The 71367-nt window shown below is 37.3% G+C and overlaps 6 protein-coding genes across 9 annotated transcripts in view; 4 read left to right on the top strand and 2 right to left on the bottom strand.

Moving 5' to 3' along the window:
- rab39ba (RAB39B, member RAS oncogene family a) overlaps window positions 1-1556 on the top strand; it is a 4415-nt gene extending 2859 nt beyond the window's left edge. Inside the window, exon 3 of the mRNA XM_079898739.1 lies at window positions 1-1556. This exon is cut by the window's left edge and continues 412 nt beyond it. Coding sequence (XP_079754865.1) covers window positions 1-15 — 15 coding nt within the window. The 3' untranslated portion in view covers window positions 16-1556.
- Window positions 1557-2801: 1245 nt separating this feature from the next.
- On the bottom strand, window positions 2802-18282 carry slc7a3a (solute carrier family 7 member 3a). Its single transcript, XM_079898737.1, has 12 exons — window positions 18185-18282; window positions 9631-10075; window positions 9395-9556; window positions 8624-8795; window positions 8356-8474; window positions 7996-8218; window positions 7767-7906; window positions 7290-7392; window positions 6126-6352; window positions 5017-5183; window positions 3985-4093; window positions 2802-3901 (listed from the first exon to the last, which is right to left on the bottom strand). Exons 2-12 carry the CDS (start codon window positions 9995-9997, stop codon window positions 3756-3758), a joined length of 1935 nt encoding a protein of 644 aa, XP_079754863.1. The 5' UTR covers window positions 9998-10075; window positions 18185-18282; the 3' UTR covers window positions 2802-3755.
- A 5024-nt stretch (window positions 18283-23306) lies between these two features.
- Window positions 23307-29038, bottom strand: snx12 (sorting nexin 12). Of its 3 annotated transcripts, none has more exons than XM_079847842.1 (5): window positions 28643-29038; window positions 28022-28117; window positions 26446-26570; window positions 26168-26266; window positions 23307-24236 (listed from the first exon to the last, which is right to left on the bottom strand). In XM_079847842.1, the coding sequence occupies exons 1-5, from the start codon at window positions 28805-28807 to the stop codon at window positions 24227-24229; spliced, it is 495 nt and encodes a 164-aa protein (XP_079703968.1). In that variant the 5' UTR covers window positions 28808-29038; the 3' UTR covers window positions 23307-24226. The 3 variants fall into 3 exon arrangements, with proteins under 3 accessions (XP_079703968.1, XP_079703967.1, XP_079703969.1); XM_079847841.1 differs by having other exon boundaries at window positions 26176-26266; XM_079847843.1 differs by lacking the exon at window positions 23307-24236 and adding an exon at window positions 24840-24852 and having other exon boundaries at window positions 26176-26266.
- Window positions 29039-30236: 1198 nt separating this feature from the next.
- Window positions 30237-53578, top strand: afap1l1b (actin filament associated protein 1-like 1b). Of its 2 annotated transcripts, none has more exons than XM_079898735.1 (19): window positions 30237-30622; window positions 40812-40937; window positions 41222-41305; window positions 41519-41607; window positions 42411-42522; window positions 42603-42701; window positions 42777-42988; window positions 43074-43253; window positions 46902-46994; window positions 47125-47203; window positions 47904-48059; window positions 48154-48365; window positions 48445-48590; window positions 48703-48775; window positions 51078-51180; window positions 51327-51494; window positions 52471-52646; window positions 52735-52863; window positions 52987-53578. In XM_079898735.1, the coding sequence occupies exons 1-19, from the start codon at window positions 30601-30603 to the stop codon at window positions 53011-53013; spliced, it is 2286 nt and encodes a 761-aa protein (XP_079754861.1). In that variant the 5' UTR covers window positions 30237-30600; the 3' UTR covers window positions 53014-53578. The 2 variants fall into 2 exon arrangements, with proteins under 2 accessions (XP_079754861.1, XP_079754862.1); XM_079898736.1 differs by having other exon boundaries at window positions 30258-30622; window positions 51081-51180; window positions 52987-53570.
- A 711-nt stretch (window positions 53579-54289) lies between these two features.
- On the top strand, window positions 54290-59178 carry grpel2 (GrpE-like 2, mitochondrial). Its single transcript, XM_079898738.1, has 4 exons — window positions 54290-54433; window positions 56110-56269; window positions 57445-57526; window positions 57611-59178. Exons 1-4 carry the CDS (start codon window positions 54357-54359, stop codon window positions 57943-57945), a joined length of 654 nt encoding a protein of 217 aa, XP_079754864.1. The 5' UTR covers window positions 54290-54356; the 3' UTR covers window positions 57946-59178.
- Window positions 59179-59235: 57 nt separating this feature from the next.
- nhp2 (NHP2 ribonucleoprotein homolog (yeast)) lies at window positions 59236-60201 on the top strand. Its single transcript, XM_079898742.1, has 4 exons — window positions 59236-59494; window positions 59661-59730; window positions 59830-59935; window positions 60026-60201. Exons 1-4 carry the CDS (start codon window positions 59344-59346, stop codon window positions 60149-60151), a joined length of 453 nt encoding a protein of 150 aa, XP_079754868.1. The 5' UTR covers window positions 59236-59343; the 3' UTR covers window positions 60152-60201.
- The last annotated feature ends 11166 nt before the right edge of the window (window positions 60202-71367 follow it).

Raw genomic sequence — 71367 nt, 5'->3', positions numbered from 1 at the left:
CGCTGCCTCTGTTGATCAAGAGACTCCTGTCGGCGTATCACGCAAAAAACCAGTGCTGTCGATCTCCCTCAGCTTGACATTCCCACTACTGCAGCCCCACAAATACTCTCATCCCCTCAATCAATGTTTTCTGCTTTCATAGTTACTTCGAATAAAGTTCTTATTCTCCTAAAAGTCCAAATAATGACTTAAAGATAAGCAAATGTGAATTAACTGGAGCTTTGGCGAGTCTACTCGGTCGGAGAACTTGGAGAACTGAGTTGTGAGAACTGTTTAAGTAAAAGATTGCAGAAACACACTGAACCTTTGGAGCAAAGAAAGACCCAATATTTACACCAAAAGTTTATCCAGTAATGATGGATCATGTGAGAGCATGTACAGGAGGACCACACCAATCCAAATGTCCCATTGGACTAAATAGCCCCTAATGTGTTCAATGAAGATACTCATGAATAATAATTTCCTGTAATTCCTTCTTTTCTTTTTTTTTTTAAAGAGAAATGAATAATGTTATTCATCGATGATGCATTAAATTGATCAAAGGTTAAAATATTTCTATTTCAAATAAATCCTGTTTTTTGAACCTTCTATTCATCAAAGAATCCTGAAAAACTGCATCATGGTTTCCACAAAAACATTAAGCAGCACAACTATTTCAACAATGATAATAATAAGAAATGTTTCTTGTGCAGCAAATCAGCATATTATAGTGATTTCTGAAGGATCATGTGACCCTGAAGACTGGATTAATGATGCTGAAAATTCAGCTTTGCATCACAGGAATAAGTTCAAATAGAAAACAGTTATTTTAAATTGTAATGGTATTTCACAATTACCGATTTTAATGTATTTTTGATCAATGAAATGCAGCCTTGGTGAGCATGAGACTTATTTCTGCCCCCAAACTATTAAATGGTAGTGTATATTGGCTGTTTATTTGGGACATTTAATTTCAAGAATGGAACAGTAGGGGGAGAAATTCTGTTCCTTATGGTCAAACACATTGCCTGACAAGAAGAAGGTGACAGATTTCGCCTGCAGAGGTCATAACAGTCACAGGGAATGTGACACGTTCTTCTTTCCTTCAGGATGCACCCTCGTGATTTTTTAAGTTGTTAAATGATTCAATACGTAAATTTAATGACTAAATCAAAGTAAAGCATTTTAAATGGCTACATTCAAATCTCGGATATCAGCTATAAACCTTCCAAAAAACATGCAATTATAGAGAGCCACATTTAAGTTTCCCGCCTTTTTCTCATTTAAAGTGCGTCATGGTATCCCTAGACACTTTACCAACATACTTAGCACTATTTGTAAAGCACTGATAAATCATGTCCCTATTTTTTTTCTGGTCAGGTTCTTCCTAAATAAGTTCACTCTTTCATAACTGTTGCCTGTCACTTGAGGTTAGTAGCTGCTGAGAAAATGTACAATTTTTGACTTACAGACTAATAATGTCATTTAGCCGACTGAAATGACTATCAACTGTGTATTTACTGATCTTGTTGGAGAGATGAGATGAACTATCAATAAAATGTGTGACAGAAACTGTCTAAAAATGGTTTTATTTTTGCTTTAAAGCCACAACGAACAGCCTCATTTGTTTTGTGAAACATTTTATTTAAAAAAAGAGAAAAAAACATGAAGAGAATCTTTATAATACAGCTCATTTTCTTTGTACATGGCATGAATATTTACAGTTTAAAAAAAACCAAGGACAAACACAATATATATATTCATATACTGATAAACAAACACATGTAAAACTGCAAGTGTAGCTCAAAGGCAAATGACTTGGTCTATGTTGATATCTACCAACCATCTTTGAGATACATGTGTAACTTCAGGCACTGATCTACAGGAGACATACATCTCCAAATCTGAATCCAAACTAATGCCTGGGATCAGACACCAATGCGTTTACATGCTAAACTTTACATGTCTGATACATGTAAACAAAACCATTTTCAGCTGATTGTGAAACACAAATATAATAGTAAAGCTATACAAAAATATGCTTCTAATCAAGTCAGAATGTTAATATATTAAAGACAAAAAAATGGGTTTACAAATAGTGGTTTTAAACAACTTCTATTCTATTATTCTGTCCTGTAGTGGACAAACCATTGCTATCTGAATACAATTAGGTTACACAAAATATGCTTTTGCACAACCAACCAAAAACGTCTGAAAAAGGTGCTGAATTTCAGCATCCTGGATGGATAAAATATTCATACTATAATATATCAAAAAGGTATGATGAGAGCATAAGATAATTGACAAGTTTGATTGAGCAACCGTAAACTAGTATTCCACTACATTACAAATTCTCTACAATAAAGAACAAAAGTAGATAAAGGTACATGAGCTCAACAGCCAAGCTGCCAAGAACAAGTTTCAATGGAAACTAAAACAAAAACAAAACAAATCTGGTGAAAAATACTCCTCAAGTATCTAGACCTTTAGATAGGAAAGAAAGGCTTGTTTCTTTAGTCTTCAGGCAAGTTTAGGTTTAACCCTTGACCTGTGAGTTGGTTATTAACAAAGTTAGCACAGTAACCATAGTTTCTTCTCAAACATTACAGCTAATACTGTTCAAAATAAATATCATTATGGGATGACCTTCAAACAATATAAGTAGCTTTCAGAATCCTTCAAGTCGTGGCGGTTTCTATCAAAGTACTGGTTGGTAAGGATAACCGTAGATACACTAATGTCCAAAAGTTTTCGAAAAGAAAGAAGTCTCTCATGCTCACAAAGGCTGTCACTTTTGATTAATTTGATGCATGTTCTTTAAAAAAAAAAATTAAAAAAAATTCATAAGGACCCCAAACTTTTGAACGGTAGTGCAAGTAGTTTTGGCAGAAACAGCAGTTATCAAGGACATTTTTATAAGCATTGTCTGGAAATACAATAACTATTATATAGTTTGCTTAAGTAAAATCATCAAGTTTAAGGAAGTCGTATGGATAGGTAAACTATACGTTCATATAAAAACTCCCCCCCCCCCAAAAAAAATAATTTAGTATTTTGTAAAACTGAACATTTTCTGGCGCAACCTCATATGGTCCATTCAAAACTCTCACACTTTAAAAAACTATCATTTTATACCACAACACGCAATATCATTATCCCAACATACAGCAGGGCTAATAACACACTGTCTTTCTTAGGAAATGGAAAACGTTTTTTTCTATCCATGCACTCGATTTTGGCCATGCCAATAATGTTTTTTCAGTTTCAATTCTTCAATCTGACAGTAACCAATGACCACCGATACTCTCTTGCCATTTTCACATTCTGCACGGTGAACACTAGGGGTCCCTATTGTAATTCAGGACCTCATGCTGTAAAACCAGGAGGCAGAAGGAGACCATTTTGGATTCAGAATCCAAACGCTTTAGAGCACAAACAATGTGCTTGGAGCTCGATCACGAAAAACAAAATACCCTTTACACGGTCAGCTCATTTTCCTCCAGACAATATGGCCATAACAGTACTAGTGATTACAGCAGCAGCCACAGGGACATTTAAACCAGCATCTACAGTACTGAAACGCCAAAGCGGCACGACGACCTCTAACGGAAAACTCTTAGGGATTTTCAAAGATAATTTTGAGAGGATGAGAAATCCTTTGTTTTCAATTGAGTTGTTTGGGGCAGTCTCTTCAATAAATGAGGCATGATTTTCACATCAAATCTAGACTTAAACGAACATTTGTAGGACGATATGCCCGTCGTTCTCTCTCCTCATCAAGGGGAAATGCCCTCCACTTCACTCTCTTCAACGCCTAGGTATATGGGGCTTTTGTTCTGAAGGGCTGGCTCGTATTTTCGGAGGGAGCTGTTCATGGCCTCTGTGCTGTTCCGGATACCATAGCCGAAGTAGATTATGAAACCTGGGAACGGACACGAGAGAAGAAATGGGAGGTTTGGAATGAAGGAAACAAACATGGCGCTATCACACAACAGATGTACTCACCGATGCCCATCCACACGGTGAAGCGGCACCAGGTGGCCATGTCCAGCTGCATCATGAGATAGATGTTGACAAAGATACTGAAGAGAGGCAGCCAAGGTAACAGAGGCACCTGCACACAGAAAGATATACACTTAAAGGGATAGTTCACCCAAAAATTTAAATTCTGTCATTATTTACTCACCCTCATGTCGTTCCAAACCCGAACACAAATGAAGATTTTTTTAATGAAATCTGAAGATTTCTGTCCCTCCATTGACAGTCTACGCAACTACCACTTTGACCCTTCAAAAAGTTCATAAAGAGATTGTAAGACTAATCTATATGAATCGAGCAGTTTAGTCCAAATTTTATTAAGAGTCGCTTTATATGATGAACAGATTTAATTTAGGCTTTTATTCATTTATAAACATTGATCAGCCAACATGCATAGAGCATTGCAAGTGATTGTGTCTCTATAGAAGACTTTAAACCACTAGATTCACATGGATCTATTTTACGATCTCTTTATGAACTGCCAGATTTTTGGGTGAATAGACATTTAATGGAGGTACAGAAAGCTCTCAGATTTCATTAAAAATATCTTCAGCTGTGTTTTGAAGATGAACAAAATTCTTATGGGTCTGGAACAACATGAGAGTGAGAAAATTCATCATTTTTTGGATGAAATAACCCTTTGAGCCTGAACAAATTTTAAAACACTAGGCATCATACAACGGAGTCTGTGACTTTTGCCAATTAGCGTCAACTCATCCAGGCTGTAAATATGGGCAAAAGTCATGTACTGTATTCCAGCCTTTGATAGAGTGTAAGTATTTGGTGTTCAGCTGAAGAAAGAGAGTTATACAGGTGAACATCAGGGTGAACAAATGCTAAAAAAAAAACTCGTTTTTGAGTGAACTCTCCCTTTCAGTCTGAGTATTTGTGTTCTAATAGCGCATTTCCTTTTACGCAAGTTCAGTGCTTACGTTCAAGCCCGGGCAAAGATTTATGGCATAATAAAAATGCAAATTCAATAACGAGGACATCTGGTACCTTGAAGGTGAGAGCTTCATTGCTCTCAGGCTGCCTCCAGATCACAATGACACACAGGATGCACAGCAGGACCAGAATGACACACGTCATCACCCACACAATCTCGAGATTCACGATGGCTTCCAGACGCTGAGCCAAAACCACACACAGCACGGTGATCAGCGCAGCTACGCAGACAAGAGGATATTGGAATTAGTCCATAATCAGCTCATTATCTACATCACTGAATCAGATAAATACAAATAACACAGATACGAATGTAGAACCGGGTAGAGTGTAAATACACTACCATTCAAAAGTTTGGGTATTTTATCATGTTCTTGAAACAAGTATTTTTTGCTCACCAAGGCTGCATTTATTTGATGAAAGAATAAAACGGAAATATTGCAAACATTTTTACAATTTAAAATAACAGTTTTCAGTTTTAATATATTTCCTATGATGGCAAAGCTGAATTTTCATCAGAAATCATTGTAATATGCATATTTGGTGCTCAAGACAAAAATGTATTAGCAATGTTGAAAACAGTATTTTTGTGGAAACCATGATACGTTTTTCTTTCAGAATTCTTTGATGAATAGAAAGTTCAAAAGAACAGCATTGATTTAAAATAGAAATCTTTGTAACATTAAATATCTTTACTGTGACTTCAATTATTTAATGTGTCCATGCTGAATAAAATATTAATTTCTTTAAAAAAAAAAAAAAAAATCTTTCTGACCACAAACTTTTGAACGGTAGTGTTTATTTCTAGCACAAATTCACACACCAGAAATTCACAATACTTCTCTACCGTATCAGTTTTTTTTTGCATGCTCAATTCATGCATTTTTACATTTAGATTTTGTTTTCAGTCATTTAACGCTCACTCAAGTTAAAAACACTAATAATATAATAACACTTAAATGTAATCTTAAGCAAATTCTGTACATTATAATGTTGTGATGCTTCAATCCACTTGTACCATATAAAAGTTTTTAGTGTTTTATGTTTTTATTTATTTAGACTAACTCACACTTTTATAGTGCATTTTTTTGAGGGGGTGGGTCAACTATACCTTTAATAGTAGCTAGATTTATCAAGAAGTGACAAGCAGAATCTTCACTCACAGATCACAGCAGTTGTGCCGTAGACGATAGTTCCCGACATTTCGGTTGGCAAGTCCTTGGAGGGAACCAGGAGGAGTTTCAGGGAGAATTTCTCTTTGCGGGGATTGTCATCCAGCTCTGTGCCATATTCATCTCCACTGTCTCCACATACGGCCACTTTCTCGCCACCGACCAGTTCCACCAGTTTCTCAGTCTGACTGGACGAGCTCAGGTTGCCTGGCTGATATCTAGAGTCAAAAAGTTTGGCGGTGAGTCAAACTATATACAGCAAACCCACAACATGCAGCACTGTTAATCATTTTACATACAGTAACATTCAAAAGTTTGGAGTCAGCAAGATTTTTTTAAATTTTTGTTCAGCAAGAATGCATTCAACTGATCAAGTGACAGTAAAGACATTTATAATGTTCCAAAAGATTTCTATTCCAAATAAATGCTGTTCTTCTCAACTTTCTATTCATCACAGAATCCTGAAAAACAGTTTCCACCAAAAAATATTAAGCAGCACAGCTGTTTTCAACATTGAAAATAATAATTAAAGTTGGAGCACCAAATCAGCATACAATGATTTTTTTTCTTCTGAAATAAATTGCAATTTAAAACAGACAACAGTTAAGACCCTTGCACACTGAGTCCGAAATTTTCGCACGTTAAAAAATAAATACGACTTCACGTTATGTCAATCTGCCTCCGAAACTTTCGTCCGTCAAAAAAAAATTCGAATCAGGTTCGATTTTCTGCGTTTTCAGCAAGCATTTTGAATGGTATTTTGACAAGTCAGAGCCACCGAATCACGAATGCGAAAAAACGCATGCGATAATTTCGGACTCGGTGTGCAAGGGCCTTTATACTGTTTTTACTGCAAAATTAAAATAAATCCTGCCTTGGTGAGCATAAGTGACTTCTCCGACCCCAAACTTTTGAACAATAATGTACGAAAAAATGAGCCAAACATAAGAGGCAATTTACATATAGGAGTCTTAAAGGAACAGTAGCAAAAACATTTTTTTTTTAGACTGGAAAATAATATAATGACAGTTCTTGGATTTAACATTATATATTCACAGAGAAACATTATTTTACAACATGACCTCTCTAAAAACTTTATGCGGTATATAATAGTAGACCCATTGTTAAGTATTTGTGGTGCAGGTTTTACCGTACCTGAGAATGAGGACACACACGGCCACCAGAGAGTATGCAAGCAATGTTCCTATGGACATGAGGTCAACCAATGCAGCCAAATCAAACAGAAATGCCATGAGAGCTAAAAGAAGACAAAACAAACAAGTTTCAAATCTTATCCAGCCATAACATTTCAAATCTTACATAACACCATCCACCACCTTTAAGAGATCAAATGCCACATCCTAACCAGATAAAAGCTATTGCTACCATGTATGTTTTTATTCAGTAGCACCCATGACAACACACTCTTCTCACATATTTCTGCAGCGTTGCACTGGGTGGCCCCGCCTACAGTGAAATCTCATAGGTCCAAAATCCACATAACTGTGTATTATGTTCTGATTGGCTGTGGTTGTGCCGCATCTCTAACAAAAATTATGAGACGCCTGTAATTTGTGCAAATTTAGGACATGCTGGAACACAAACCAATAAATAACAAAGAACGTCACTCACATGCAACTATTCCAGACACAGCAGTCGCCAGCAGTGGAGTTCTGGTTCTCTTGTTCATCCTGGAAAGGGAACGGAAGAGCAGCCCGTCCTCTGCCATAGCGTAGATCACTCGAGGCATGGGGAACATGGAGCCCAACAAACTATGATAAAATAAATAAAAACAGATTCAGATAAATGGAAAATGTTGAACGAAAACATTACAAGACAATCAGAATAGTCCTTGAGTTACCTTGTTGAGAGGGCACAGAGTGAACCCACAGCTACAATATAGCGTGCCGGTGCCCAGCCCACGTAACTGAAGGCCTCGGGCAGGGGACTCTGGGTGTTGAGTTTGTAATAGGGCATCATGAGAGTAAGAGCAGCTGACACACCAAAGTATGCAAAGAAGCAAATGAGCAGAGAGGCCACAATGCCCACAGGAATGGAACGCATTGGGTTCTTGGCTTCCTCACCTACCGGAAAAAAATAAGGTTAAATCGAACCACGTACATATATGACTCATTCCGCAGATGGCTTTAGAACAAACAAAAACAAAATGTTCAGCAATCAGTATTCGTGCTCTAATAACTGCAACATTTATGAGACGTACTTGTTGTAGCAATGCAATCAAAGCCAACAAAGGCGTAGAAACAGGTGGCTGCGCCAGATAAGACGCCGCTGAAGCCGAACGGAGCGAAACCTCCACTTCCAAATATGCTTTCTACCTTTCTGTGAGAACAGAATAGATTTGTCAAATCTTGTGCAAGAAAATCACATTATCCACCTCTCACAACTGGGAGGGATCCTCATTTGCTCCACTTTGAAAGCAGCAGCTTGTGGCTGAAACATCGAGCTGGATTTTTTCATGTCAAACTCACTCTGGTTCTGTGATATTTGTATCATTGACAAAGTCTTGATATGTGAGGTTCCAGTTTGCTGTGTCGCCCTTGACAAAGCCAGAGATGATGACAAAGCCCAGCACAATCAGGTTGATCCCAGTGAAGATCTTGTTCACCAGAGCAGACTCGCTCACACCAAAAGCAAGCAGTCCTGAGGAGGAAATTGCACATAAAAATTTAGAAATGTCTTATTTAATAATAGACATTTTAGTTTGTTTTTTACTCACATGTATACAGATAGACAGGTATAAAAGACACTAATTAAACTGTAAACTTTTATTTGTTAAATATCAAAGATTATTAAAATGCACATTTCCATTTTTTTCCCATCATCTAATGCTCACTTAAAGTTAGTATTTAACACTTAAATTTAATCATCTTTAATTTTATAATAACAATGTTAAATGTAATCTTTAGCCAATCTCTAAATGAAATATCCATATTGTTGTGAAGTCTGAATTTTCTTGTAGCATTTAAAACAATTGATTATTTTTTTATTTTTTTTCACACAAAATAGTATAGAATTTTAATCAATAACTTATTGGTGATTGGCTATAAAATATTATTTTTGGCTTTTAGGTTTTAGCCAGAATTTTAATACCGGTGGATCCCTAATCATAACTAGTTTTTGGTTGTACTGTTTATCTCTGTTTTTCTAGTAGTTAAAAAAAGATGAGCAGTTAATGATGAAAATCCTTACTTGTTCAAATACCTCATTTAAATGATGATTTCTGTTTTGAAATTTCTCACCAGTCAGTAGCAGGATGAGAATGAGGGCAAATAGGTCCGGATATTCCGCAAGAACCTTCCCAGGAACCTTCATGGCCATGGAAGCCCTGAAGAAGTTCGAGATCTTCTGCTCGATTAAGTTATCGAACGTAGAGCTCCAAGCTCGCGCCACACTAGCTGTGCCTGAAAGCAAGAACAAGCTTTTCAGTTACAGTGAATTTCTTTAAGATGATCATCAACTAGTACAGTACACATACCTATAACGTAAGAGAGGATGAGGTTCCAACCAGTGATGAAGGCCCAGATTTCTCCCACTGTTACATAACTGTACAAGTAAGCAGACCCCGTCTTAGGGACTCGTGCACCGAATTCTGCATAGCACAGTCCAGCAAGCATAGAGGAAAGTGCGGCCACAAGGAAGCATAAGACGATAGCAGGACCAGCCTTCTCTCTCGCGACCTCTCCAGCCAGCACATACACTCCAGCGCCAAGTGTGGAGCCCACCCCGAGTGCCACCAGATCAAGAGTGGACAGACACCGAGCGAACCGCGTTTCCTCCCCAGAGCAGTTCAGAGCACGACGGCGCAGCAGCGCATGTCCAAAAGAGGCGATTTTGTCCACCATGGTTAACGCGGAATGAGGAGTCAAATCTGGTGAGGTTCTTTGTTGTGCTGGTTCCAAGGAGCTCTCTTTCACTTATGTCTGAAAGAGCACATAAAACGGGAAGGAAGAGTTAGAAACATTTGGGTGTGTGTCTGTTTGAGAGTCATTGCCCAAGGCAATTTGTATGGCTAGGTTTGATCTAACCAGTCTAGTCAGGACACAGCCTAGTCAAAAAGAAATTCCTATTGAAGTGAACTTTAATCAGTTTTCATCACATCTCATTGCCAAATGTCATTCTCCGAATTCCTACCGCATAAGGAACTATAAAGCTGCCCGTAATTCTCAGAGGAAGAGTTCCTTGTACCAACTCTCCAGATTTCTGCCCTTTAATTAAATAGTTGGTTATGGCCAGATATAAAAGTGGAATCTATTACATCCAGTAAAGAAGTATTCTTTGAGGAAAGGTCAGGCAACAAACTTTATGACATGAATGCGGAAATTTTGTCCACAACCAAGACTGTATCTGAACAAAAGTAAAAAATAATGACAAAGACAACATCAAGCAACGGATGACAAAAAGTGTCAAATTTACATACTTTTTTTTTTTATATATATAAATAACACTCTACCGTAACATTGTAAAATATTATTACATTCAGATACATTTCTTATTATCATCAATGTTGAAAGTGTTTGTGGAAACAGTCATACATTTTTTCAAGATTCTTTGAAGAAAGTTCAAAAGCGCAGCATTTATTTAAAATGAGAATAATTTGTAATATTATAATAGTATCTTCACTCACTGTTACTTTCAAATCAGTTTATTGCATACTTGCTGAATAACCATTATCGTTATCGGCTTGATAAGAAAATCTGGCCGATATATTAAAGCCAACAAATAATGAATTATTTCCTTTAACTGAGACACTTCAGATGCACACTGTTCACCATGATGGTTTTGAATTGCTTGAAATATGATTGAAATGACTTCAAAAAGGAAAATACAGTTAAGTGCAACGCAATTATATCATGAGAACATTATAATTGTATGTTTGGGAGGGACATGGCTTTTAATGGTGAGACTTTTGTTTTTGTAATCATGCTCTCAAAAATGATATAGGCCTAACAACTTGGATTTAGATTTATCAGCTTTCAAATATAAAGAATTATCCCTAGAGGTTTTAAGCAATGATATAAGTTCTGTACAAGCCTAAAATATATTTAAAACACACACAAAATCATATTTAAAGTGAAGACCTACACTGCTCACAATCCTGAAATGCCTTCGATCTCCCAATCAGATGTTACCATAGAATAAAAGAACCATGACAAAAGAGCTCAGCAGTGAACTCGCTTTCTCGTGAAAAACTGCACAAAAGTAATGCTGTGATCCAAAGCTCAGAACTCTTTATTAAGAATATCCCTATGGAGATAGACACATCTGCAACCAAGACTGCTGTAAAAGCGTGCAGTCAATCCGTACAAACTCAAAGTCAGCTTTACAGTTACATGCACTTTAAAGGTGCGGTCAACATTTACTGTTGATCTGCAAATTATAGCGCCCAAAATCCAGTCATTTCAATAGGAATCCACACGATTGAGAATTTTGCGCAATATTTACCTGAGATTTTGCAACTGGTTCAAGTTGGTCATGTGGATTTCTTGCATTGACCAACAGAAAGCTGCTTGGTTTGGAAGTGACTTCTCCGTGAGCAGTGCTTTATTCATTACTAGATTCGCTACACTACTGACAATAGACAACGGACCTTTGATGGACCCTGAAATTGATTCATTCTTAAATGATTAAAGTCTCATTGTATTCTTTAGACTTCAGCTCGACTACACAAAAACCTGCTGTAGCTCAATTATAACTACATGTAAACTGACTGTTGCACTCAACCAACAAGATCCGCAATGTTCTGTGTGAACCCGTATCATATTGACCCTTATCAGAGCTGTCTGATTCCAAAGCACTCCTGCTAGCTCATCAGGTTACATGGTCATGTTTATGTCTGAGCCAGCAGTAGTACTGTAGTACACTGTTGACGTTCCTTGCAGTTCTTTACCCGATGACGTTTACAGTGATGTCTAACAGAAATGATTTGGAAACACAAGCACGAACAAGGTCACAACTAAATCTTGAGTTGTAGCAACAGCTATCAAACCAATCACTGATGCAATGACAGTGAAGAAAGTTGGAACATGAAGTGCTCTGTTGATTCAGTCTTACATTTCACACACACTGCCATGACGATTCGACTTCCTGTCCCACGACGGAGATCAATTACTTAACAATTATAAAAAAAACTTGTCACAAAAACAGCAAAACTAGAACAATGAAATCGCTAAAAATGGCTATATGAAAGTTGTGGAAATGCTAGCAAAGACTCCTGTGTCCTGGATCAAAGACAGGTTTGACAAAGAGGACGGAGTAGGAGGGGGGAAACAAAAACATCCCTGAAATTCACTGTACAATAGAGGGGCTGAAATAGACTCTTTTTATCTGTAAGGTGGTTTGTTTCACTTGGCACAGCAGCTGGCAAGATTCTTAGCGGGTTGAATCGAGCTCAGTCCGGGCAACAGCTCAGAACTTTAAGCCACTGTTATGGTCTTACACAACTCACACAATGGCTGCTTTCTTTCACTACTCACTGCTTTTTGTTATCATGAAATTAATATACGCATACAGCATAGTAATGTGGCAATGATGTATCTAGCAGTTGAGAAAGTCTGGAGTTATGTCTTCCTTTGTACCAGGTTGGAGCGCTGACCAGTTGTAGAGGTTATAGTGTGCTTCGATATCAGTTCCCTTGAAAATGTTCCCTACCAGGAGATACTTTTTGGGCCGTAGAGTGCACACACATCTATGATAGGCAACAGCGAGGGCGGCAGTGCTAATCTCTTTCTTGTGGTCTCCACGAGGTAAGGGTGACACGTAGGCGAAATTAAATCTGTAAGGCTTTTGATCTGGCCATGAGAAATTCATGAATGCCATGACGTCTGTTCTGCTGAGGAAACTGGCACACCAACAAGACCTACACTTGACGTGGGTGAATGAAATATACCACTCTTTCCATAATCTAGTTCAAAACGCACATGTGGCAAGTTCTTAAAAATGTACTCTTGTGTATGCAGGTTTTGCAAAACCATTTTCAAGAAACATTGAAACTTAAATGGCATGTTGTGTAGTGATCAAAAAGAAATTAATACATTTACCTAACCAGTATTATTTTAGTATTGCTTATGATTATGATTATAGTATTTATGAACATTTCGAAATGAGTTAAACTTCCAAGTTGATTGTACTTAAAAATTGAAGGCAGCAACTTTGTGACAAATTAATACCTGGGACCAAAAAAAAAAACTGCATAATGTCATTGACCCACTTTAGTTTGAAGTTGAACACTAGGAGTGCAAGCTAGTAATGCTGATCAATGAATGCACAGACTTATTCATGAGTAAACAACAGCGCTCATCATGTCTATTGGGTTTATGTAACCCATTGATGAGTGAGTTGTTAAGTGTTTTGAAGTGACTCACTGGGCTTTTCTCAAAATAAATACCTCAATGGATTCTAAGAGGCTTACTTAAAGACCCGCCAACTGGTTAACCGTCTTAACAGGAAAGTACGGACTTCTATTGGTTTACATTAGATGTTGTTTGTTTTGGTTCTCTTTTCCGCAGACCGGATTTTGTACACCTGCAACTCAGTAAATGTATTTGGCTTGCCCAACATCTGAACTTTCAAAACAAACCCCACTAACCCCCTATTCAAGGTTTAATCAGTACAGTTTCCCTAAAAAAAAAATGAAACTGGCCAGTTACATACTCTAAACCATTTGTGACATGATTGATGATACGTTTGGCCTATTCAGTCTTATTACTGTTACTCCTCATGTGTAACAATCATTCCCAGGCTCAGGTTCTTACTTAAACAGAGTCAGTATTACTTCTTGATCAATCTAATAACATTGTATTTGATTAATTTAGCAGACTGATAAGACCTATAAGCATGAAATGATATCTGTGGGTAAATGGACATTTTATAGTCTGCATGCAGTGCATATAAACACAGAACGGGAATATATATCTTCTCACGCCAAACAACAAGATATGCCGCTGAGGAAGGAGATACTACGAAACTGTTAAAAGATCCACAGGATTTACTGGACACTGGTGCCATATTACAAGCAGAAACCAGCATGAGAGCTTCATTCTTCGAGAGAACTAACTGTTCATGGTTATGAAACGGACTTATTCAGGCACATGCCGCTGTGAACGAACCTGGGAACCTCTCAAATAGCTGGATTAATGCCATCACACAGCCCCCTTTAACAAGGCTCCACAGATTGTGCAAAATACCAGCCAGAGATGCTTCATCATACTGAACAAGCTTGAGGTTTTCACTATTATGAACATACTCGTTAACTGACAATTACCAATTTGTAAAAAAAAAAAATAAAAATACAAAAAAATACTAACGTGTTTCAGTCGACTTGATTTTGTCTATTAGGAACTGATTGGATGGATGGTTGTGGTTATCTAATGCTGTGATCTAATGTGAGTATATTCACATCCTTGTTCCTCAGAAAAACCACACAACAACCAGTTATTCAACTTTGAAATATGCGCTCCGTTTCATAATGTCTGTTTTTGTTTCGGTCTGTGTAATTGCGCCCAATACTAAATTACCCAATAGTATTTGGACACCCCAGGGTGCCAGTTGGCAGAAAACACAGCGCATTGTAGCCATGAAACCCAACACACAAACTGGGTCGGAGATCACAGATTCCATCCGACCTAAAAAGCCTCGGCATCCATCTAAATAGCTCTATGTCCAAATGCATATTTAAACACTATTATTATTATTAAACACCTACTATTGTCAATTTCACTCGTTCCTGTTGCGTGTCCTCAATCTGGCGACCAGTGTGAGCGTAGAGTATTAGGAGAAGGGGGTGGGAGAAACAACCCACTCCAATATTTATCATTTGGACTGCAATACCCATTTCAACCACTAGCTGTCAATATTACATACTGCACCTTTAAAGTCCCCAAGTTGTTTGGCTTTTAGTATGATAGTCTTACTGTTATCTATAAGCTATAGTGTGCTCGAAAACAATGACAAAATTCACATTTAGATATATATATATATATCCGCCAATATAGATCAATGATTTTGATCACATCACTCTGCACTTCAGCTTCTCATCAGATTTTCAGTCCAATCAAATGCTCTGAAGCATCTGAAGCTCTGCCCCCTACATTATAGACACTGAAGCCGAGGCCAAAATCAGTCACTTTCTACATCCAGAGGCACAATAGCACAAAGCGGATCATATGCGTGAGTCGGCTGAGACCAAAAAAACGTATCGAACCCATTTGAATTCTGCACATAATGCTGCATTTTAAAGTGATATGGAGGAGATTAGGAGGAGAAACAGTTAGAGATTAGAAGGAAACTGCGGCTTTACTGAGCTCAACGGCTCTGGCCGAGCTGTGGTAAATGAAACGCTATTGCTATTTAAAAAGGGGAGGAGCTGTTCGATATGCCACGCCCTGTCTTCCTGTTTCAGTGGATATTACAGGGCACATTAATTTAAAAAAACAATAATGATGTGCACAGAAAAACTATTTATAATAAATACTAAAATATTCCATAAAAAAAAAAAAAAAAAAAAAAAAAGAATTGCCCATTTAAATTTCTTGGTGAGAAATCATCAACAAATAATGAGAGCTAAATTAATGGGTTCTTGTACAGCAAGCCACCACTGTCTAGCGCTTTTTCCGTCATAATCTGTGATCAGAAAATATGAAAAGTTGAGTTTTTTAACCATAATTTGCATTTTTCTACTTAACTGATTACACTGGTCTACAGCCAAAATGCTTCTGAAATAAAGGAAGTCAAACTTTACAAAATCTGGGTCACTGAGAATGAAAATGATGCTTAAAATGGTTGACTGGCTCTAGTTAGGCTCCAGTTCAAGACATGCTATTGGGTCAGTATATGACCCTTGACTTGGGAATGGTGGAGGATAAGTAAGTAATAAATGGAGGGGATCTCAATTTGAACCAGAAATAACTAAAATACATATTTGACTGGATCTATGAATAAATCTATAACTGGGTTTGGCCAGTACTTGCTTTTTAGGTAAAACAATGAATGATGCAATCTGAAGCTGGCATTGCATCATACATTATGTGAATTGCATCATATTATTTCTAGAAATCATAAATGATGCAATCATAAATGATGCAATCATAATGAAGCGTACATCACTCTGCTAATCAAATTGCCCTATATCAGCTCTAGAAATCATATAACAGGGGTGCAAAACTAAATTCCTGGAGGGCCAAAGCCCTACAGTTTAGTTTCAACGCTGCTCTAACACACATACCTGTGGTTTCCAAATAAGCCTGAAGGACTTGATGATCTGGATCAGGTGTTTAATTAAGGTTGAAGCCAAACTCTGCCAGGATGTGGCCCTCCAAGAATTGAGTTTTGCACCACTGTCATGCAGCGTTGTGCTCTCGTATTTGTCAGTGTTTGTTTTTGCAGAGGGACACATTTCTGTTTGGCCAAAATGAGCAGAGATGCCTCGTACTTGTGTGAACAATGCAGATAACTTCAAATGGAGCCCATAAGAGATGAATTTAATGAACATAAGAAGAGATGAGCCAAGAAGTGCAGAGTAGACAGAACTAAACTATCTATATAATTGTTTTTGCCTTTTGTTTCACAATACATTTGACGGGTACTCTCTACACAATATACATAGGCTAGATGTAAAATGCAAGTGTATTGGTGCTGTAATATTAGGACTACCGATGTCTCTAAAGAATAGGACCCAACAAAGTCACTACACCACTGTCCATTAAACAGGAAACAATGGTGTTCACAGGTCAAGTATCCTATATATTTAAATTATTATTTAATATATATATATATATAATTTTTTTCAAAGGATTTATTAGAATAATACATTTGCATATTTGCAACCATTAATTGTCAAGTAGTCAATATGTAGTAATAATACTGATAATTATTATTATATTATTTAATTGTATTCATAATATGCATACGTTTTCTGTTGTAGCAGTCTTCAAAAAGTTGTTTAAAAGCTGTATAAAAATACATAAAACTGAAATAAAAAAACACAGCAATTACTTTAAAATGGATTTTGTTTAGCAGACTATTTAATAGATAGCGTATATTATTAGATATGATATGTGGCAACACAAACAAAATGCAATAAATGTCACGGGATGAATCAGGTACCCTTCTGACGTAATATTTAATCAGCATCATTTGTTAACTTAGGTGTGAGACCTGGCCAGTCTGAACTGGTACCAGTCAGTCAGTTCTGGGCTGATGCAACTCTTACAATAGATACAATGACAACTTCCGGTCAGTCAGTAACGTGTGTCTATGATGAGCGGGAACTCGTGTCGAGAGAATGAATGAAAACACGACGCACCGAGACTAAAAACACGACGTTTTGCTAAACAAATCTAAAATAAAGCAAATGCAGGGAACAAAAACGAGGCATGTAATACATTTAAAAAGACAATTTGAATAACATTTAGATTAGCGGTGTTCGTGCTTCCCAGAGCCATTGGCTATGGATCTTCCTAGCACGTTTTAACGTTACTTCTTCAAATAATAATACTGCAAAATAACAGAATAAGAGAAGGGCGAATATCATTTGGGTTATGTCATTAAATGTAATTTTATAAAATAAATATAATAATCAAGATAAATAAAACACACCGTTTGAAGGATATAAAATTCTGCAACAGTAGCAAACAGTATTTGCAAACATAATTGCATGTATAATGAAACATGAATTATATTATTATTTTATATTGACAAGTGCTGCACATACATGAGTTGTTCCTTGTTTTGCAGAGTGCACTAACGTTAGTCCACTGTAACCTAGCCTACATTCTAAAAAAAAATATAGATATTTTTCTTACTATTATATTCGTCTAATAGATGCAAATATTACAGGCTCGCATTAATGTCAAGGCTGTAACGTTAGGTTAATTTGTGAAGATGATTTCATGCACGAGTTCGATTGCATCATATATTTTACCGTATATTGTGCTCTAATGGATCCATTCTGCAGTCAAGATGGAATGAAACGGTCTGTTATATTAAAAGCCAATGTCTATTATATTCAGAAGAGTGAAAAGTTGAAAAGTTACCTCTTGGTTTCTGATGCGAAGGTGCCGATAACTTCAGTTTGTTGTATTTACCTAGTCTGTCTGCCCGAGTGCGAGCGATCACTCATCCTCTAGTCTACGGTTAGACCCTCGCTGACCAATGAGCTATCGATGACGTAGGATAAACAAACCGCTGTCTCCACCCATCCGTCGAGGAGTACAATCAGCTTTGAGTTTGCGCTCCCATTCACACGCCAACGTGAAAATCTATAGTATTTTAGTAAATGATTAACTTTCATATCGACAAAACTACGTAAAACACGCTAAGCCATTAGAACTCAACAAATCCATTCAACTAGTAAATAAAGAACTTGCCAAAACAAGTGAGTACTTAAGTGAGTAAAAGTAAAGCAGTTACTACATTTACGGATTACAAGTAGCTAAGTAGGCCTGCTGATAAAAACAAAGGGCAGTCAAGATTTTATCTGTAACTTTAATGCAAAATAAACTTTTTCTCAGTGTCCTATTTGAGTAAAGGTCCATGTCAAGGATAAACTTTAATGTTTTTTTGGTTTTTTTTTTTTACATTGCTTTTCTCTAAACTACTCCTTTGCAGCTCCCGGCTCCAGGACACACCCTGAAACTTGTCACCTGAATATGTCAATTAAATTTAGCTGCAGCTTTGAAACAACTACAAAATCAGATTAGATAAGATTCAACTTTATTTGCAGAGCCTCTGACTCATGCATGGCAAGTTTAATCTAATCTTAGCTGATTTTATAGTTGTTTCAAAGCTGCAGCTGAATTTAATTGACATATTCAGGTGACAAGTTTCAGGGTGTGTCCCAGTCCAAGTGTAATTTATGGACTCAGTGTAAACTAGACATTAACCAAATACCTAAATACCAAAATGAGAATTGCTTCATAACCTCATTGGTGTACCAAACTGAAAGAGCAGGTCAAATCAACCTTGTGTGCACTATTAGATAAGTATATAGGCTACTCTTTTTATTTCCACAACGATATTTACTTATTTATGGAGAAAATCAGAAGGTCCTGGCATGAAGAGACATTAGGTGATCCCATGGGATGAGTGATCCATTAACAACGCAGATATTCTTATCCGTGTCACAGTGTCTTATTTATGCGGGTAAAGGAGTGTTGGACAGAGATCCGGAAGGAGAGTAATCGGTTTCAACATTTTGCACTGTTGATACTGTCCTAGCCCAGCAGGTTTAATATGGTGTCCGCTTTAGGTTTGCCGTTAAATAAACTTTAATATGGGATCTCTTTCTGTGGTGTGGTTGGTGTATGGGAGGAGGTTCTGCTAGTGTTATAAAATAAATCTCCTCCCGTCGGCCTTGGTAAAGTTCAGATTGCTCTCCTAAGCAGGGGGCCCATTATCCGCTGAAACATAGACTTAATCAGAAACTTTTCCAAGAAATGAACTTGGACCTTGTAGGGTCGGTCCCCGCCCCTCTTTTGAGAGCCGAATTGAACCTACATGGTCAGGAAACATATGGATCTACCTTTTATTAAATGTAATATAATAAACATTGTTGGTTCCCGTCCAGACAAAATGTCTGGTGCATATCCTCGATTCTTGTTTAATCTTTTTCCATCCCGTCAAGTTGACTGAACCATCATAAAACAATGGTAACCCTTGGAAAGCAGGTCACAGCCATTCAGTGATCTCATCCACTGCAGTTTCAGAGTTAACAAAGCGCTTGTAATCTCACTTCTGTCCATTTGGCTGCTCCTTTTAGCATGTTTTCATAGAGAGGGTTAAAGTCTGTGCATCAAAGAAAAGCATTGTGGTCTTTGACTTCGGTCAGTTTGTGTAGGCATCAAAAATATCTCACTAAGCTTCCACTTCACGGACTAATGCGTCAGTCATGCGTTATGCACAAACTCATTTCCAAACTACTGCTCCTACTTCATAGTCAGATGAAGTCTATTAAAGTGAATGGCAAGTGTGACTTAATGGATATTTATCCCTTTGCGGTTTCTGTGAGAATGGGTGATACTGATAAGTGTGAACAAAATAAAGCCTAAGCATTCAATTATAGCCTAATTCATGAAGTTCAACAATGGGCTATTACAATAAAACACTATTACCTAAAATAATCAAAAGTTTACAGTGAAAATAAAATCATTTTTGAGCTTGTTTGTCCATGTGACTCACACCACCGATTAGACTCAACTATTAGCAAGTATCCAAGATCTAAATGAGGAACATATTAATCCTCTTAACACGCCTCTTCTTGCAGTTGTAAGAAGTAATGGTGTCAGTTTATCCACATTCAAGCAGCGCTTACACAGCTTACATGACCGGCTCATTTAGGTAGACTTTACCTGCTCGCCGACACGTTCCCTCCCCCATGTCTAATCCAGACTGATCAGAGCAATTCACACAAAGGGCAAGCGGGCCTGAAAACTGTTGTAATCAATAGAAGGGTCTTAAAATAAACTGAGCACACCCAGAAAAGATTTCTGTTATTTTGTAGTTCATTAGCACAATACCGTAGGTGAAAGTTTGGAATAATTATGATTTTTTTTTTTTTATGTTTTTGAAAGAAGTCTTTGAAATTTTTTTTTTTTTTTTATGAGATGAAAAAATACAGTAGAAACAGAAATATTGTGAAATATTATATCAATTTAAAGGAACTGTTTTATATTTTAAAATGTATATTTTCAGCATCATTACCCCAGTCTTCAGTGTCACATAATTCTTCGGTAATAATTCTGATATAGCCTACTAATTTGGTGCTCAATAAACATTTCTTATTATTATCAATGTTGAAAACAGTTGTGCTGCTTAATACTTTTGTAGAAACTGTGATACACTACCACTCAAAAGTTTGGGGTTGGCCTAAGTAAGATTTCAAAACTGACGGTAAAGACATTTAGAGTGGTGCAAAAGTTTCCTGTTTCAAATCAAGGCTGTTCTGTTCTACAGTGGTGGTCAAAATTGATGGCACCCCTGATAAATATGATAAAAAATGGCTGTAAAAAATAAATCTGCATTGTTTATCCTTTTGATCTTTCCTTCAAAAAATTCGTAAAAATCTAACCTTTCATTAAAGTAAAAGAATTGAAATTGGGGGGTAAATCACATTATGAAATAAATGTTTTTCTCAAAAACACGCTGGCCATAATTGTTGGCACCCCTAGAATTTTTTATGAGAAAAATATCTCTGAAGTATATTGCCATTAATTTTTACCTTTTTTAGCAGACCAGGGTGACTAGGAACATGAAATTGTCCAGCTATGACTTCTTGTTTCACAGGAGTTTAAATATGAGGAAACACAAAGGCCAAATTCCCTGAATCATCCATCACAATGAGTAAAACCAAAGAATATAGTTCTGATGCGCAGCAAAAGATTGTTGAGCTTCACAAAATAGAAAGTGGCTGTAAGAAAATATCTAAAGACTTGAAAATCCCCATTTTGACCATCAGGGCAATCATTGAGAAGTTATAATCAACTAAAGATGTTACGAATCTGCCAGGAAGAGGACGTGTGTCTATATTGTCTTAATGGACGGTGAGGAGGAAAGTTTGAGTGGCCAAAGACTCTTCAAGGATCACAGATGGAGAATTGCAGAGATTACTTGAGTTTTGGGGTCAGAAAGCCTAAATAAAAAATGATCAAACAACCCCTACATCCCCACATGTTGTTTGGGAGGGTTTCACGAAAAATCCTCCTCGCTCCTCCAAAAATAAACTCCAGCATATTCAGTTGTCAGACACGACTGGATCTTCAAAAGGGACCGGATTCTGTGGTCAGATGAAACAAAAAAAAAGGGCTTTTTGGCAGCAAACTCACCAGATGTATTTGGTGCAAACAGGGATGAAGAGTCCCCCATGCCTATACGGTTAAATATACTGCTGGATCTTATATGTTGTGGGCCTATTTATTTGCTGGAGGTCCTGGACATCTTGTTCAGATACATGGTATTATGGATTCTAGCAAATACCAACAGATAAAAAATCAAAACCTGACAGCCTCTGCTAGAAATCTTATAATGGGCCGTGGTTGGATCTTCCATCAGGACAACGATCCAAAACAAACATCAAAATCAACACAAAAATGGGTAACTGAGCACAAAATGAAGCTTCTGCCATGACCGTCCCAGTTCCCTGACCTGATGAGTGGGCTGAACTGAAGAGAAGAAGCACCAACACCAACTGAAGGATCTGGAGAGATTCTATGGAGGAATGGACTCTGATCTCTTGTCAGTTATTCTCCAAACTCATCAGGCATTATAGAAGAAAACTCAGATCTGTTCTCTTGGCAAAAGGAGGTTGAAAAAAGTATTTAATAACAGGGTGCCAACAATTATGGCCAGCGTGTTTTGGAGAAAAACATTTATTTTATAATGTGATTTACGCCCACTTTCAATTCTTTTACTTCAATGAAAGGTTAGATTTTTGTGAATTTTTTGAATGAAAGATCAAAAGGATAAACAATGCAGATTTATTTTTTACAGCCATTTTTTATCATATTTATCAGGGGTGCCATCAATTTTGACCACCACTGTATGATAACTTTCTATATCAAAGAATCTGAAAAAAAGCATCATGCGAAGCATGAAGCATCACACTGAAAACTGCAGCTTTACCGTAGCAGGAATATATTACATTTTAAAATAGATTAATATGAAAACAGTTCTTTTAAAATTGTAATCATATTTCAAAATATTACTGTTTTATTGTAGCATACTTTTGATCAAATAAATGCAGCCACATTAAAGACTTCTTTTACAAAAAATCGCAACTATCATTAATTTAGAATTATAATTCATGTAATTGTTCATTACAACTTTTGACCGGTAATTTAACTGAAAATATTAGTGTAATTTTAATGTAATTAAAAATATAACCGTGCCGGTTTCTTTCGAATGAAATGATACTGGTAGACGAGTAGATTTCTCATGCATTCATCTTTCTGCAGCGCTGCCACCTCGTGGTTACATTCAAGAAAACAACAGCCTTTTTGATCCGTTCAGTGAATTACTGTATCAAAACGAAAATTCTAATATGTCGAGGTGTGGATGTACACATGTATATATATATATATTATTACAAACTATAAGATTTACTTTCGATTAACTATAAAATATAAATCATATGGCTTAATTGAACAGAATGAGAGAATCCACTGAAGGAGACAGATAGGGTTTATTCATGGGTAGAAAGGATGGCTATCGGTTTAAAAATCAATTAGTGCCCTTTTCTTTACACACAGTCCTGAAAATAACCAGAATGGAAAGAGCCAGAAAATAAAATTACTCATTTTGAGAGATGGCATTTATAAAACATAACAGCAGATGTAACACATTTCGTCATAATGAATTTCAGTTTTTCACAGTGATTGAATATATACATTCCCAAAGCTTGACTCGTTGCACTGATACTAAACAAAGGAAAATACAATTAAATTGTTGCAAAAGCCTTGTTATAACATGTTTAGTCAAAAGGATACAAATGAAATACGGAATGTAAAGGAAGACGTTGTCGAGAGCCAATCCCAGTTTTAGTTTCTGAAGTGCTACATTTGGCGAGTTAGTTTGATAACAATTGTTCTCTGGATTTATGATGGAACTACTCAACTATTCAACATGTCACTTTTCTTTAGGATTGAAGCGTGTTGCTTTAAATCCAATTAATCTTAGACTTTTAATTTAGAATACTCTGAGGAATGTCATAGCGGCCTGACCAAATTCTCCGTATTTATTTACTAGAGAAAAATCGGTGGGTTGCCTGAAAGGTTTAAGCCAGGAGTTTAAACCAGAATAAACACAAAGCACTATTTTTAAAGGAAAATATTTGTTTAAAGATCAGGCAAAAAAAGAAAAAAAAAAAAGAAAAAAAGAGCATGTTTCCACAAAATGAGTGCATGTATGAGGTATAAATACAGCATAAAGTTGAGTTCATCCTCAGGGTGAAATAGATGTTGTAGTTTAGTTCTATCCGAGAACAGAAATATGTACAGGATATCATGGACAGCAGCTGTGAAAGGCTTTGACTGATGTGCAGAAAAGAGCTGGTAGAGCAGATGGGTCCAGGACAGGGAGGGAGTTTACCAAAACCTTTGGATCACAGGCCAAAAGACATGAACACGGTTAGAGATGTTGTCTCTTTCGTTCTATTATTTTGGACAAAAACTTGATTGGATGTTGTTAAAGGGTTAGTTCACCCTTAAGACCTTCATTCATCTTCAGAACACAAATGAAGATATTTTTGACGAAATCCGAGAGCTTTCTCCTCTCGTCGCTTCATAACATTAAGGTTGAACCACTGTAGTCACATGGACAATGTCTTTACTACCTTTCTGGGCCTTGAAAGTGGTGATTACATTGCAGTCAATGGGGGGTCAGAAAGCTCTCAGATATCATCAAAAGAAAATCTTAATTTGTGTTCTGAGGGTTTGGAACGACACGAGGGTGAGTAATTAATGACAGAATTTAAATTTTAAGGTGAACTATCAATTTAATAACAGTCTGAGTGAAACCAGAATTTACAACACAAAGCATGCAAATCAAGACATGCAGCCGACAGTAGTTTTACTGGTAAGGACATGACAAGCAGATGCAAAATCTAAATTTCCCCACAATATTTGATCATTAGCGTTCATGCAGACATTGTTTCCCACATCAGTTACAACATACTGAGAGTAAAAAAAAACAAAACTTACTTTATTCACACCTAAAATGGAAGAGAGAATAAACAGAATAAGGGGAAAAAAAAAATGTACTGATGTTATAAAATCTCCAGCCGGTGTTCTCGATTTTGTTTTACTTTATTTACAGGCAAACGTCACAGGCACAAATCGATGAACACAGGAGATAACATAAATATAGAGTCATTCTGAGCAAAATGACTGAACTTTGGCAGGACAACTTTTTCACAGTTGGCACACATTTTGTCCTCTCTTAGAGAGCTGTTTTTGAATCTTTCACATGATCGACATGTTCAGAACGCATCCTGGAGTTAAACCTGCACTCGCATACTATACAGGTCTCATGCACTTATCCCAAGTAAACTCCATATCGGCTAAAATAAAGGGACATATTACAGTACTTCAACCCAATAGCAGTTTCTAGAACATACCCAGTAATAGGCATTTAGTAGTTGGAAGAGGTAACATACTTAACCGGCATGATATATACTAGATATTTATTCATTTTCAGAACTTATTTCTTTACTAACACCAATACTTTTTTGAACAAAAGCATAAATCTTCCTTAATAGTCTCAGGACCAAATCTTGTCACATAAAATTGGAATTAAAAGGCTCCAATCTCTTGATAATCCACGTGTCTGAAAAAAATTGAAGTCCGTTCACAGAGTTAATCAGATTGAAATGCAACATGCTCAATTGTATAATATGGTCATTCAAATTACATTCAAATGACGCATCGGACGGTTAAGGGAGCAAAATCACCAAGTTCCGGTTATGATTCTGAACGCTGACTAGTACTTGGTCATGTGACTACAAAAACAAGCATGACTTAATACGAACATTTTCTGAGCTTTCTGCTTTGTCAAAACAGCGTAACGCTTTATATTTATGACCATTTTTCTGATCTGCTGTAAATATCCGGCTCCTCATTGCTCACTTAATGTTGTGTTAAGCATTTACGCTATTTGGAATGACGCCTCGACTCTTGAAAACGAAAAGCACATGTTCTCTCAACAGTCGCCAGAGAGGACAAATATATGAGCCAACCCTCTTCGCTTTACAGTGCTACAGCTTAATGTATATTTATATAATTGTATACGTGCACACACACACACTAACAAATACATATAGATGTAAAAGAAATACAAGTGTGTGTGTAAAGAGAAACTCTCAGACACATGTACAAAACATGATCTGTTAAATAAAGCCAAGTCCTGCACGGTTCGTCACGTATCTAGATTTTGCTCGGTTTAAAAATAAACGTTACTCTGCACTGTTTGCAGATAGTTAGAAGCTGAACACTGAAGAAAGAAGACCCTCCCAGTTTGGAAAACCCTACTGCCGTACTTTTCCGGGAATGTAGTTCCGGTCAATACTTTCATCCTGCAGGAACATGTGAAGACAGCGTTCGTTCTGGGCCAAAGGATGACCTGCAATTCTAAAGAGGAACATGAGCAAAATATGTACGTATGCAATCCATCAAAAGCCTTTTTAACAGAAAAAAACAAATATCACAATAAATTTGTGTAATTATTTCAGACCCTCAAATATTAGTAACTGGTGTCTTGTACTTTTATAATTTAGCAGTGTCCGTTTTGCATCATTTCGATGGCCAACCTGTTGATGAACTGTTCAAGCCCAGATCGTCTCTCCTCAATGAAGGACTCCTCAAAAATGCCCTCATCTCCACGGAAGGGGAGCTGTCTCTTCAATGCCTTTCCAGGCAAAGGAGGCACAACAATCTAGGAAATATTTTCATACATTTCAAAAAATATAAATTAATTTCTAAGGCCACAAAATGATCAAAGTGTTGCTAAAAAACCTGTTGCACACAATCTTGCCTTCTGATTTATAGTTCATACTTTTACAGTAAGTAAAAGGCCTTTACATGCTTTTAAAGTCTAAATATTTCCACACTCAGATGGTGGTACACATCTTTTTGCCGTGAAATCTTTAATAATTTTTATTAAGTAAATGCAAGAATAACTTTTATATTGTTATTGATATTTCAAAATGAACAGTTCCTGGACTGAAGCAACTTAGGTTGGATATATATATATATATATATATTAGTTTTTTTAGAAAAATGTATCCAAGGTTTCTGAGGAACGCTTATTTGTACATCTCTCAATCACTGTATTGTATTATGGTTTTGCTGCCACAATTAAAACATCAGAGCTTTGATCATAAAGCTACGGGCCAGATTTAATAACAGCTTTCACTAGTGCAAATTAATGTCAGGAATTACTAAAGACATGCAGTGAAAAGTTAGCACTGAAAGTCATAGACAGGGTTATTTTTGTGGCTGACCTTATTGTATATGCATTTGTAGGAGTTTCCCTTTCAGACACACAATTTATGGGAGGAGAATATTTAAATGAATCATGAAATTATATTTACTAAGGTTTGCGCTAGTCAATTTACGCCATTATTTAACACCCCCCAACAAGCATGTCTTGAAACAGGTGTAAATTTGCACTGCTCTTGATAGATTGCATTGTTCGAGATGGAACTGCGTCTGTGTTTCTTTAATTTGCGCGTCGACAGTAGATCACGTGCAGAACCTTCCACTCCCATCTGTGCTTTTGTGGAATTACGCTGTCACACTAATTTGCAGTTTAGTAAAGCTGGCCCTTAGCGTTTAAATATCATCTTAGTAAGACTCATTATTGAGAGATATAGCATAACAACTGACATTTATGTCTGGATATATAAATGTATATAACATTAGAGTCTGCTATAATGTTATAAATACATCATTGATTTACATTACAAGCTAGCAGAATTTCATCTTACTTTTTGACCATATAAATATTAGCAACTGCACCAAATTGCATATTTTTGCTCAATTTGGGGCTCTGAATAATTTTTTATTATTCTATAGTGAGCTCTATATTGTCCTATATCATACTATGAGTCATAAAAAACTGATGTATCGAATATGATATAAAAAGCTTTTTTTAAATACAATTTTATTAATATTTAGTCTGAAAGTTTAATAATCTGTTCCATTAAAAATATAGACTTTTCTGACTTTAAATGTGGGGCTTTACAAGGGTCTACATGAAGTCTCTCTTAAAGCTTTTTCATTACGTAAAACATTTTTAATTTCTGCGCAGAACATGTAAAGACAACCATTAGTTCAGTGCGTGTATTTTATGATGCACGATGTTTCCTGCAGGATGTCTTATACCTTGCTGTCTCTTTCCAGCTCATTCTTCAGCCACTCGAAGTCGCTGTATCTTCGTCTGACACACGAGTCCTTCAGTTTAAAAATGGGAAGATTTGTCTGGATTTCAACGGAGAAAGCATAATAAGTCACATGATTTTATATATATATATATATATATATATATATATATATATATATATATATGCGGTGTACAAGATGCAAGGAATTCTCAAATACACCTAACATACTTTAACAGATATTATTAAACTGATACAATTATGCATTTGCAATAGTAAAGCATCCACGTTTATCTTAATGGCTTAGATGCAAGATAACCAAATCGGTTGTTGATGGTTGAGAGTAATAATAACAACAGCTAAATTAGCTCAATCTCGACCCGCCAAATTACTTAAATCCAGCTTGCTTTCACAGAAAAAAACTTTTTCTTTTAGATCAAAACCTAGCAATTCATAAAACAAAATCATGTTTTTAAAAGCTAGACGAGGGTAAAGACTTATTCTCGTCGAATGAGGTGTTAGTTAGCATGTTAGCGCGCAGGCTAACTAGGCCGAACCGAGCCGCAGCCTCTCTGACACACACACACCCACCCACACAATCACATTCATTCACTGGCCAGCCTACCCTCATCCGGACTTCATAAGTGGTGAAGCGATTGCGGCCGACTCCTATAGTCTGCGGGTCGTACACGTCGATTTCCAGAAAGTTGCTGGGAGGGCCGTAAGCGTCCGTCAGGTCCTGCGGCTTGGAGTTTAACCGGCGAGTATCGGCCACTGTGGGTTCGGACATTTTTGACGACTTTTTTCAGACTAACTACGTCGAGGTGTAGTCTAGGGCACGTACGAATGAGATGGTTTTGATTAAGACATTAAATCGATGGAGGTTAAAATTGGGCTAGGTACTTCTGCGAATCTAAAACTTGAATATGCCCAGTTCAGCAACACCACAGGAAATCCTGCGTCTCTCCCCGATGCGATGATATGTGCAGCAGTTTGGGAGACGTACTTCATGAACCCGCCCTTCATAACCCGGCTAGCCAATAGAAGTTATTTTTTAGGATGACTGACAGGCGATTGACCTATAAGATTTGAGAAGACTGTGAGGGGGTGGGCTCTTTAGGATTCCATAAAATTTCATAACAGAACAGGAGAGACTGGAAAGGTGTGGATTGATCAGAAATGTCTGGATTTTAATAAGAAATTTGCTCAGATTGCCAAAAAACAAACAAACATTTTTTTAAATTTATTTTACACTTTAAAAGATTATTAGTAGCCTACACTTTACACTTTTTTATGTTTAGCATAGCCTATTCCGTCGATTTCAGTGTTGTGGCAGCTACTCGTGATGAATAGAAAATGTTTATGGATGAATTTAATAGCCTACATAGATCAAGAGCATATATCTTTATTTTACCCCTTAAGTTATAAACCAGTTTTATTTAGTGTAGTGGTTTGTGTGAAAGTCTTGGGTACATTGGCTACTCTACAGTGCGCAGGCATGACAGGTAGGCCTACATAAAATACACAAAATGCAAATATACACGGTAGGCTACATAATACAGAACCTTCAAACAGTACAAAATATACAGCATTTTTACACATATATACAAACATTATACAACCTATACACAATACAGAATTGCACCTTCAAATATCTCTAACAGTAGGCTATAGGCCTACGATGCGGAGTATAATTGCATAAACATTATTTTTGTCAGTTTTGTAAGCCTTATCGTTTTTTTAAAAAAAACAGGCTATGTCTATAATAGTTTTTTTTATTCAGTTTTAGTTTTAGTTAATTTAGTAGGCCTAGGCTATATATTAAATAAGTAAGTGAAATAAGTGTTTTTTATATTGTATTATATTTCAATGAACTGACTTCAGTTAAATAGCGATTTAATAAGGGTTTTAGTTTTAGTTAACTAGCCTATAATAGCCCTGCCTTAAACTATGAATGATATAGAAACCTTTAATGAAGTAGCCTATGTTCAAATAGGCCTAAAGTGTTTCAACATTTTGTTTTAAGGCGCATTTTGGATTATGTAAAATAAATAAAGTGTTACCAAATTCACATTAGCATATGTTCTGCATAGTTTTTCCTCTAAATTTCATTTATTTGTTTCACTCGTGTATGCTAGCTATATATAGTGGCAATTACGTGATTTGAAATTTAAAACTGTATAGACCTCTACCTCTGGAGGGTGCTAAACGTTAGCATCAGACACTATCTTAGTAACCACATGTTGTTGATGTTACATCCAAACCACCATGGATGATTACATTTTACCCTGAGCCCTAACCCCAATTTTATATGACTGTCCTCTTTACATTTTGTGTGTTTTTTAATGACACAAAAAGACCAAAGACCAGCTGGATGTCGTTGTTTGCCACTAGGGACGTTGACTACCTGACGAGCACTAGGACCCGGTCGGATTAGTAGTGATTTGGAGTGGTCTGCACGCGCCCCTGTCAAAAGTGTAGTGTTGGCCACACGCGCGCGCTGCATAAGATGCTGGTGTACATTACAGTGAGGGTCTTCTGAAGCCTGTGAACGGAGTACTCAAGAAAAGCGTTCTCTTCGCCATGGAGATCACCGATTCCACTTGTAAGTCTGACATTTTATTCATACGAAAAAGCCTTACAGTTACAGTCTTCGAAATAAGTTAAACAGTAATGCAAATATTTAGCTTTTTAACATTAGTAAGTCATTTTCTGTGTACATGCTGTAAGGTGAATCAGATGTTATTACACATTCTCTTATCTTTATCTTTAAAAGGAAACCTCACTTGCACAGTTTTGTTGGTGATGCAATAGATGGCTAATATCTTAATGAATGAATAAAGTCATGTCATAACTGTGTGTCAAACTTATTTGAAGGACTTGAAATTTATATGTTTCCCTCCTTAATGACTATAAATGTAAACAATGATTTCATTGGGGTAACTACTATGTCATAAAGGCAATTTCAATTATAACCATTTTAATATGGATTTTAGTGGATGTGACATTTATTCAACTATTAAACTTTGTTATTATGTCCGCAGGATATGTGTCATTCTTGTTACCATCATAACTCCCCCCTATGAAAAAGATGCAAAATTCCATAAAAAGCATAATGACATCATAATGACATCATCACCCTTTCAGCATGTGAACCCTTCAAGTAGGGGACAGTCTTGAATAGCCAATCCTGTTATCATGATTTAAAATAAAAGTTAATACATTTCTAAAAATGCATTCTTTGTCTATTATGGATAAGATCTTAAATATATACACTTATAAAATATATTTTTTAAAGCCATTTAGTGGAATGACCCTTGTTTATGTCCAGTGCAAGGAAAGCATACTATTTTTAACAAGAATCATAAATTTGAACACCTCCAAAGTGCTAGACCTTTCACAGTCAGTGTTGCAAAATCTATAAAAATATCTCTCATCCTGTATTCTTCATGTCCCTAACTTTCCATTGACCCAGCTATCAGCTCCTTCATCCTGCTGTTCTGAGCTGGTTGAAGGCCAGTTCGGCATGATGGCTATTCATGATCTGAAAGAAGACTTCCTTGCCTCTCATGCAGGAAATCCGCTTGAGAATGTGTTCAACTCTGAGTTTGTTTGCATGGATGCCAGGAAAAAACAGCCCATCAGCAACTTGTTGCTGTTTTTAGTCATGGTGGGATTTGGATATGCCCTTTTATGTATAGCCTAATTGTTTCTAGTGAGTTTAGACGTATAGGTGAACCTTATTTGATGAAAACCTGTTAGGGTCTGTGTGCTCTTTAACCCTGAAATGAATCATTTAATGTTTTGTTATGTACACTTCCGATCAAAAGTTTGGGGTTGGTAACATTTTTTAAATGTTTTTGAAAGAAGTCTCTTATGCTCATTACAAATTTTCTCACTGACCCCGAACTTTTGATCATGGCACTTCCAGGTTTGTTTTTCCTAATTGCTACTGAATTCACAGATGAATTGATTCACAGCAATTCTAGTCAGATATATGACAATATGCTTTGATGCAAGTCAAGACTTCATTCAAACTCCTAAAGGTGGGAGTGGGAGGGGGAGGGAGGGGGGGGGGCACCGATTCCTCCGGTTCCTTATACACATGGCTTACATCTATAAATACTCATGGCCAAATAGACAAAGGCTTCTCTCTTCTGCAGCTTGCGAGCCTGATGGGTCCGCACAGGCCTGACACTGTCTCTCACTCCAGCATTCCTCGGACCGAGCGCAACCGTCAAGGGCGGCTCTTGTCTGTAGAGAAATCACACAGGGTTATTACGATACAGAGGGGCCGGAAAGGTCTTTGTGTGCGACCCTGTGGGCCCTTCCACACTTGTGTCCTCAAAGAGTGGAAATCAAAGCCAGTCATCACAGGGCCTTGCTGTGGATGACCAATGTATTAACCCTTCAATGAAAGGAGGTCAGATGGTGAGGCTCGGGATAAAGCTGGAAGAGCTTTTCCTAATCAACCTTCCTCAATCCCATTAGTCATACAAAGTAGTAGCCTAGATATGGGTAGGAGGAGCATTATGTCTGAAAGATAAGAATTTCAAGAAAGATTTGCAAGCGTGTTTTAACTTTTTAACTGTCAAAAAGTCAGTGGGGTTTAAAACATTTTTCAAAATATTTTCTTTTGTGTTCCACAGTATAAAAGATATTCATACAGTTTTGGAACAACATAAGGGAAAGTCAGTCATCAGTTTTTAAAGGATAATTCTTCCAGTCCAGTCTTCCACCTGCTAGTTTTGTTGTCAACTAAATTTAATAATCGTTTTCATTAATTGAAGTAAAGCTGAAATATAAGAAGATATAAATATTAGATGGGAAAAAAAACCTTAAACTGAAAAAAAAAAAAACTTAACTAAAACTAAAATTGAAATAAATAAATAGAAATATTAAAAAACAAAAATGAATGACAAAGGTACATAACAAAATTACTTAAAATCTGAAAAAGTTAATAAAAATAGAAATAATATAATAGTATATAAATAATACTAAATTAACACTGGATTTAAACTGTAAAATAGGCATCTGATGAGAATTGATGTGCTGGTGATAACGGTGAAGAAAGTTTACCTGAAAGACCTTTTTCTGTTTACAATTCTAATGTCTAATGGCAGTTCTTCATTGCCTGCCATTTTAAAAATGCTCATTTCATCCAAATCAATAACACTAAATCACAGATTTCTCATGCAACAATCAAAGATTAAATTGCTTGTTCAAGAGAACGCAGTGAAAGATTAGGATTGTGTCAAAAAAAAAGTCACGGCAGGTTTTACAGCCGTGGGTTGTTGTTGGGTAGAATGTACAAATGCAACTCCCATGACCGCGTGCCTTAAGTCTTATGACTGTAGTGTAGAAACAGAGAAGACGGTGCAAGATATAGCAAAAGACTGCACTGTTCCTTCACTATAAACCTCATCTGGTTATGAACGGACAGTTCTCTTGTTCATTTTGATGTACTTTGTGCTGATGAGCCGGTTAGTCCTCTGGTGTCTGCCGACTGGCATTCATTTTCCTGAGGATCTTGCATAATCCAACTGCATAATACTTGGTTGCATATCTCAACTAGACTCTTCCCCAAGAGACACTCAGTCCCCCAAATGTTTTTTGCGAGTGAAAACTGTCATCCCTGTGGTTTACAGAATCGGAAATATAGCATTATCCTTCACCCAGAAAGACGTTTGTAGGGTTGTAAACGAAACATCTCAAATTTCAGTGGCTGCACAGTGCATGAAGTATACAATAATAAAACTTGTATATAAAATATATATCGTAAAATATGAATACAATTTAGCATTAGGGTTGAAATCTATCTATCTATCTATCTATCTATCTATCTATCTATCTATCTATCTATCTATCTATCTATCTATCTATCTATCTATCTATCTATCTATCTATCTCTATCTATTATGTCTTTCTGTGACAAATTCGGTGTAGATTTAAATTTTGTATATTATTTCTTCACATGTTTCCATGGTAAACTGGAAAACAATGATAAGCATTTCAGAAGTTTTAAATGCTTTCATTGGCAAAAACATTCAATATATGCAAAAGGTCAATATTTACAGTGTTGACCCTTCTTCTACATAGCCTCTACAACTCTGGCATCAGCTTCTGGGCCAAATCCTTGACTGATGGCATTCCATTCTTGCCTTAGTGCTAAGAGTTTATCACAATTTGTGGGCTTCTGCTTGTCCATTCGCCGTTTGAGGATTGAACACGTTATCTATGAGATTACGATACATTTCAATGTAATGATCTCTGAGGCACTTCATTATCACTCTTGCCTTGTGACATGGCGCTTCTTCATGCTGGAAAATGCACGGATCCTCACCAAATTGCTCCTGGATTGTTGGGAGAAGTTTCTCTTGCAGGACGGTTTGATTCCATTCTTTATTCATGCCTGTGTTTTGGGCAGAATTGCGAGAGAGCCCAATCCCTTGGATGAAAAGCAACCCCACACATGGATGGTCTCAGGATGTTTTATTGTTGGCACAACACGGGACTCATGGTAGCGTTCACCTTTTTCATCCCCGGACAATGCATTTTCCAGATGTCCCAAACAGTCGGAAGGGGGTTTCATCTGAGAAAATATGTTCGCACCACTCTTCTGCTCTCCAATCCTTGTATTTCCTGCAGAATTTCAGTCTATCCTTGTTTTTCTGGGAGAGTAGTGGCTTCTTTGCTGCCCTTCTTGACACAAGGTCTATGTCTATGACTCCTCAAGAGGAGACAGACCTGGCACTTGCTGGACACTCTTGGACGTCCTGAAGCCTTCTTCACTGCAGTTGAACCTCTCTCCTTGAAGTTCTCGGTAAATGGTTTAATGGTAAATGGTCTATCTATCTATCTGTCTTTCTCTGTTCACAAGGCCTATAAACCTTGTGACGGGAGGAGCAAACGACAGACACAGTGGGTGTGGCGTCAGGCCTCAGAGAGGTGTTGATTAACATAAAAATAAAGTAAAATAAGGGAAAATAAAGTTTCCATGAGGATAAAAGTGTCCAAAATAAATAGGGGATCTGGTGTCCTCGTTGTGCTAGGGCACGTGCATGGAAGGTAGCTAGTGCTCAGATGGGTTGGTCCAGGTAAATGGGGTGGGTCCCGGCGGCCACACACGCTCTCAATTCGATTAAGGTGTGCCTCGTCACGTGCCACCAGTCCTGGTTGTTACAGCGTCCCTCCTCTTTCTCACACCCACCCCAGTCAGGACCCCGACGAAGGGCGGCAATTAAAGTGACATGGTGGTGATGATAATAAGGTGAACTTTTACATAAAAGAAAAATTCAAAACGTCTAAATAAGACTTCTTAAAGCCTGCGTAACGGTCGGCAATTCAGAGATTTGTTTCTAAACGCGAAACGCTTTTACAAAGACTGAACTATGTAGTACTGAATTGTGGAGTTAGACCGTTTAACAGTTTTTTAACCATTTTTGTGTTCAGGATTTTTTGAGCGGGCCTGAAATCATGGCTCGGTGATGCACTGGAGCCACTGAGCATGGCCCCTCCCCTAACACTATAATAAGTTAAAAAATACAGATGATACATTTCTTTGAATTGGAATTTCATTCTGAATGGTGCAAAACACTGCTCAGCATGTGTTCAGGCAACCGCAATGTACTGCAACTTGTTGCAGGAGGATTTTTTTCCCCCATGCTCATTAAACCATCAATAACCATGTTGTCATCCTCAAAGCCTTCATTCTTTCCCTTTCAATTATGTGGCCCGTTGTTCCTCTGTAATTGACCCCACCCAGCAAGCTGTCATCCACTAAAATAGTGAGTTTAAAATTATAGTCATCTCACCCTTATATCCGTGTGGCCTCCATGTGACCTTGACTGGTGTTCATCAAAGACTCTTCTATGTATCAGCCTTGCTTGTGTGTCCTGTAGAACTATGGCACGTGACGTCCCCCCACCCTGAATCAGACAGCTGATAAGCTTTTTTAAGGATTTTGTGGTCACGGCATTCTGCATATGATGCTTGTAGGATCTGAGCCCTCATTCCTCACTGTTACAGGAGAAACCCAACATGGCCTGTGGATAAGACCACTAAACAGGTACAGATGGTGCTTGTTGTAGATATGTAGTGTGCTATGATTTGTGTAGTGTTTCGTTGGAACCGGTCCAGATGGGAGGGTCCGGAGCTGAGAGAGAGCGTGCTTGTTAGCGAAGGACGGATGGTATGTCATTTTTAGGGGTGTGTGGAGGAGAGGAATAGGAAGCAGAAGGTTAGGGATGATAGAAACTGCTGTCGTCAGCCCAGACAGGAAGCTACAGCTGCAGGACATATCCCCTTACCCACAATGCCCTTGCTTCAAGACCGTACAGCTGCTTTCCCTAGAATTTGTTTTGCAAGTGTTAGCGTATATGTGATTGTGTTCAGTGATGTATTTGGGTGAATGAATGTGGACCTCACAATGACACATTGTTTAGATACTTTGCCGAGCCACTCAATGAAAGTTCAGTTGGATTGCTGTTTAAAAATGTGCCCAGTCTATACAAAGAAAGTACTTCTTTCTAATCTTTTTTGAATGTAAGTTGCTATATTGCAGATTTCCAGTATAAAATGGCTGGTGCGGGATACATACTCACTTAATATTATTATAATTATTTACAATTAACATTTAATCTATGTAAACCCAACATTGTTTCCTGTTGAATGCATAGTGGTGTAATGGCAGTGTTGGGTTTCATTCTTTAAAGACCTAGCAATATTGAAGAATCTATTACCGATTAGAAAAAGTGTAAATATCGACAAATACTACTAAAAAGTGTTGATGAGCGAAGTCTTTCTTTTGTCAAATACAATGTTTTTGGTCTTTGAGAGTCAGCAGACAGTATAGACACATTCAAAAAGCCACTGAAGCAGTCAGATAGGGTTCAACAATCTCACATTCCCACACATTGCACATGAGAACGAGATGCACCGCAGCAAAAACAGGCAAACCTTCAGAATAGTTGTAAGTAACTGAGCTGACTGTGCATAGCTCCACAAACTTGACCCAGTTTCTAGAGAGAAACATGGCTCGCAGAAGACACAGGCACAGAGGGTGTTGTGTGGGAACTTAAGTTGCTTGGAAAATGGACGGGTCACTCCCTCGCCCGTGTCAGCGAGTGCACACCCAGACAATGGCCCTCTGGAGAGCTGCGGCCCTGGAGTTGTGATTGTGCCTCTCTCAGTACAATAACAGAGTCATCCTACTCTCTGCTCTCCGAGTTTCCGCCTCCTACTCTTCTTCCGCCCCTCTCTTTTTCTTGTTTCCCCTTACGGACATACACATATTCACGTTTCCTGCGAGGAAAGAGAGGAAAACTCTTAGGAGTTTGCTGGCCATTAAGCCAATTCAATGAAAGACAACTGACAGATAGCTTATCATTCACTGTGTGTTTAAAGTTGGAATGAATCGGAAGTTGTGATAGTCTTTTCCCCCCTATTTTGTGACATATATCCGAGTGAAACGGCTTCTCGAACAAGCAAAATGTAGGGCGGGTCTTGATTTTGTCCATCGGGAATTGATTGGATGGTTGTGGTCTGCTATTGCTGTGATTTGACAGGTTGTCCTGTCCTCGTCATGTCGCTGCAAGTTATTTTGGTTAAAGATTACAAGGGCATATGAATTGTAAAAATAATGGTGTGCACAGATTTATAATAAATACTGCAATATTACATTAAAAAAACATGCAGATTGACAATTCTTGATTTCATGGTGACTTTAAGGGTGACACCGTTTTGAGATCTAGCTCTCTAAGAGGCAAAATCTTGTTTGTTTTGGACTTGAGGAAGAAAGTAAGACAAGTTTATACAGAAGTTACTAACTCTGCAAAAGTTGCAGCTGAGCTCAGTTTTGTTTTTGTCTGATAATGGTGGGTTTCTCATGTCCTTCAGCTGTCGAGACTGGCGAGCAATTCAGTGGTTTGCTTTCTTTATCTCTGTTAGCTCTGTGTTTGTGCTCTGCTGACAGAACTGCAAAGGCATTTGGAAATCTGCATTGTGAATTATACGTTTCTCCTCTGTTGACAATCAACCAGTGGTGCGTTTCCCGTACAACAAAGTAACTTGCTGCTTAACTGCCATAGTACGATGCATCGTGGAATCAACTAGCTAGTCACGACCATTTCCCGAAATCTTAATGCCGCAAATTTGTCGCTCAACCACGTTGGTTAATGATGTCATGCACATGGTGAAGTAGGCCTAATAACTTATTTTAATGAATCCATTTGAGATCGAATTAATGCTAGATTTGTTTTTTGTTGCTATAAATTACGGACATCTGAGGAGAATTCTCTTTTTCCTTAGTTATTTTGCTGTATTTCCAGCTTCAGTCATAGGCTCAAGTGCACGATAAATAAAGTTATTGGGCCCTACCATACACCCGGCCCAATGCGGTGCCATGCGCTACACAAGTGTTTTTTGCTAGTTTCAGCCCGACGCAGTTTTCATTTTCACGTCCTGCGCCACGTTGTTTAAATAGCAAATGCATTTGAGCCCATTGGCATGCTGGTCTGAAAACGAGGTGTGTTCAGGCACATTGTTGGCGCGCTGCTATTTTGAGGCAACTGAAATAGGCTGCGCTAATTAAAGCTGATTATGCTGTTGCACCAAAACAAGTTGTATAAACTCATTGAAATAGAGGAAACTTCACAAAGAGACCACTAATGACTCAAATGGTGACTTGAAACATAACTTTTAAAGTAAAATATAATCAAAACACAACATAGAGCTGTTAGTAGAACCACCACCACCAAACGTGACATTGCAAAATCTTTCTGTTTAATATTTTTTTAACGATTAAATTATTATAATTCTTGTACATTTAGCTGTATGTTTGTATACTGTGGTATTTAAATTTGTTGGCACATTTCACATCATCTTACACAGGGTAGTATTTTGTTAAATTAGGGTTTTTGTTAAATGACTCACTGAAGAGCAAATTTGTACAGCCCTCTAAGTAAATATGCTGACACAAGTTCTCTTACAGTCTTTCATTGATGTTCTCTATTCCTCACTGTGCCGTGTAAAAATTAGAAGTAATGCTAAAATGTTATATTTAATGTAGCACAATTGTTTAATATTTAATTGCAGCATAATCATTTTTAATCAGCTTTTAGTCACTATTGTGTGTGTAACATGGACTTTTGCAAGCCAAGAAATATTCAATGAACAGGATGATTCTCGAAATAGAAGTGCAACCGCAGAAAAGATCTGCTATTTAGAATTCCCCCTGTTTGCATAGCGGTTTGTGACCCTCACTTCAAAGCAGCGTTTGTTTTTCGGAGCGGTGAGGGTCTAGAAAAGAAACATCATGAGCTTTGCAACAGGTTTTTTGATCTGGTCCAGAAAGATAGAAAAAAAACCCTGTCAGGGCAGAAGCAAAAGAAAGGTCACATATTGCAGTAATTACTTTTGGCCAAGAATAATAATTCCTGGATCAGCAAATCTAAATGAGTGGCAGGTATAGCCTTGAAAGAGGGATTTTTGCTTTCCCATCCCTCCCTCTTGAGCAGGGTTCGGGTGTGGTGTGAAGTGCTTACATGTGAAAGATGTGTGACTCTGATCTATTTAATCTGTTTTGAGGAAGAGATTTAATCATTTTTGGAATGATCAGAGGGATCCATACACTGTTAAAATGTCAACCTTAATTTTGTCAGACAAACTATATTTTAAACGTTTAATCTTGAATGAACTATCGAATATAGAAAAGGTTGGCATTATAAGAAAAGTCAATTTTCTATTAGCAACTTAAAATTAGGGATGCACCAATATGAACATTTAGGCCGATTCCGATAACCGACAATTCTTTATATCTGAAAGCCAATAACCTATATGTTGGCCGATAAATCTAAATCCAAATCCAAATGTTTATATAATTTTTAAGAGCCTGATTACAAAAACAAAAGTCTCACCATTAAAAGCCATGTCCTAAAGTTCTCATTATAATTGTATGTAGCGTATATGAAAGATCTGTGCTATGTTTAAGTTTAATGTTTAATTTAAGTTAATTTTAAACGATTTTTTTTCCTGGGCTCTTTGAGACCCTAAGTAATGGTTATTTTTTGGACTTGTTATTGCATGCTATTTATGATGAATTCCCATTACATTGTAAAAACTATGTTTTCATAGTTTGAGTTTCTTAGACCCCAAAGAGAACAGAAGTACTAAATCACCAGTAAATGTTAATCAGAATTTTAAAACCAGCATCTAACTGTACATTTCAGGTCTGGAAATTCAGGTTTCCTTCTTAAAATTAATAGTGAGACATGTTGACACCTACAGACAACCATTATAAATGATGTAAATTCTTATTCCAGGACTTTCTAAAAATGTTGTTTCTCTTTAGGGGGTTTCTTGTTTCCTGTGTTTGTTAGGCCATTCATAACACTGCAGCTATTGTTCACCATACATAGATTTGGAAGAGCAGTACCATAAGAAATCAATTCAGGTCATACCCCTTTTCTTTGCTTGTTTATTGCATTAAACCGTCAGGATATCATGTTTGGTATTTTGGCAAGGTTTCTTCAACAAACAGCCAAAGAAATCAGATGTCCAACAGCTGAGACCTCCTGATGGATTTTAAAAAGGTCAAATGGACTGAATGAAAATGGCCAGGAACTCATAGTAACATGCTTAGAAAATAAATGCAAAGAAAAATGGCGCGTGTATTTAGACCATCTGATGTATATAAATGCAATGGGGTCCAAAAGTCTAAGCCCACCAGTGATTGTCATCTTCTGCAAACATGTTCCTGGTCACTGATCCTGTCCTTCTCTGGAATCTCTGTGCAGGTATGGAGCATCTGGTGAAGGAGCTGAGGTTGCTTCTCAAGCTGCTGGAGAACGAGAGCGTGAGTTCAGCCACCGCAGAGAAGATGAGCGTGGTCAGGAACTTGGTCAAACAGCTGCAGCCATCTGGTGAGACTGAACAGCAAATACATAACAGCTGGGCTGAACCTATTGGCCATGGCCCTGCTGAAGGCATTCACATATTAATAATTATAGCAATGTAAAGGTATGTCAGGCAGCAAAGTTACTCTGAAGAAAAGGACTATGTAAAAAAAATAGTTATCCTAAAAAATTATAGGAATAAAGTGTATAATGTGATTGTCTTAATGATGTTCTACGTTGAGTTTTATGTAAAAATGTATGTATAAAGTGTATATCACACTTGTAAAGTTGCAAATTTATTTCATTTATAGTGAATGGATCTGACTTCATATACATGAACACGTCTCTCTATGGAAATGGTACCAGCTTTGTTGAATCATTGTTTGAAGAATTTGGTGAGTTCATGTTTTTTTCCCCCCCAGTTTTTAATTATGAGTTTTCCAAACTGCTAAACAGTGCCTAAAACATTGTAATATATAAATACTTGTAGTAGGTGCTGCAAAAAAATAGCAAAAAAGAATGGCAGCTTTGTTGGTTCTAATCATTTTCCTTGGCTGTTTTATGAACTGCATCTGTTGTAATTGTTCAGTTTTGATGTTTGTTCTCAGATTGTGATCTGCAGGATCTCAGGGACTCGCCTGAAGAGATGAAAGATGTGGAGCAAGAGGAGGCGTCCAAACACTTGCCCACAAAATCGGTACCAGAATATGGAACAAATGCAAAAACATACACTAGCGTTAAAAATAAATACTTCTAATCGTTAAGATTTCTATTTCAAATTTAAATTTAAAGTTATTTTGAACTTTCTGTCCATCAAAGTATCTTGAAAAAAATGTTTCACAGTTTCCACAAAAGTATTAAGCTGCACAACAGTGTTCAACATTGATAATAATAAGAAATGTTTCTTAAGCAGCAAATCTGAGTGATTTCTTAAGGTCATGTGATCATGTATCATGTGATACCGAAGAACGGAGTAATGATGCTGTAAATTCAGCTTTACCATTACAGGAATATTACTGTTTTTGCTGTATTTCATTCAAATAAATGAAGCCTTTCAAAAACATGAATAATCATACCGACCATGAACAGTAGCGTATTCCTTCTCTTAAAGCAGCTAAAATTATTTTAAAAATAAATATAAAAATTAGTTCGCTTTTCACAATCAGTAAATGCCAAATAAGAATCATTCAAATAATTTTTTTTTTTTTTTTTTAACAAAATAAAAAGTATTTCTGTTACGTAATGCTGGTTAGTAATACCCTGGTAATCCAGAGTTCTTGCGAGAGCACAAGTTGAATTTGCTCAGCGAGTTACTCTGGTGTTGGGTAACAATGCTCATTAAATATGCCCCTCGATCTGAGCTGCACCAATCACATCGGGTTATCTGATATAGGCGGGCCAGAGGCAAATAGGGAACATAGTACTGACTGAAAATGAAACCAACCCTTTCATTTAAGCATGCAAAATTGAATTGAATAATTATTGGTTTTGTTTTTCCAGAGTCCCACAGACACACCTCCTCCCCTTCCTACCACACCTCCTCCTGATGATTACTATGAAGAAGCCGTCCCGCTCGGACCGGGCACAGCGCCCCAGTACATATCTACGCGCAGTAAGTGCGAACACATTCAAGCCTAAGATGGCACAATAACAGCCAGTTCTGAAACCTAACACAGTATGCTTATTTACCAGACAACTCCAGCCCTCCAAATTCAATAGAGGATGCTTATTATGAAGACGCTGACAACAATTACCCGACAACTCGTCTGAACGGGGCCAGCAAGAACTCCTGTAAGGAACCTGTGCTGGTTTTCATGTTTGTGCATATCAAAATGTTCTAGTTTTAATAGTTGTTAATGTCAACAGACAATGATTCAGATGCACTCAGCAGTTCTTATGAGTCCTACGATGAAGAGGATGAGGAAGCTAAAAGCAGAGAGAGGACGCACCCGTGGCCCTCAGAGGAGACTCCATTGGGCCAAATGAAAGACTGCCGTAAATGCGCCTTCCTGCTGCGCAAGAAACGCTTCGGTCAGTGGGCTAAGCAGCTAACAATCATCCGAGAGAACAGACTTCAGGTGAATCGCACATCGAAAACATCTGGTCGACAGGAATGTTTTTTTTGATTTGCTAAGCTCTAAACTTGGCATTTATTTTCCACAGTGCTTCAAGAATCCCAAAGATCGCTCTCCACACGTTGATCTGCCCCTGAATCTCTGCAATGTCATCTATGTGCCTAAAGATGGACGCCGCAAGAAGCACGAGCTTCGTTTTTCCATGCCGGGAGGAGAGGCTCTAGTGCTGGCTGTGCAGAGCAAAGAACAGGCAGAGAGCTGGCTCAAGGTACTTCACCCTAAAATATAACATTTTATAATGACTATTTACAAATTATATAAACAAATGCATTGTCTTGGAATATTGATTTGATTTGAAATTATTATTATTATTAATTATGTGAGAGAAAGTCATGAAACATGCACAGATAAAGTAGGAATTCATGATTTCTAGGCATGAAAAGTTATTGAAATTAATATCATGGAAACGTCATGGAAATGTTATTGTGAATGTAACGTTTATTCTCAACAGTGTTATTTTAGTATTATTTACATACTTTATAGTATTTATTAATAGTTATAATGTATTTTTATATATTCAGTTTTCATTTTATTTTAAGTTTTATTCATTTTATTTTAAGTTTTAACCATTTTGTTATGAGTTTTTGTCATGTTTATTAGTTTTTTTATATTTAGCTTTAATTTATTTTTACTTCAGTTTTAGTTTTAATAGTTGTTTTAGATGTCATTTTTGTTAATAGGTTAACACTGATTGTCTATACTCTAAAATATTTCTTTGGCTATAAATTGGTCTTTGAAAGTGCAATATCTATGAAATGATTTAAAAAAAAAGAAATTTGTTATCCTAAAAAGTCACGGAAATTCATTAGTCAAAAGGTGTGGGAACTCTGGAAGTCATTTTCCACTGACAATTATACAGAGCTTTGACCAAATTATAATCAATGATAAATCACACAAAAACAGGTAATTGTATAGCATTCATGCTTGTAAACTCATTCGCTTCAATACTCTGATTTGCTCTTTTCTATGGAAGCTTTGTTTGATATAAACTTGCAGTTGTGAGATAAAAAGTAGCAGTTATTTTTATTCACTATCAGAAACAAGCTCCCACAGTTTTCAGACCTCACGGAGTATCATAGATCAGATTAAAGGATCATGAATTGAGAAATCAAACTTTCCTTGATCTTTTAACATGTAAGAGGTCATTGGGCCTCATTCACCAATATCTTCCTAAGAATTTTCTTAACTTTGTACTTAATAAACTTCCTAAGAAAAGTCTACGTCGGATTCATGACATGTTCTTAAACAGCAGAATTGTTCGCACCTGTGTTCTTAGGATTGATGAATCCAACGTCTTCGTAATTGAAAGCGCGTGCCAGTTGTTCCTAATTAGCATAAGAAAACGCCCCGCAAATTTGCAAGAAAAGTTGGAGAATGTCCAAAAGATGCACAGATGGTGGTGGTCCACCGATCACCAAACGAACAAAGAACTTCAGTAATTCTGAAATAGAAATTCTACTGAAACAGGTAAATGCCAAACGAGGCATAATATTGATTTAATCAGCTTAATTGCTGATGTAAATTGCAGTGTTTCTTTGCATACTATGATTTTTTTTTTCAACAAATGATCAGAAATACAGTACAGTAAAATACTATCATTGTAAACGACTGTAGAAGTAAGAGTGCTCTTGAGTGTGCATAGATTTTGTTCTTAGCTAAGAACAAATCCAAGATAAGAAAACATTAGTTAATGTCAGAATCTTCGTAAAAAGTGCGTAAGTGGGGTTTAATAACACATTTCTTCGTAAGAACGGTTGGTGAATGAGGCCCATTGTTCTATAAAAACATCCGGCAAGTTTCAGCTACGAAAAAAAAACAAGCTATGGAAACGACGATTTTGTCACATTATGATGTAAAAGTGGGGCTCTGTAGATTCAGAATCAAATCAAAGCTTACTTCTTCATCATCGCGGGTTTGGCCCCGCCCACTGCCGCATTAGATGATACTGGATCACTTGACTAAAAATAGCATTACATTCCAAAGGATCCTAATGCTAGGAGGAAAAGTGGTTATTTATTTGGGAAAGTCAATTATGTGAATGTCTGAGTAGAACCTCTTTTGTTTGTTCGGTACATTTCACTGTGGATTCTTTGGTAAATCAGTCACATTTCGGTGCTGGCTTTGCAAACAGACTTTCACTGTAAGATATGGACCTGACAGTAATGCCACAACATGCAAGTAACCTTGTTACTTCTAATGCCTAATCTGTGATCAGTGATTTCTGATGTGATTCATGTACAGTCAGACTTTGTCTCAAAATCGTTTATTGCTGTTAATGTGTCAGTAAATCAAGCCAGTGGATAAACGGTCAACTTCACATTGTTTCTGTTAATAGCATGAAAATGTTCTGTTATTTAAATTGGGATTAAATTATATACAGAACGTGATCAAAGAACGCACCCTTTATAATCGCTGGAGCTGTCAATCACACAGCGCGAGTTTATCAGTGACTGAGTTCTGGACTCTCACTAAAACTCCTGTTATAATCAATGATGCTGTCTAGGGTTGGGCGATGTCCCCTAAATTGGCAGTTGACGATGTTAACAGTAAAACATTGCGATGGACGATGATATCGTCGGGGGGGGGGGGGGGGGTCCTCTTAATGCTACGGAATAGTGCTGACCATCACGAAAAGAGAGAGAGAGAGAGAGAGAGAGAATGCACATAGTAGATACTTACATCTACTGTGTTTACGGGAATACTCGACTTGGCATTTTGAAAAATTTCTGTGTTTATTTGGCAGTTTAGGCGCGCAACCGAAGACAAAGCGCTTGTCCATGTTGCGCTCGGAGCGCGCGCACAGTATCCGACTTATCGCGCTTTTAATATTTCTTTTCAATATAAAGCACATCCTGCTCTTTTCTTTCTCATTCATTCATGTTTTGTTATTAATAACTTTAAACAGAATCGTCAACTGAAATCTGCACGGATTATCAACAATACGACACATTTATAATAAGTGTCTGCGGCAAAAGTGAAAGTACCAGCGGCCAGCGGGTGAAATGCACAGCAAAGCACCCGTTTCAATAAAAGGATTTATTAAAGTTTATATAGCCTACTTTTACATTTTCGCTGCTGTTCTAAAATGATTTTCGCCATTACCTTAAACAAACTGCAGCTGCTTGAATCCCAGTGCTGGAGGCTGTAGGTTAACTTACCACAGAAATGTAAGCGGTTAGTTGATTGCTGTGGTGACTCGTGACACTCGCGAACAGCACTGAACACTCACTTTTGCCGGTACAAATTTGGGGGGGCGTGGCATCACGATGGTGGCTCTCCATCGTGATGTCGGTCAGCCATCACGATGGACGATGATATCGTCCATCGGCACAACCCTAATGCTGTCTACACTGCACAATGAATCTCTTATTTACATCATGTTTGAACTGTTATTCATGATGAAAGCATTCTTGAGAGTGTAGAAATCAAGTTGTAATGACGAGATCACTGCATTCATGCGCTCAACAGACTTGTCTGTCATCGGCTACAATACTCATCGCTAGTTAATCTTGATAGCTGTAATAGTAAAAACGTAGTAAAAGATTTTGAGAGTGTTCCACATGTAATACTTATTCCATATACAAAGATGTTAGCCAATCACAGCAGTGGGCGTTTACATTGAAGTCTCACAGCAGACACGCTCCTTCAAACAGAGCGTTCAACTCAGAGGGCTAAAAAAAAGGGTAGAAAATGACCTTTTATTTCTAATTTATGACCATTTTTGATGTGAAAATCATACTAACATTATAAATGGACCTCAGGAAACAAATAAAAAAAAATGCAGTTCATGACCCCTTTAAATAACCTGGTTCGATCAAAAAAAGCTGTATGACTCTCCTCTTTTAAAACTCTGTAGGTCATTCAGGAAGTGAGTAACCTGGCAAACAACATTAATGGAAAAGAGATCTCGTCATCTCCAATGATACTGCGAAAACTAGAGCTGGATAAAGTAAGTCTGTACGGATTACTAGCATCCAGTAGCCTCTAAACACCTAAACTATAATGATTACAATGTTGAAATGAACATAACCAGTGTGGTGGTCCCTATAATTATTTCGTCTCTTTCCTGGTTCCTACAGATGATGTCACCAGATAAACACACTTCTGATTCCGACAGCGCAGCCAATGGCGACGTTACCCGCGAGACCTGTGAGAACGGTATGGACATAAACGATGAGCTTCTTTGAGTTTGCATAGTGAATGCTTTTGGGGTCAGAGTCGGTTTTCCAGGTGCAGCACGTTTCCTCTTGTTAGTTTTGTGATGTCACTCTGAAACAATGGCATTAGGAACTCAGGAAGGATGTAGCCACTCTCTGCAGTACTTCCTGTGTCTTTGATGGGTTAAAGTTTGTCCCTTTCAGTATGTCACATCCTTTTTTTGTGTGATTTTTTTAGGTTTTATATTGGCATATACATTATATTGGCTCTGCGTCTGCAGCTGTTCTGATTCTGAATTCACTGTAAACCACGGCTTATTGGGGCTAATTGCTTTATTTATCGATATTGGTCTATATTGATAACAATGCTTACTCATTTCCTTCATTTTTATCGGCCAAAAATGAAAAAAAATATTGAATTATTAATATCATCCATAGTTTAAATCATCTCATTATAAAACTAAAGGTGCACAGATGTTTATAACAAACACTCATAGTTTTGTGATGTTCAATTTAAAGCATCCATAAAGCACTTGAAAACTCAATGTTGCAAGCAACAGCCATATACTTAAATACTGTTTTTTTTTTTTTTTTAACTTAGTCAAAGGAATTTTAGTTAGTAGAATCCAAACATGTGTTTCGTGTCTTGTCCTTGCACTATATGCATCCTCTTATGATGCTTCCTGTGCTTTTTCCTGTAGGAAAGGGCAAGAAAGGGACATTCTCTGAGCTTACTGGATCTATGAGTCGAGCTGCTGGCAGGAAAATCAACCGCATCATCAGTTTCTCCAAGAAGAAGCCGCCTCTGCCGGGCGAAACCAACACGCTTTCCCACCTGGATGACAATCCCCGTTGTGGTGAGTAGACATACATCCCTTTGCGATTAGCTGTTGATCTTTTTGATCTGTTGAGGCTTTCCTGCAAGTCTCTGATGGATTTGTCTCTTCCTAGGTTACTTGAATGTCCTGGTGAATCAGTGTTGGAAGGAGCACTGGTGTTGTGTGAGGAATGGGACTCTATATTTCCATAAGGACAGAGGGGATATTCACACCCATGTTAGCTCTTTAACCCTCCATGGTGTAGACGTCTTCCCCGGTCTTGGGCCCAAACATCCTTTTGCCTTCCGTATCATGCGAGCGAGCACAGAAGTGGCCGCCCTGGAGGTAATAAAATGGATCTCTGTTGAATTTTGAGGTCTTTCATTAAAAAATATGGGTAAATGTGTAATGTAATGAACCTCAGGCGAGCTGTTCTGTGGAGATGGGCCGCTGGCTGGGGGTTTTGTTGGCTGAAGCAGGCTGTGTCACCACCCCTGAGGCACTGCATTATGACTATGTGGATGTGGACACCATCAGCAGCATCCAGAGCGCAGCAAGACACTCTTTTCTGTGAGTAGAATTGAGTATATTCAGCCTGTTTGTTGGGATGTGTATAGAAATTCACTATATAGTAGAATTTATTGTATTTGTATGCTAATTCTATAAAAAATTAATGCCTTAGGTGGGCGACCTCTTCCAGCAGCACATCCACAGACCCACGGACTTACGACGAAGTTCCCTATGAAAGCGTGTTGGTAAGGTGTTAAGATTAAAAATGTTTTTTTTTTTTTTTTTGTAAAAAATGTTTTGTGTTGTTTGGTTAAATCGAGCCTCTCAGCAACAACTATTATATTTTAAAATACATGTGGTTCTTTTGAGTTTTCTAATCATCAAAGAATCTTGAAAAAATGGAAATGTTTACAAAAACATTAAGCAGTTTTCAACATTGATAATAATAATATATGTTTCTTGAGCAGCAAATCAGCATATTATAATGATTTCTGAAGGATCATGTGACACTGAAGACTGGAGTAATGATGCTGAAAATTCAGCTTTGAACACAGGAATAAATTACATTTTAAATAGAAAACAATTATTAGGGGCCAAGCACCGAAGGTACCAAATGCTGTATTTTATGAACGCATGAACGTATCGTTATGAAACTCGGTATGGGTCATCAGTACGATGCCCTGAAGGAGCCTGAGAAGTTTCGAACCAGCAACTAGTGGTTCGAACTTTTCTAGTGGTAAAATTAATTTTTCAAATGCTTATAATTCAGGGTGTGGTTGACTTATTTTCACATGAGTCATCTCATTAGGTTCCTGAATCCTTGCCGAATCAAACGATACCAAACATGCTAGGTTTCACCTTACGGTTTGTGTAGTGTTGTGATTTAGAGCTTAAAAAACATTTACCAATATCTTCGAAAGCGTTTGACCAATCGAGACAAAACCACCGTAGGAAGTTTGGAAACATAGGTCGTTGTATATAATGCCCTAATGACAATATATTAATAGTAAGTGGCAAGAAAATGCAAACAAAGTCAGGTTTGGGTCATTTTTTATTTGGGTCAGTTTATACATATAATTGTCTATAACTCCCAAATGAAATGAAATATTTTCATCAAATCTGACACTCACATGTTTGGACACACTCTGAGGACACATCAAAAAATTGTGGGTTTGAGCCTCTTGTTGGCGCTATAATAGAACAAAACATGAAATTGCCATTGACTTCAATACAGTATTGTGATATAAAATACTATACTTTATTAATGCATAAGCGTATCGTTACGAAACTCGGTATGAGTCATCAGCACCATGCCTTGAAGGTACTAAAAAGGTTTCGGGGCAGCGCCACCTTTTGGTAAAAATATATTTTTTTAAATGCTAATAACTTTCGAATAAATTTAGAAAAAATGCCTATTGTAATGACACTGGTCTTAATAGATTCCTTGGGTTATGCCGAGAACATAGATACCAATTTTGCCATAGTCAGCCAAACTTCCTGTCCGCCATCTTCATTTTCTTTTAAAACCTACTCTTTCATAGTAGTTTCATACCTCTCCTAGACCGTTTGTCCAATTTTCACCAAAATCAAATCGTATCATCTCCAGACCATGCCGACTTGTTATGGATTTCGTGTCGATAGACGAAACCGTTTTTTTGTATAAAGCAGCAAAGTTGATGCATGATGCCAAAATGCCATATTGACACCAAACTTTGTATGTGTCATTGTCACCTCACCTCACCTGACCACATCACATAAATTTCGTAATTGCGCCACCTATTGGTCGAAAGTGATAATCCATTAAATCATATTTTTAGTTATTGTATATATGATATTTCAGCTATTCTACCTTAAATCATCTTAAAATGTGTTTAATTGCTCCTTGCTGCAGTTGGTCTGACACTCCCAGCCCCGTTGGCATGTCTTATCGTCTTTTTGCGCTTGGCCCCGATAATTGCTGTTTGCAGCTATATTTTTAAATTGTAATAATATTTCAGAATATCCACATTTTTACTGTGTTTTTGGTCAAATTAATGTAGCCTTGGTGAGAAAAGACTTCATTCACAAATATTTGAATGAAACTTTTGAATGGTAGTGTACGTTCTTGTGTTCATGATCAAAGAGAAAAATGAAAGCTCATAGTATTTGCTGTGTGGGAGGTTTTTTATGACTATTGAAAGCATGTTTCAGCCCATATGGGTGTTGTTTCTGCAGTTCAGCTTGAATAACCACAGTTTTCTCAAGAGTTTTAGTTCTTTTTTATGGACTAGGCAGCAACAACCACTTCTTCCTTTGTTGGGTGGTAATGTTGTGCAACTGTCTTTGTTATGTTTAGTCAGCTACAAATCTTCTGTCATTGTAAGCATGTTCCTTTATAAAAAGGAACTTCTTTAGGAAATCCTTTAATAAGCACATTGTGTAATACCTAAATAAATACTATCATACTGGAAGCCAAGAAGTTTGATTGTTTAGTTAAAGGTTGTTTTCACACAAACTGTAATTATCCCCCCCGCCCCCGCCCCCGCCCCTGCCCCTCTTTTCCACCAGCAGGTCGATGAGAATCAGTCTAAACTGAAGCGTTATTCCTCTATGTCCAGTGTGAATACAGCCACGGGAGACACACAGATCACAGTGAAGCGACACGGTTCCTGTAAGTTTGTTTTCATTGGAAAATCGCTTCTTTGGTTGACCTTTGAGTATCGTCTATACAAACGCAATCATTGCTTCATCACTTTACTGATTAAATTCTCTTGAATTGCCACTTATGACCAATTCTGTCTTGATTTTGTGTCGTAGCTGTGAATCACTACGGTAAATATGGAAAGACGAGGGCGGAAGAAGATGCACGGCGGTATCTCAATGAGAAAGAACAGCTAGAGAAAGAAAAAGAAGAAATCAGGAAGAGCCTGTTGTCACTGCGCTCAGAAAAGAGGGTGGTGAAGGAAGGGCTGAAAAACACAACAGGTGACCAACTCGAAGAATGAAAGAGAATTGACTTGTCCGAGTGTTTATCCATAACATGTAGGGGTTTGTAACCATTTTTGCAGTATTTGGCGCCACCTTTTGACAATATCTTCAAGTTACATGAGCTGTTCATTTAATGTGCCCCTATTATGCTATTTTAAAGACTCCTCATTTTGTTTTGGAGGTCTCCTACAACAAGTTTACATGCATCCAAGGTCAAAAAACACTTTAATTTTCTCACAGTATACATTGCAGCATTACATTTTTTCTCAGTATCTGAAACAGTTCGATAAAGGATTCAGTCTCTCTAAACCCCGCCTTTCCGAGAGCTACTCTGCTCTGATTGGTCAGATGGCCCAGTCTGTTGTGATTGGTCTACCGCTTACAGCATGGCTGCATCCGAAATCGCATACTTCCCTATTATATAGTAGGCGAAAAACAGTATTTGTACGAATTCACAGTACTCATAAAAGAGTAGGCAAAAAGTGGATGACCTACTTCTTCCGGCGAGTTTATGAAGTTTGCATACAATTGACACTTTACTATCCCATGAGGCCACAGGAGAGGATTTGTGAATGGCAGTGAAGCGGCGCAGCTGACGCTGGTAGGTCACATGATAATGACAACATGGCGAATGTAGTACGTCCAGATTACAGTAATACTACACACATTCATACTATAGAACATACTTTTTAGCGGTCGCAAAGTAATTACTTATTCAAAATAAGTACCTACTCAAGAGAGTATGTGATTTCGGATGCAGCCTGGAATTACTGACGACTCGTTTCAGGCAGTTCAGAATCAGTTCTTTTGGGAGACAATAACTCCATTTGTCGTGCACTTTGATCTTTTAAACTTTGCAGACCTTTTACATTCATAAACAGCTGTATACTGTAAAACACTACATGGAGGGTAATATCCGAAAAGCATAATAGGGGCACTTTAATGTAAAATGTTTTGTTCATATGTGCAACAGATAAACAGCAGAAAGCCATGGAGCAGCATCTGGCCCAGCTGGAGGAAAGCTGCCGTCAGAAGGAAGCTGAGCGAGTGGACCTGGAATTGCGACTCACGGAGGTGAAAGAGAAACTGAAGAAGTCTCTGACTGGAGGAATTCTGGGGGCACCCGTGGAAAGCAAACCCACCATTAAAGTACCTGCATTCTTGACTCTAAATATGCTTTTCCCTCAAAGTAACCTGAATTTACAGTGAAAATCATTTTGTATCTTAATACCTGTAGGTTCCAGTTAAAAAAAAGGAACATATTTACAATGATGCCACTGTGCCGGTCAACTGTGCATCTGAAATGAAGAAACGTCCCCCGTCCATCTATGCGTCCAACAAAGGAAATGTCATGCAGAAAGCCAAGGTATATGATTGAACCAATCTCTAACAGTATATAGATTAAATTAAGCATTCAAAACTGATGCTTGAGATGGATAAATGTGTAAATAATATCTTTCTGTTCTTCTAAATTTTATTTTATATTTAGGAATGGGAGTCAAAGAAAGTAATGTAATTATAGTGCTGTCCATCGAGAGAGGATCTGTGGCTTTATGGTTCCAGTGTGTTCAGTGAAAGGAAAGATTTAATCTATGATCATCCTGGCTGTCCACTACACTACACTTATGCACAGGACAGTTGACCATATATTTGATGGAAGTCTGTATGTAAATAAAAAATGAATGTTAAATAAAAATGGCATGAAGATGGCAAGGATAAGGGAGTGTCCTGGAAACAAAGTGTTTTATAAACATATATTTGTGTAATATAAAAGTTAAAATAGGTGCCTGAATTCTGTGAAATTGTTTCATTTCACTTCTTACTGTATAATGCCACAGGATACTGATGTGTTCTTCCTGCTGATTTATTTGTGCAGTCCTGAGATACAGTGTTAATATCTCCCTCTTTTATATGTTATGTGAACTGAGTTCAAAGGATTTTTCCCTTTTTTTTTAATACTAGGGCACTTAATTTACCAGATTTATTTATTTCTACTTTGTACATAAATAATCATTGTTTTTTTCCCCTCTGCAATATCTTGGTAACTGTAATAAATGTGTTTTCAGAAATGGCTTTGTTGGAGTTCTGTTTATAGAAGCAAATGTTTAATTGTGGATTACACTGAAATAACATCAACTAAAATAGGCTTTGCTTCTGAAATGGAGAAAAAGGCCTTTGGGTTACCAGCATTAATTCATCAAGCATTTATCAAGCAGATCCAGGGTTTTCAACTGGGGGTCCATGGATTGAGTTTTCCTTAAAAATATATATTCTATATCCATTTATCAATGGGGTTAATGTGGAATGTTAATATCTTTAATGCTTGTTTTATACCATGGTACAAATAAAATTTACCATTTTATATTAGGGCACAAGTTTTCAATCTTTTAGATGCCACATGGATGGACCCCCAAATGTGATCATCCTGGTGTGACATTTTTACACGTTTTCTTTTTAGACTTATCTTCGGACCCCCTAGCACTCACTTGCGCCCCCCTGAGGGTCTCTGGACCCCAATTTGTCTCTGAGTTGGCTGTGAGTCTGGGTGGGTGGTCCTTGCCTGGGGCACAAAGGAATTACAACCCCTGTAGCTCCCCAAAGCAGTGTTGTGTATAATAAAGGAGTCAATCAGTCAAATACAGTTCTGAAGAAAAACAACAACACCTGTCTGATTTAATGGATTTACAATAGAAGATACATTACCGTGGACGTAAGATTTCACTTTTTTTTTTTTTTGCAGAACCAGTAGAGCGAGATTCAGAGTTGTTTTAGTGAATCGACTCGCTGATTCTGAACAGTGACTCGTCGAGCAGGTCACGCGCGCACGTCCCGACCACCCACACATACGCGACTGAGGAAATGGCCGTGCGCTTTCTGACCGCAACGAGAAGATTTCCAATCGATTTGTGCAGGCTGACACCAAGTGCGGTCACCAGGTAAACATGATATGTAGAGTAATATTCAGATAAATGTGCAAATAATGCGAGAAAAAGAGGAGTTTGCTCATATTATCGTCAATTTAACCGTTTAAAGTGTTGTGGGGAAGCGTCGATGCTAACTGGCTAGCTGCTAACGAGTGAGTTAACGGTTTAGCGAGACGCAAACCTCAATGTAACCGATAAATATACAACCCAGACGAGTTTAAATTTGTTCAGAAACGACAAACACGTCGACCATTTGTAGTTCTGTAGTTTCGTTTTCAAGTTGTTTAGCATAGCAAGAATACCCCATCAATCACATCTGGCACCTTTAGTATCACATATGTGGCTTTCTTTAAAACGTTTTGTCCTTCTAACCGGAAATAAAATGTAACAATGCTATTACAATCTGTATTGCAATAGTGTCAAAATTAGTTCAAGACTCTTAATGGGTTTTCAATGTTTCAGGGTTTGTTTAGTGTTTTCATGTAACTTAGTGTAGTTATCAATCATACTTCTCATTTACTATAACGTTACATGTTAAAAGGAGTGAATGAACGTGTAATTACTCGTAATGATGATTGTTTATTGCATTCCGTTTGATTCTCTTTGTTCGCGGCACATGCCAACATCTCTTTTGTCTCAAGAAACTTCAGCCACATCTGATCTTTTGGATCAAATTGAACCCAAAAATTCAAGACTTTATTTTTTAAATTATGCTTTTAATATTTCATATTTATTAACAGTTTTCTGTCAAATAAAATATTAAATAACTTAAAATAAACCTTTGAAATAAACGATTGATACAACTGACGATTGAAAGAAACAGTTTATATATATATATATATATATATATATATATGGGGATGGGGGCTGGTATTAGTACAACATGGCCACTTTTGAACTAAAACGTGGGAATTGATTGGTTATTAAAGGTATAGTGGAGGATCTTTCCGAATTTTAGATAAGACCCGCCCTCTCCACTTTTTTAATACGTTTGATTGATTCACCAGAATGATTGACAATTAGGAGGACCAATAGTATAGGTGATCCATCCGGAAGTAAAAAATCCTCCACTATACCTTTAAATCATGTCATGTGGCTATGAATTAAGTCATGGGAGTGAATCCATAATTCGTGGCTACATGACCTATTTTCTACCCTGCATGTCTTGTGTGGAGCTCTGTTATTCTGTTACATTACTGTGTGTACATCAGCTATAATTTTAATTTAAAAATACATTGTGACATGTTTTTACATCCATCACAACAAATCCATTCCTCTCCACTTATGCCAAACTATTTATTGTGGCATTACCGGTGCTGTGTAGTGTTTTAGGGAAAACAATTATCCAAGTGGCCTTTTACCCCCATTGTATCCTGCCATAGAGGACACTGTGTTTACAGTTAAAGTTTTGACAATGTAACACATTTTTGGGTCAAATAAAAAATGAATTTGTTGTTTCGTGTAATATTAATTTGCCAATCAGATCTCAATGCAGAAGAAGAAACAAAGAAACATGTTATATAAGCATTGCAGTATTGTGTTCAGCATAATGCTGAATACCATAGTCCTTTACCTGTGGTGTAAAAGAGGCATTTTGATTGATTTACAGGTTTTAGAAGCCACCTAATATAAAATACAATTTTCATTCTGTTGCAGTGATAATGCTCAGCAATCTTTCTTTCCTCCAGGTCCGTTGTAGGCCTCTTCAGCACTGCGGCAGAACAGCGTAGTGCTGGTGACGACTGCCATGGTGACGATGGAGATGACGACCACAATCACTCTATGACACATGTCAGGACGTTGGAGATGAGAACCAGAAAACTGGAAGAGCAGGTTCATGACCTCAAGGTAAATTCACATTGTTTTATTTAATTCAGTCAAGTACTGTTTGTATAGGGATAATTATCAGCTGTTGTATTGACTAGGTTGGTTAAGATGCACACCAATAAAAATAAAAAAAGTCTAAGGCACATTTATAAAAGCTACTTAAATGTAAAAAAGGCCTAATCCTGGCTTAATCTAAACCCTGTCTGTGAAACCAGGCCTATAAACTTTTGGGCATTTTAGTCTAGTTTTAGTCAATGAATGGTTAAATTGATAATCACGATTATTTTGCTCAACTATAATCGCTATGATTGTTGTCATTTAAAAAAATGTATTTTTTACATTTCATCAGAATTATTTCACTTTCACTTATAAGACAATATTATCATATAAATTAACACATACTCTACATGATGAAACTGGTAAAACAATAAACGTCTCAAAAATGAAAGCCATAAAATTTGTAATCATTTTTCCAAATTACATTTAATATTTTTCTGTTAAAACAACAGCACTTTGTATTGTCACACAGAGGTTGCATAAGTGCATTTATACAGCAATCACAAATATAGTCTAGATCCATGTTTGGATTTATTACAGTTCATCTCTGAGAAGGTTTGATCGCAGATTTAGTCGCGGGAAACCGTGTAAGCTCCTCGTGACAGAACACAGACCGGCTGAATGACACTTTAAGCAGAATATCTCAGATGGAGATCACTAAACTCCAGCTTAATTGTTTGTCCGTTTTTTTCATATCATTGTCTTCTTCCGCAGTGTCACATGGTTGCCAGATTGCAACGATTAAGTAAAACACCAGACAGAAAATGTATCCTTTTAACAGAACATCTTTGATTGGGGGATTCAAACTCGACATCTGGAAACCGCAAAAATGAAAGCTCGTAGAGGCTTTTTTAACTACATTTTAGTCTCGTCTTTTTTTTGTCAGCGATATTGCATGTTGATGTAGTCACAGTTATCGTTTAATGACGTTGGTGTCATCTCGTTTTAGTCGTGGAGAAAAAAAAAGGTTGTTGACACATTTTTTGTCCAATTTTTTTAAAACAAAATGAACTCTAATTGCTATAAATAAATTGTATAAGCCTATCTGCATTATGTTACCCATCATGTTTAATCAACGTTGTATCTGCAGTTTTTTTGCTTTTGGTAATTGTTAATCAAACTCTTTGTACTTTTCAAAGGAGAGATACAAACGAGCCCGAGCTGACTCGGACAATGTTAGAAGAAGAACACAGAAATTTGTTGAGGACGCCAAACAATTCGGTAACCTACTTTAATTTAGCCACACATATTGCTAATAGGTGTTGACATTGCTTTGTTGCATTAAACGTTACGCTCCTCCTGCAGGGATTCAGAGTTTCTGCCGTGACATTGTGGAGGTCGCAGACCTGATAGAGAAGAGCGCAGAAGTTGAGGAGAGAGATGGAGTGCAGCAGCTGACGCAATATCTGGCACACATACAAGGCCGGCTGCAGGACGTCTTCACCAAACATGGACTGGAGAAGATGAGCCCCGTGGGAGCCACCTATGACCCTTATCAGCATGAAATCGTCTGTCATACTCCAGCAGAGGGAGTGGAGCCCGGCTACATAGCTGTGGTCAAGCAAGATGGTTACATGCTACATGGACGTACCATTCGCCATGCCCATGTGGGTATTGCTGTGAAGACACAGGAGCAGTGACAGATCCTCTTGCTTTATTTTCTTACACTCTTAGTATGTTCTTACATCTCTAGACAACTACACGTTTGACTTACTCTTTGAAGTAATGTTATTTATATATATTTGTAAATGTTTCTTTTTGTTTTTCTAACTTGTAACTCTACACAGGTAAATTAGGCCGTGTTATTTGTTTTAGTTTGTTTTATTTTGAACCCAGATTTACAGTTTGTCCAATGCCCATTTAATCTCTGGAAAGATTCATTATTGTTTTTGTGTGTGTTAAAGACAGTATAATAAGAATCATGGTGTTAAATTCAGAAATATGCACTTTACACCCTTGTCATGGTGGTTTCTGTAAGTGATTAATAGTCTCGGAGCTTGAGAGGAAAATCAGTTATGACTTTAATTGGAAAGTTACTAACACTTTGTAAGGTTCTATATGTTTAACAGTAGTTAATGATGTAGGTATCATGAATTAACAATGAACAGTCATGTTTACAGCATTTATTGATCTTGGTTAATGTTCATTTAAAAATATACTATCATTCTATATCATATCAGTTCATAAAGTATCATTTTAATGTTGACTTAAAAATGCAGTAAAAGTGTTAGTAAATTCATGTTAACTAATGTTAACATATAGAACATTATTGTGATCTTCCCAGAAAGTTATCCAGTAGCACCTCAATGCAGTACACAAGATCCGAGGGGAGGAGTCGGATCTTATATAAGGGGTGGAGATTGGTAGGTTTAGGGGTGGAGATGGGTAGGTTTAGGGGTGGGTTTAGGGATCAGGGGGTGGAGATTGGTAGGTTTAGGTATGTAAGGTGGGAGGAGTTGGATTTTATCCTACTCCTCCCCCTGGATTTTATGCTCTGCAGTGAGGACCATCTCAAGTTATTGGCTGTTGAATGTTTCAAGTATGTGCTATATGCCATCATTACCCAGAAATAAATGCTAGGAGGTTTCTCTTTTAGAGAGGAGAAATGCACATGAGATGTATGTGTCCAAAGTGGAATTGAACAATGTTGTTTGGGAGATAACGTTAACAAAAATATTTATGTGTATTTATTTTGTTAGTAATATTTTGCCCTGCTAGTTTACTACTTTTGGTAACTGAGAAGAACAACTGTAAGCTATTTACATTTTCGTTTAAAAGATGTATTCTTTGTAAATGTTGAAAACGATTAGTTTTGAGTGTATGTGTGCGAGTCAGAGGTCTTCTTGACTGAATAAAATCTCATCTTTTGTTCATTCTGTGCACTAGGTGTCAGTGTTTCCAAACAGAACTCACAGTATATGCCGCCGAAAGACTCGTTTGGTGAAAAACACCGGAAATACGTTCAGAGTCACCGCACGTGTGTTTATCCTGCTACACAAAATTGATCTCTTAGTAATAACTTTCCCATATTTCGAAAAATGACAAAGGTAAAGAAGGAGAAAACCGTCGAGGAGGAGACCGGAGGAACAGAGAAATCATACCAAGAGTTAATAGCTAATATAAACCCCATCGCAAACCCGCTTGCATCGCGTAAACTAAGCAAAAAGCTCTACAAATGCGTCAAGAAAGGTATTTTTTATTTATTTTTTTCCCACTCGATAATCGTTAACTATAATTCCTTTAAATCTGAATAAAAGTATACTAAACATGTCTGTATATAGTTGTATTGTTTAAGAGACCGGCACGTGGTTCCAGTCAGTTATTCATTATAAATGTTATTCGTTGTTTTTCACAGCTGCTAAAGTCAAACAGATTCGACGAGGAGTGAAAGAGGTCCAGAAGTTTCTCAACAAAGGGGAGACTGGGTAAGATGCGGTTCATTGTCCTCATGTTTTAGTATAATGGTCACTTGTTGAGCAGTCCACGTGTTTGTCATTTTAACACTATTTTCTGTCATCTTTTAGTATTGTGATATTTGCTGGAGACACTCTTCCCATTGAGGTGTATTGCCACTTACCAATCATGTGTGAAGACCGAAACCTGGCTTATGCTTATGTTCCATCTAAAGTTGTAAGTTCAGGAGTGTATTATGTTTGCCTCTCCAAATCAAATTTAATGTACAGTTACAGTAGTCATGAGTTTGTATCCCTCTTTCTGCAGGATTTGGGCTCGTCAGCTGGATCCAAACGGCCCACCTGTGTTATCATGGTCAAACCGCATGATGATTATAAAGAAGCCTATGATGAGTGTCTGGAGGAAGTCACATCTCTGCCTAAACCAATCTAAGGACATGTATATTCAATCATCTATTAAAAATGAAAATAGAATAAAAACAATTTGGGATGGTTGTGGGTGATTTTGCATGGTGTTAGTGTTCACCAGTGCGTCTGAAACCCAGTTCTGGATAGTTTTCTTCTTTGTGGACCTCTTCATTTGTGGAAAGGAGCAAAAATGTATAATACAGTTAATACAATGTTGTTTAAAGGAAGCTTCGGTTCATGTCATCTGACAGTGGATGGAGCTTAATATTCAGCCTGTTGTTTTACTCAATGTTTTACTGTTGATCTTTGTAATGCATTCTGTATTGATTGGATTTTGTTTTTTAAGTTTTTCAGAACTGCTTGATTGATTTGATTTTGGGGCAGTGGACCTCTGAGAGCTCCAAGAGATGTCGAAATAAACTCTTTTTTTTTTTTTGGTACAGTTTTTTCCTCATCTGTTTCTTTGGATAAGTACTAATTTAACATTTATACTTTTGCATTGTAACATGATGGTGTTTCATTTTAAAATACAATGTTGCCAAAAGACGTTTAATTATTAAATTTATTAAAATATACTTGAGTATATTTTTAATACAATACAAATTTACTTTAATGCATTTTTAATACATTTAACAGTATGTCTTTTTCTCCTTGGTAACTTGGAAGAATCAATATGAAATCATAAAATGCCATATATGCATTCTGGTTGAATACATCTGATTTATCAGCCTTATGTTGTTCCCACCTATACACGCATTCACTTAAATGATCATAAACTTGTTTGGTCTACCAATGTTGATATCACAGTGAAACATTAAGTAGCATTTTTTTTTATCCAAATTTGCATATTTTTAAATACAGAAAGTCTGATATGTAATAACAGTGCCTTTTTTCCAAACAGTAGATGACATGGTGCTGATGCATATTTCATATATCATTCTGTATAATATTAGCAAAAAGGTATATGTTACAAATATAACATACTTGAGTGCGGAATGACAAAGATTTGCAGGAAGAGAAATATTTAAAAAGACTTAGAAACAAATCATGCTACACTTGATGCGTTCAAAAGTTAATTGAATTTATTTATTTTGGACAATGTATATTGTACTATACATATTATGTCTACTCTGTTTTGTAGAGGCATTGCTTTCCCCTTAAAAACTAGAATAAACTCCCCAACAAGTACATAAAGTATGTTTAATGGACAGACAGTTTGAGAAACCAATGTATAAAGAAGTCTGTAACACAGAACCTGATTTCACAACATGTACACAAAGTACAACATGTTCCTGGATCAACATCTTTGTTGCTGTGTTTTTCCAGGATCAACAAAGATGTTGATCCAGGAACATGTACTTGATGAAATCAGGTTCTGTGTTACGGACGACTTCTTTCCAATCAACTAGTCAGATTTGAGGAACAAGTTTGCAGCTGACAAACCAGGGTTAAGTGCTTCTACATCAGTGTTATTCATAATTTCCCTCTGATTTTAGGGATAACTTATGGGTAGGGTTAGGTTTATGGATACGGTTAGGGTTAAATTTTCGGTCAGGAATGTTGTTACAGGATCATCAAAATACCTTAACCCAGTCCCAGTAACGCTACAATAAAATCAGCACATGCCGTACGCAACAGTGGTTCTGGCAACGGCCATGTGCATGTCCAGATGGTGGCAGTATTGGCCTTCCAGAAACTCCTTCCGTTCCGTTAGAGAGGTTACGCCATCACGCCTGTACACACTTACACTGCTCCCTGAAGTTCATTGTACAGGATATATGCTGTATTTTGTATCAAAACTTGAAAAATGTCACTCATCATTCTCATATATTTACTTAAAGCTCATGACTGAAACAGAATATGGCCATAAGTAGAGTAGGGCCTCTTTGTTTGGTGAGGCAACACAGTGTCTGTTAGGTGTTGAAACTGATAAACAGACTTCACTGTGGATCTCTTTCATTACACTAGGCCCAGATTCCTGGTGCTTGTTTAGTCTGTGTTGACATCTTAAATATTTAATACCGAAATGCTATTACTCCCATGGTGTTTGTTGTTTTTTTGGCACATTTTACTCCCAAATCATGTATATAAGCACAAGAGAGGGGTTTCAGTCCATCCATTTGCCAAAACCAGAGAACAGGGCGGCTGACACTTAAGACTGCAGGCATTTAAAGGCAGCAAGCATGGAAGACATGGATAATACAATTTCTTTTGCTTCACATTTCATCACTGTATTGGATTACACAAGATTTTCTTGTCTCTTGAGGGACCAAGACCACAGTTAGTCCACCAGACCTGAGGAGGTAGCCTACTATACATGGAAGAACAACAATGAAAAACAATACTGACATTTTTCTGACACAGTCTATATGGGAAATGCAAAGGAATTCTGTTTGGATGTTTGGTCTTTTGATGCCCCATTGGTGAGCTCATTATAATACATTTGTGAAACCGGACACAGGCATTGGCTAATGCAGTGGTATTGGCTAACTAACCCCAGCACTGCACAGTTAAGACAGAGATGGTCGTGGGAGGTATGAGGGTCCGTAGCTCTACCATTGGAAAAAGCGTAATGGCTAACTTGGATCACGTGTACCTTCATAACCAATCACATTACAGTCTTGACGTCATTGAATTTCGTTCAGAGTTGTATGACAGTCAATCACTGTTTGCGAATAGGCTACCATAGAAGGGCGAATAGCAAACAACATTTTTGCACCCTTGAAGGGCACTTCGGGAAGGGGACGTTATTTGTAGGAGCGTTCCAAACGAAAGTGAACAACTGAATCCCTTCACGAAGGGCCCTTCCACAAGTTTCTAAGTTTCTATGGCATCGCTGTCGAAGAGTAAGTAGCTGGTGAAGTGGATTTACTTATTGTAGAGCATTGTAATGTTTGAAGCGGATGTCATAAATGTCAGTAGACCAGGAAGATTTTAAAACGAGCGGTTCATTCATAAATCCGTAAGATCTTACCTTCATGCTGTGGAAACCGAATGACAGAATACAAAGAGTGGAGCACTGAAAAGGGGCGGGGCTCAAGGTGTTTTGTTTTGTTGTGATATCATCCATTTATCACCCACATCATTACCATGATATATCACCCATGTCATGCATTTCATATTAAGTTTATAAGATACGTTTTTTTGATTGATGTTTAATGCTTAACTTAAAAAGTTAAGAGCAGATCGGGAACACAAACACACACACATATAAAGCATATATATTTGTTATCATTTTTATATATTTGTGTATAATAACAAAATATTCCTGTTGTCGCTGCCTAGCTTTGTATTGGTACCAATCCATATGAAGCTAGAGGAAATGATGTGGTCTTTCATTGCTAAAGTGCGTTCCAAACGGCTTTGTTATGACAGACAAGTGTCCTGCTCCCTCCAAAGTCCCCACTTCCCTTCGGAATGAGTGGGGCATAGGGACTTCACTTCCGATTGGAATTTGCCCGAAATTAATTGGAAGTGGCGTAAACCGAATCCTACCTGTCGCGCAATTCTCAGTGACTTCTCTTATAAAACAACATTTGTTCGGTGTAAACTCTAAAAATAGATCAATCCAAAACAAAAGTTTAAGAGCAAACATGTTGAAGATTAGCCGATAGGCCGTCGATTCATTAAATGATAAGCCGTTTTCCCACAAAAGCAGTTTATTCAGTGTAGTGAAGACTCTCCTCTATTGACATCCATAAAAAAACGCCCTCTGGTCTCCTTCTCTTCTTACCACAACATTAGCAGGTGTTATGCTTTCTTTTTTTTTTCTTTTTTTGTTTGCCAACCTTGCAGGCTTGCCTTCAAGTGGCTATGGTCCTAATCAAACACACCTGATTCAGCTCATCGGATAGTTTGTAAAGACTCAAGACCTCAGTCAGATAATGATATCAAAAAAGTAGGCCTACTCCAGGACAAGGGTTGGGAACCACTGGGCTAATAAACTGCATTTTTGTTCTGCATGAAAAGCTGGGTGGAACAGAAACTGTGCATTAATGTGACAAGGGCGTTCAAATGTCCTTCCTGTAAACCACATTCCAGGCCACGTGTTTGTCTATTTACTCCCAACAGCGGGATGGGGTCTGACGTGAGTCACCTGTGTCCAGGGGCATGGTGACATAGCCAATGCCATGAGTTTACCAAACAAGCCTTAAAGTTCAGCCATGTTTTAGTGTACACACTTCAAAGTGTGGTCGATGAGTAATATGGGTGATGGAGGACCAACAAACTGAAGGAATGGAAAAACAAGTTATTATTACTAGTTATTATGATGAATTATTTTAGTCATAGATATGTGATATTGTTTGCCTGCATTGTACCATCACAAGTTAGGTGTTCTTGCTAAGGTAAGCATCACTATTGCTGTTTGAACAAGCAATATTAAAATTTAGCACAAAACAACTCATTTACTCAATACCTTAAAATCTGTGAGTTGCTGAGGAGAGTATTTACATCATGGTTGACAATAAAATAAAAGAAACGTACAAAAATAAGTACCCTACTGAAAACACACGCATGCACGCACGCACACACACGCACACACACAAAAAGTAAAAAACAAAATAAAGCAATAAAAAGAAAGACAAGCAAAAGAAAAAGAAAAAAAAGTTTGAAATAGCTGGCACGCTCTTAGAAAGGACTGTAGACCCTTTTCAGCTGGTCAGGGTAAGAGACCAGGATAAAAAAGACCAAAAAATGAAAATTGTCATCATTTACTCACCCTCATGTTGTGCCAAACCTGTATGAGTTTCTTTTTTCTGCTGAGCACAAAAGAAGATATTTTGAAGAATGTTGGTAACAAGACAGTTGTACCCCATTGACTTCCATAGTATTTTTTTTCCTAATATGAAAAGTCAATGGCTACCGTCAACTGGTTACCAACATTCTTCACTCTATCTTCTTTTGTGTTCAGCAGAAAAAAATAAACTCATACAGGTTTGGAACAACTTGAGGGTTGTTTTCATTTTCATTTTGGGGGAAACTATCCCTTTAAACCATGTAGCAACCACCCTGTAGCATGTAGCATGTGCTTGCAACTACCCACATCACACTAGCATTGTAGTGGTACAATTTGCGTTTTGGTTACTTTGACACTTGCCTCAATGTCAAGCTATTAAAAAAGGCACTTTCATTGTAAGTCAGCAATTGGAGGATGGAGAAAACCAAAACCACAGTTGGTTTTCTTCCACACACTTGTCTATCATTTCGTGTTTTTCTTTATCTCCCACTCATATCTTCACACTTTTTCTTTGTTTCCCCCCTAACCATTTCTCTGTTGACATGTTTAACGTACCAAGTTGGCTGTTTGAGGTGGATATGCAGGAGGATGCAGGTTCTGGCTCATCTACTTTTCTCAGTATCTTAGCCGAAATGTCTTTTCCAGGGCTTGGCACTGTCCTTGCACATGTTTAGGGTGTCAACAATGCACCTGCCGCCTGCCGTCCCTCTGGAAAAGCAGCACGCGCCACCTTGACACCTCCTCACCTCTCACACATTGACCCTACTTTACCCTGCCAGCTATACCGGTTCATGTCTTACATCGTTCCTATAAATCAACACGTCGGACTCACTGCTGTCTGTACAACTGTGGAAGTTCTGCGCATGTTCTTGTGTGGTCCATCATCTCCTTCCCCTCTCTCTAAAGAATGGGACAGTTTCTATTCCAGACAGGTGCTGCTGGTGATAAAGCAGGTGTAGCAGGAGATTTACTGATTTCACCGTATTCTGTTGAGCAATAATTCTGAGCCTGGGGCATGAGATAAACCCTCGAAACGCTTGCACCCGCTGACTCTTTCCGAAAGTAATACCCCTGTCAGCACCTCAGAAAGGAGGAGAACCTTCATAAATGTTGCTGCCTTGCCTATCCCATGACATCGAGAAAGAAATTACATTGCCAGTTCCAGTTGTTTAATAGGCCTATTCAGTTTCCAAATTAAAATTTGTGTAGGCCCACACTACTATTCAAAATGTTGGGGTTGCTAAGACTTTTTTATGTTATTGAAATAAGTCTCTAATGCTCACGAAGGCTGCATGTATTTGTTCAAAATATATTTCTACAATAATATATTTAAAAATGTATGTAATTTATTCCTGTGTTGGCAAAGCTGACTTTTCAAAGGGAATATTCCAGAAATCATTCTAATATACTGATTTGGTGCTCAAGAAACATTTTTTATTATTATCAAAGTTGAAAACAGTGTTAGTATTATTCCACAATATTTTTGTAGAAATCATGTCTCTACTGTCACTTTTGATCAATTTAATGCATCCTTGCTGAATAAATGTATTAATTTCTTTGAAAAAAAGATCTTACTGACCCCAAACTTTTGTATGGTATACATTTTAATATATTGGCCTATTATATTATTATATTATATTATATTATATGTAAGAGATAATGTAGAGCGAGGCGGTTGTTATAGCGAATACAACCCCGACAGGCTGATCAGGACCATAGACAGTAAGATCAGGACCCCGATGCGAAGCTTGTAAGATTATATTGCTTCCGCTAACACCGCTACACCACGACACGCGATAAAAGGTATCTTTTCCATCTTAATCAGAGTTTTTGTCCTAAACAGGCGCGACACCCGACGATTCTATTTTAGAAACGGTTTCTATTTTTCTGCGATGTCGCGCTGGAACAACAAACACAAAGTGTGGCAATGATAATCTCAGGTACTGTTTATGTGCTTTATTTAATGTTAAAAGCGTGTAATGTGACTTTGAATATCATTTAGTGCTCCAGCTTTGTAGCTGTAAAAGCAACAATGGATAATTCACCTCAGATCTTGAAATTAAACAAATGGGAACAAGAACGTTCAAACTATGAACAAACAAGTGTATTCTTTGACAAAGATTGTTTTAGTAACTCAGCCTATGTATTTTTAATAATGTTTAAATGGTGTAATATTTGTGAATTTGATTATGTAGCTATTTATCCATTTTCTTACGAGTGCCGTCAAGATTACTCTCTGGTGCTGTGCACTCGCCGCGAGACTCCGCCCACACGCTGTACTGATTGGCTCTGGGTTTTGATTGATTTTGAAGCATCTCGCAGTCGCGTCGTGTCTAGTGTGGACAGACAGTAGACAGACATAGACTGTAAAAAAAATAGGGACAGACACATTATTTTTCGCTGGAATCTTATCGCGTCGCGTCTGGTTAGGACACGATGTAAAGAAAATAGCCCGTTTCCGTCTCTACGGTTACAATCCTGCGTCCATAGCAAGGCTCTGTTTTTCATGGCAACGGTGTGTTATACCAGAGCCCGTCTACGGAGAGCCTGCCCACTCCCTATTAAGTCCTATTGTACAGAATTTTGGTTGTAGTACCACCAGAGTTCCACTGGGGGCGATCGCCATGAGTGCAAAATGAATGGGAGTCAATGGGGCTAGACGGCTAAATTTGTCTCTTTCACCCGATCGCCGTTGAGAAATCTCAGGTTTGATTATACTTAGCAGATAACAGACCGCTGCGAAGTATAACGCACCGTTGACATGAAAAACAGAGCGTTGCTATGGACGCGGGATTCTAACCGTAGAGACGGAACGGACTATTTTCTTTAGCGGAAGCAATACAATCGTTTTTAAATCAATAAACTCCTTTTTAAATCAATATTTTGTGTCAAATTATTGATTTATTTGGTAGGTAGCCATGTAATAAGTGGGATAATGTAGAGCGAGGTGGTTGTTATAGCGAATACAACCCCTTCAGGCTGATTCAAGACCCCGACGCGAACCCGATCAGCCTGTCGGGGTTGTATTCGCTATAACAACCGCCTCGCTCTACATTATCCCTTACATAACAGACCGCATTCTACATTAGAATTCAACCAAGCCATGTAATAATATATTAGTGCATGAAAAACAGAGCGTTGCTATGGACGCAGGAACCGAGACGGAACGGACTATTTTTTATCTCTTTTTACATTGCTACCTACCAAATAATATATATTTGCACCCTCAGATTCCAGATTTTCAAATAGTCGTATCTCGGACAAATATTGTCCTATACTAACAAACCATACATCAATGGAAAGCTTATTTATTCAGATGTATAAATCTCAATTTCAAAAAATTGACCCATGTGACTGGTTTTGTGGTCCAGGGTCACATCATGTAAATAATTATTTATATATTAAATATATAAATAAAATCATCATAAGGTTCTGATATATATATATATATATAAAAGAATATTGTCTTAGTGTTAAAATCTTGTTTCTCATATTTCTCATAATTAAAAAGTTTACATTAAATCTCAGGGACTCTTCAAGTTAAAAACTTGGGTCATAAGGGATTTGTGCAACAACAACAAAAAGAGTCTAAGACAGTGTTTGAGTAGAAAACTATTAAAGGGTTGTGTGTCAGGCTTAATTGTTCATTGTAAAGGCCCAAATATTTGCATGAAAAGAGAAGAGAGATGATCATATAATAGAAAGATCAGAGGGCATTGAATTATAATGCTTGAGTGGTTCGAAGCGTATCGTTTGAGCTGGCTTTTATCACAGAGATGTCACGTCAGGGTTAAGATCACAAACTCTTTAAGATGGTCATAAAAAGCAGCAGCTTGACCTCTATTTGCATAACAGTGACATTTTTGTTTGTGTTCCAAAGCTTTGTGTATGTGCGTGTATCAGGTTATTGGGGTGTCAGTGTGCCATCAGGACAGCCTTGGGGCGACCGGGGGCCTGTGGGGACATGTTCTCCACCTCTGATAGCTTTGCAGTTCATAAACTCCTGTCAACCCTGTCATCCAATTCACACTTGAGTGCACCATCCATGCCTATCTGGAGATCAGCGCTGAAATCTAACGGGTCTTACAAGTGAAAGCCACCAATGATAAATGAGAAACCGCTATAGTGACAAGCATCTGTCAGACTGATAAAGCATCACTTTGACATGACCAGAAGCTCCCTACACGATACTGAATGTTCCAAGAGCAATTGAAAACAATTCAACATCATTCTATTTCAACACCCATTTCTGTTCGTTTGTCATTCTTAGGTCTTTAGAAAAAAAAAAAACGTTCAAGCCTCCCCTTTAAAAAACGACTGGGCTTTTATGGAAATAGGCCTACTTCATGCAAAACACAGCTCCTCTCTATTAAATATATAACACGCATTTCAAAGCCATAGAGAGTTTATGGTTTTGGATGTTAGGCGAATGGCACGCGGCCAGATGTGTGCCAGTGAACGACAGACGCGTAGAGAAGGTGATGCTCTGATTTATCTGTAGCCACGGGCTTTAACAGAAGACAGTCCTCCATCAAGTGTAGCTGTATAACTCCAAGTTCTGACAATCGTTCTTGTATACTTTATGACTTGACGAATTAAAATATGGAAATGAGTAGCTGCACAAAGACCAACGTTTTTTGCATGTCCACCTGCACAGACTTGTAAAGATTCCGGTAAGGAATCGTTTGGACTAGTATTTGGAAAACTAAGAGTCTCGTTTATGTTTCTCCGGCCTTCCCCACCCAATATTCCAGTGTCATATTTCATAGACAGTTAGGAGATCTGAATTGTAATCCTTATGGAGATGATAAGAAACTCTGTGATTTTGCATAATTCTTTTTTTCGTGCTTGATTTTTGTGATTACGGTGCAATGGGGGTGAACATTTATTGATATTATACCGAGACAGATCTGTTGACACACAGTAAACCTAATCCTCTGGCCAGACGATGACACGCCAGGATTCATGAAGACTGTCGCCGAAAGTGTTTTTTTACCCGGTCTCTCTCAGGTGTCCTGAGGGAAACCCGTGGGACTGGTGCTGTCTATAGGGGTAGAGAGCTGGGTTATAGGGGTCCGACAAGCAATCAACGAAAATGAGGCATGCTGGGGCAGGACATGCTCCACACTCAGAGCTTTCTTCATATCTAATGTTATCTAGGACTGATGTTCAATTCAGCGCCTTACACAATCATCTGCTTTAAGAATAAGCGCTTTTTATAGTTTCGCTTGCACATTTCCTTCCTCGAAGGAACCACAGCTTTAGAAAGAGAGCTTTCGTTTTATTTCAACGATGGCTTGTTCCTTGTTTTATAAACTTCTATGATGCTAAATGTTTTTTTTTTTTTTTACAATCAGCAAAAAGTGTAAAAAATGTAGAAATACTACACTGAACAAAATTATAAATGCAACACTTTTGTTTTTGCCCCCATTTTTCATGAGCTGAACTCAAAGATCTAAGACTTTTTCTATGTACACTATCAGAATCAGAATCAGAATCAGAAAGAGCTTTATTGCCAAGTGTGCTTGCACCCACAAGGAATTTTTCTTGGTACTGAAGCTTCCAGTGCACATATACAAATACAAATACAACAAGAAACATAGTAATACAAATTCTAAGAATAAAAATATATAAAAAATAAATAAAAATAGTATAAAAGTAAAAAAGTAGGGTCACAGTTGGGTTTAGTCCGAATAAACATTTACAGATTATGAACATATTTACAGTATTTTGAGTAGTATGAATAATATAAATATAAATATCACCTGAGTTAGAGAATATTGCACTAGACAATATTAGACTTTTGCACAATTGCACTAGACTAAAGGCCTATTTCTCTCAAATGTTGTTCACAAATCTGTCAAAATCTGTGTTAGTGAGCACTTCTCCTTTGCCGAGATCTTTGAGTTCAGCTGATGAAAAATGGGGGCAAAAATATAATTGACGTTTATAATTTTGTTCAGTATATATACTGTATATATATATATATATATATATATATATATATATATATATATATATATATAGAAGATGTACTGATTAGGTTTTACTTTTTTGGTTTATTTTTGTGTTGTGGCATTGGTATTTTATTATTGGTATTAGCTTTTGCTATAATATGTTTTTTTCAGATTTTTTTATGAATGTTTATGGAGTATAAGATGAAAATTATTAGTGTAACATGATAAATATGTCTTTAAACAAACAGTGAATCAAAATATGTTTTATTACATATCTGCTCTGCTCTGCAAAAAAAAAAAAAAAAGTATATGGTGATTAAGGCAGCATGTGGAAATTCTTTTCAAGAATGATGACTTAATTTGTACCATAATTCTACTTATGAAATTATGAAAAACAAATTTACAAATTTAACATTTAAATATTTACATTTTTTTACTCATTGAGTTTATTTTTCTTTATTAATTCATTTATTTTTGTATTGTGCTCATTTTTATTGACACACTTTAAAATAATATTTTGGTGCCATGAGAAATCTTGCTTTTAAA

This window comes from Squalius cephalus, assembly GCF_949319135.1.
Source record: "Squalius cephalus genome assembly, chromosome: 17".
NCBI classification, from domain to species: domain Eukaryota; kingdom Metazoa; phylum Chordata; class Actinopteri; order Cypriniformes; family Leuciscidae; genus Squalius; species Squalius cephalus.
The sequence above is the reverse complement of the archived record's forward strand: the minus strand, read 5'-3'. Positions and strand labels throughout refer to the sequence as shown.

Bases quoted from the DNA above. Each gene is read 5' to 3' on its own strand.
- afap1l1b (XM_079898735.1), top strand. From the start codon at position 30,601: ATGGAGATCACCGATTCCACTT. The intron at 48,776-51,077 runs GTAAGGTGTTAA...CTTTTCCACCAG, and splicing joins TTCCCTATGAAAGCGTGTTG to CAGGTCGATGAGAATCAGTC. The intron at 51,181-51,326 runs GTAAGTTTGTTT...TTTGTGTCGTAG, and splicing joins AGTGAAGCGACACGGTTCCT to CTGTGAATCACTACGGTAAA.
- slc7a3a (XM_079898737.1), bottom strand. From the start codon at position 9,997: ATGGTGGACAAAATCGCCTCTTTTGGACATGCGCTGCTGCGCCGTCGT. The intron at 5,184-6,125 runs GTGAGTGAAGAT...TTGTCTGCGTAG, and splicing joins CGGCACAACTGCTGTGATCT to CTGCGCTGATCACCGTGCTG. The intron at 3,902-3,984 runs GTGAGTACATCT...GTCCGTTCCCAG, and splicing joins CACCGTGTGGATGGGCATCG to GTTTCATAATCTACTTCGGC.
- snx12 (XM_079847841.1), bottom strand. From the start codon at position 28,807: ATGTCCGAACCCACAGTGGCCGATACTCGCCGGTTAAACTCCAAGCCG. The intron at 28,118-28,642 runs GTAGGCTGGCCA...GTTGAAATCCAG, and splicing joins CTTATGAAGTCCGGATGAGG to ACAAATCTTCCCATTTTTAA. The intron at 24,237-26,175 runs GTACGGCAGTAG...TGTGATCCAAAG, and splicing joins GGAACTACATTCCCGGAAAA to GTTTTGGTAAACTCCCTCCC.
- nhp2 (XM_079898742.1), top strand. From the start codon at position 59,344: ATGACAAAGGTAAAGAAGGAGAAAACCGTCGAGGAGGAGACCGGAGGA. The intron at 59,731-59,829 runs GTAAGATGCGGT...GTCATCTTTTAG, and splicing joins CTCAACAAAGGGGAGACTGG to TATTGTGATATTTGCTGGAG. The intron at 59,936-60,025 runs GTAAGTTCAGGA...CTCTTTCTGCAG, and splicing joins CTTATGTTCCATCTAAAGTT to GATTTGGGCTCGTCAGCTGG.
- grpel2 (XM_079898738.1), top strand. From the start codon at position 54,357: ATGGCCGTGCGCTTTCTGACCGCAACGAGAAGATTTCCAATCGATTTG. The intron at 54,434-56,109 runs GTAAACATGATA...TCTTTCCTCCAG, and splicing joins ACACCAAGTGCGGTCACCAG to GTCCGTTGTAGGCCTCTTCA. The intron at 56,270-57,444 runs GTAAATTCACAT...TACTTTTCAAAG, and splicing joins AGCAGGTTCATGACCTCAAG to GAGAGATACAAACGAGCCCG.